We start from the raw sequence: 72,089 nt of genomic DNA, 5'->3' as shown, positions 1-72,089 counted from the left end.
CTATTCCTATACTTTCTAGTGTTTTCAATAGGAGCAGATCCAGAAGAACATTGTACACAGAGACTGATACACTGTGGTAAAATAGAATGTAATGGACTTCTGTACTAGCAGCAGTGACCCAGGACAATTCTGAGGGATTTATGGAAAAGAACACTACCCACATTCAAAGGAAGAACTACAGGAGTGGAGTGGAAACATAGAAGAAAAACAACTGCTTGAACACATGGGTTGATGTGGACATGATTTGGAAAGTAGACTCTTAATGACCTAGAACAATTTTCAATAATATGGAATTGGGTCTTGATCGATGACACATGAAGAAACCAGTGGAAATGTGCGTTGTCTATGGGGGTGTTGGGGAGAGAGAGCAATAGCATGAATCATGTAACCATGGAAAAAACTTTTCTAAAAAATTAAAAAATTAAAAAAAAATTGCCTCAAAATGACAAGAGTCAAAAAACCAACAGCAAGACAGAGTGAGGGGGCTCTCCCACAAATACAATTTGAAAGGTAGGCAGAGAGAGTCAATTTTCATAGGATGAAGGGGAACCAAAAGCAAAACTGCACACAGAGGAGAGTTGACCAACCAATCCCCACACCTACCATGCCTACTAAGCCTGGGCATAGGCCAACTTCAGGATCCCAGAACCCTGGCTACAATCACATCAGAGTACCTCACATCCCAGGTAGTCCCTTGAAGTCCCAGACACTGGTACTATCCCACAGTGAAGCCTGGAAGTCCATAGTATGTGTGTCAAACCCCCTACCCTCTTTTATGATCATACTAGTATTAGCCTTTATGATTGTTTTCATAACATGATAAGAACATGTCAAATAATATATTTTGCTTTATAAAAGTTATGAAGATCAGCTAAGAAAATTATAGTTTATGGAAGTATCAAATCTTGTTTACATCTTGACCTTAAACCTATAACCCAGGAGTTTTCACTAATCCTACCACACCATTCTTGTGTGCATTACTAGAAGCACACAGAAAGTGGAGGGCTACTCTTGTTTGCACATAACAATTAACCAAACTGCTGACTCCTAACATTATATCATAATCATCAGCAAAAACTCAAAGACCATGACTATTGCAAAGGCCTCGGAAAGGTCAGCTATAATAATAGAAATAAGTTACCATTCATAGTGGTTTTTTTACACTTAATCAGCACCTGACAGTCATTAATTAAGAAATGCTTATGTGAAACGATTTTTATCCTTTCTATTTTAATTCTGATTGTACTTTTGTCACTGCATAATCAGATTTCTTGGCATAAAAAAGGTTATCTCCTAAGGCTTGGGGTCTCTACTCCTGATCTGGACCAGGGTTCAACTTCATTGGGCATTTGACTCCCTTCTCAATAAAACTATTTAGCTTAGAGTTTTTGCATTGGTATGATAAATTTTCACCACTATAGTGCTTGGCCCTTTTAAGCCTGCACTGTGGTGAAGACTTAGCCACAGAGCAAAATAGCTCACAGTGCTCAGCCCTGCAAGCCATCAGCAGAGGAGACAGAATCAGCAGTTTTCAGACTTCCCAGTCAACATGCCAAAAAAGACTAGGAAAATGAACAAATACCTAAACCTAGAAAATGTCTATGGAGACAAAGAGAAAGGTACAGAGTCAATAGGGGATGGTGAGAGCCAAGGAACTACATACAAAACTTCAAAGAAAAATTGAAATTAGTCTCAAGCTCTGGAAGAACTCAAAAAGGAATTCAAAAATTAAATAAGACAGGTAAAAGAAAAATGAGAAAAAGAAATGAAAGTTGAGTAAATGAAAAAAAAGTAACAGCTTAAAAAGCAAAACTGGTCAACTGGAAAAAGAGGCACAAAAATCCAATGAGGAAAAGAGTTTTCTGAAAAGTAGAATAAACCAAATGGAAAAGGAGAATCAAAATTTTTGTCATGGAAGAAATTCATTCTTTAAAAATTAGAATTGGGCAAATAGAAGCTAATGACTTCACATGACATCAAGAAACAATAAAATCCAAAGAATGAAAAAAATAGAAGAATATATGAAATATCTCATTGAAAAAAATCAACTGACCTAGAAAATTAGATCAAGGAGAGACTTAAGAATTATTGGATTAGGGAGCAACTGAATGGCTCAGTGGATTGAGAGCCAGGCCTAGAGAAAGGAGGTCCTAGATTCTAATTTGGTCTCAGACACTTCCTAGCTATGTGACTCTGGGCAAGTCACTTAACTGCTATTGCCTAGTTCTTACCACTTTTCTGCCTTGGAACCAATACACAGTATTGATTCTAAGATAGAAGGTAAGGGTTTAAAAAAAATGAATTACTAGATTACTTGAAAATCATGACCAAAAAAGCCTAGACATCATATTACAAGAAATTATCAAAGAAAACTGCACTAATATTATTGAACACGAGGATAAAATAAAGATTGAAAAAAATCCACAGATCATCTTCTACAATAAATCCCCAAATGACAGCTCCCCAGAATGTTATAGCTAGGTTCAAGAGCTCCTAGTTTAAGAAGAAAATAGTTCAAAAAGCCAGAGAGAAATAGTTCAGATATCATGGAGCCCCAGTCAGAATTACATAGGATCTGGCAGCTTTCACATTGAAGAACTAGAAAGCTTGGAATATAATATTCCAGAAGGCAGGGAACTGGGTTCATAATCAAGAATCACCTACACATCAAAACTGACTATATTCTTTCAGGAGAAAGTATGGTCATTTAATAAAATAAAAGATTTCCAGGCATTCCTGATGAAAAGACCAGATTTAAACAGAAAATCTGATGTCCAAATATAAAATTCAAGAGAAGAATAAAAAGGTAAATAAGTTAAAGAAAAAATTTAAGGACTTCAAGGAGGTCAAATTTTTTGAATTCCTATATGGAAACATGTTTTTAAAGTCATCATATCATAGTATTTAGAAGTATACATAGACAGAAGGGGTGGTAGAAAACTCTTTAGGATGATATTTTTTTAAAAGACTCGGGGTGAAAAAAGGATTAGACTAAGAAAAATGATAAGAGAGAAGTAAAATTGGTTAAATTATATCACAAAAAGAGGCAGGGTGAACTATTACAATGAAGGAGAGAATGAGGGTGGTGATTAATAGTACTTAAACGTTATTGTCATTGGAATTGGCTCAAAGAGGGAAGAATAGTCAGATTCACTGGGGTATTGAATCCTATCTTACCCTATAGAGAAGTAGAAGGGAAATAAGAAAAGGGGTGCTAGGGAGGGGAATAATATAAAGGAGGGGGAAGGTAGGAGACTGATTAAAAGCAAAAAACCTTATGTGGAGGGAAAGAGCAAAATGAGAGAAGACAGGATTAAAAGAGGAAGTAAAGATGGAGGGGAATTACAAAGCTAATTATAACTGGGAATATAAATGGGATGAACTCACCCATAAAATGGAAGTGGATAGAAGAGTGGATTAAAAATCAGAATCCTACCATATGTTGTTTACAAGAAGCACATTTAAGGCACACATAGAGTAAAAGTGAGAAGCTTAAGCAAAATATACTGTACTTCAACTGAGACAAAAAAAAGCAGAAGTAGCAATCATGATCTCAGACAAAACTAAAGCAAAAATAGATATGATTAAAAGAGATAAGGAAGGTAAATGCATCTTGATGAAAAGTAGTATAGACAATGAAGTAATATCAGTACTTAATATATGTGCACCAAATGGTATTGCGTCCAAATTTTTAAAGGAGAATCTAAAGGAGCCTAAGGAAGAAATAGACAGTAAAACTATACTAGTAGGGAACCTCAACTTTCCCCTTTCCAAACTACATAAATTTAACCCCCAAAAATTAATAAAGAAGTAAAGGAAGTGAATGAAATTTTAGAAAAGATAGATTCATTAGATTTCTGGAGAAAATTAAACAGGGATAAAAAGGAGTATACCTTCTTTTCAGCAGCATATTATACATATGCAAAAATTCACCATGTAAAAGGGCATAAAAACTTCACAAATAAATGCAGAAAAACAGAAATAATAATGCAACTTTTCCAGATCATGATGCAATAAAAATTATACTCAATAAAGGTTCATAAAAAGGAAATTAGAAATTAATTGGAAACTATATAATCTAATTCTTCAAAATGAGTGAGCCAAAGAACAATTCATAGAAACAATCACTGATTTCATTGAAAAGAATGACAATGAGGTGACAACATATAAAAACTTATGGGATACAGCCAAAGCAGCACTCAGGGGAAAATTGTATCTCTGAATGCTTATAACAATAAGAAAGAGAAAAAGCAGATTAATAAATTGGGCATGCAACTAAAAAAAGCAACTAGACAAAGAACAAATTAAATATTTCCAGTTAAAAACGAAATCGGAAATCCTAAAAGTCAAAGGAGAAATTAATAAAATCAAAAGTAAAAGAAAAAAATTGAACTAATAAATAAAACTAGGAGCTAGTTCTATGAAAAACAAACAAATTAGATCATTGCTTAATTTGATTAAAAAAAGAAAGAGAATTAAGTTACCAGTATCAAAGATGAAAAGGGTGAATTCATCTCTAATGAAGAGAAAATTAAAGCAATCATTAGGAACTATTTTGACAATAAATCTGATAATCTAGGTAAAATGGATGAATATTTACAAAAATATAAATTACCTAAAATTAACAAAAGAGGATATAGAATACTTACATAATCCCATCCCTGAAAAAGAAATTGAATAAACCATCAACAAACTCCCCAAGAAAAAAAATCCCCAAGGCCAGATGGATTCAAAAGTGAATTCTGTTAAACATTTAAAGAATAATTAGTCCTAATATTATACAAACTATTTGGCAAAATTAGAAAAGAAGAAGTCCTATCAAATTCTTTTTATGACACAAATATGATGCTGATACCTAAGCCAGGATTTTCAAAAACAGAGAAAGAAAATTACAGACCAATTTCCTTAAGGAACATTGATGCAAAAATCTTAAATAAAATATTAGAGCAAAGAGACTGCAAAATATATCCCAAGGATTATTCACTATGACCAGGTGAGATTTATACCAGGAATGAAAGGGTGGTTTAATATTAGGAAAACTATCAGCATAATTGACAATACTAATAATCAAAGTAAAAGAAATCACCTCATTACTTCAATAGATGCAGAAAAAGCCATTGCCAAAATACAACACCCATTCCTATCGAAAACACTAGAAAACATAGGAATAAAAGGGTCTTTTCCAAAAATAACAAGTAGTATTTATTTAAAACCATTTGCAAGTATCATCTGCAATGGGGATAAATTAGAAGTCTTTCCAATAAGATCAGGAATGAGGCAAGTGTTATGAATAAAATGGATATAGATGGATATATCCAAAAGTATTAATATATTATTTAAAGTCATGTTGGTGAAATAAAGAAGACCATGTGCCTGCTAAGATCTAATTCAAATCACCTGCCATTACCTTCTCCTACCTGGCTGCCTCGTACCAAAGAGAGAGTCTCCCAATGACCTCAGGAATCATATACTCTTCTCTATGTAATCATACTTCCTGTCTACCTTTATTACAAGAGGAAACATGGGAAATGTAGTTTCAAAGTCCCCTAAATGTCCACAGGAAGTTTATGTCCTATATCCAAATATTTAAGGCTCAAATGAACCCCAAATTTCCAATATCAATTCCCCTCTGAAGAGCAATGAGAGATGCGTCTCCTCGAATGCCCTTGTAAATATAACTAACTTTTAAATTACAAAAACTTGGGGATAAAAGAAAAGAGGACAAAACAATGAACCTATGATTGCTAGCCACATTGACAAAAAAACAATTAGGGGCAGTCCCCTTTGGCATAATAATGCACATTCAAAACAAATGCATTCAACTCCCCATAGTTCAATCAACTGCACCCTAAAGTTCAATTTGGATCTTCATGATCCAGTGAAGGCTCTTCAGGCATCTTCATGGTGCCTTCTCCTAATAGGTTCTTTGTCTGGATTCTGGGGAGACGGCAAATTTTTTATCCTGAAATTACTCTCAAAAGAATTTAAACTTTACATTATAGATTATAAAATATACATTCCATTCTGAGAATTATACATTCCCCCCTGAAATTAGTCTTAAAAGAGTTAAAATTTTGCATTATAGATTATAATACAGACATTATGATTATAAAACTTACACCCCCCCAAGGAGAATCAATAACACATTCTCCCCTGAAGAGGGTACCCCAGGTCAGCTAAGGATGCATGGCTGAGTCATGGGGTTGTATGAAATCAATTGGCAAAAGAAATAAAAAATAAAATCCTAATAAAATCCAAATAAAAGAGAAAAACTTGTGAATGAAATGTAAAATGTAAAAATCTTATATGCAAAAAAAAATGTAAGGAAAAATAAACTTATAACAGGTCCTTGAATCAAGGCCCAATTAAAGTGATTTAAGCAGTTTGCAATTACCCATTCAGGAGCCAGGACTACAGAAAGTTGCCATTGTATATATAAGAGAAATAACAAGACCAAATATATGTGCAAAGGAAATGTCTTTCCCTGGTCTGATTTTTCCCGCACCTTCTGAGGGAATGAGCCATGATAGCCAATCTTAGGTGATTAGTAGGAAAAGAAGTTCAGGGGAAGTCTGGCCTCTAACATTTTAGAAGCTTCAACCTCAAACCTCAAACACTAGTTTTAAGCCCTTCATTATTGGCATAGAACTTCCTCAATCCATGGTCTGCATGGCCTTTTGTTCCTTGGCACTTTGCAGATTCTTAGTTGGTCTCCATGACCTTGTGGCTCTTTTTCTCCCTTCTCCTGAAATCAGATAGACACACATTAATCACAGTCCCATAATATTTACCAGTAATTGGAAGGTTATTATAGTCTAAGGCTTTTTGGGTATGCATTAATATTATAGCAAATATATACTTATATTAAGCTTATATTACTGTAAAATAAAAAAAGGATTAGCATTGATTATATGTATTTTAATTACAAAAATGAGAAAAAGGAAAAAATCAATTACTTTATTAAAAAAATTACAAGGAAAAACAATAAGAAAATTAAAAATTCATGGAAAAATACAATGTTCTCAAGGATAAAAAATGAGAGAAAAGAACACATTGCATTGCACATGCAAGGAAGAAAAATAAAACAATGTTTTAAAAATCAAAAAAATATATACAGTTTAGAATTAGTGAAAGGTTTTTCCCCAAAAAATAAAATCCATTTCCTGTTAAGTTTTTTCATGAACTGTGAGTATCAATGTTTTTTTATAAAATAGCAGATTCATAATGCACATTCAAATAAAGTACCATAATTTCCAATAACACATTTAAAGACAATAGGAAACAAGCCCATTATTATAACCACTTGTTATGATGTTTTAAAAAATTGTATACTTTTTACAAATTCAACAGGTATAGTAAATCATTCAACCTTGGCTAAGATATTTTCTTAACAAATTTTATTACTGCCTCCATGGTAATTGTGGGGTAGAGTCTAAAAAAATCTGATTAAAAAAAACCCCAATCATCTTGGGTCTAAATTATCCTCAAGAATTCTAGATTCTTCTGATGGGAAAGCAAGTCAAAACATAGAGACAAAACATCAAGCATACAGGAGATCTCCTGGCTTCCTGTGTAAAAATAAATAATGGGTAGGAAACTTTCATATGTTTCCTCTACCCCTTTAAGACAACATTCTTTATAATAAATATATAAAAACTTATCATTTATACAGAAGGGTATAAGGCATCTAAGGCAATTCTAAAGACCCCTTATAAAATTATAATTTTAATTCTCAAGGCATTAAAATCTTCAAGGTTGTACATAATTATCAAGATAGAATAAAAACTTAAGTCATGTGATCCTATAGTTGAGATGGCAAATCCAGTTTACATAAGGTTTTGGGGCTTTTTTACAACTTAAAAATGCTTAAGATGTTCATAAATATAACAGATAACATAATTCGATTAATACAGGTAAACTTAAAAAAATGAAACCTTAAAGAAATCAAGAAATACAATATAAGAAACAGATTACAAGCTATGCAGTCAAAAACCCTTTTTTACCAGTTCTGATACATTTGTTCACTATTTGGGAGTTACAATAAAATCATAAACAGAATTAATCTAGCAGCCAAAACTTCATTAGCTTAAAATGATTCAGTGCAACAGAAAAATCAACAAAACAAAAAAATTAATTCACAAAACTAATCAGCAAAATACAATTAGATACAGAGACATTTAAAAAAAGAAACAAAACCCATTCAGTTCTGAGGTTTTAAAATCCACCTCTGGTCCAATTCAAGTTCCTTCTAACTGAGCTCTGTGCTTGAACACCGTGTGGATGACTCCATAGGGGTATATAGTTCAAAGTCTTGGGCAAGCCTAGTGTGTGTGTGTGCGTGTGGGGGGGTGAATTTCTCCCCTGAGTTTCAGGCAAGATAATTGCAAGGAATAGTTTGAAATAGGCCATGTGGCACACACTTGCCATTCTACTTCCTGTTTGAAGAGTAATAGCTAGGGCTCAATGGAAGTCAACTGGTGTAGGGCTAGAAAAAGCCATGGGTTGGAGATCCCACGTGGAGGGCTTGTGGGGAGTGCTTAGATCAGGTTTTAGAAAAAAAAAAACACATGGAGGGTAGTAGTGGAGTAGAAGCTCCCTTCAGGCTAAAAGTCATTAATGAAGTTTTTACATACTTCCCAAGCCTCAGGTGGTGGCAGAAACAGCTCCAGAAGCAGTGGCTGGAGTTCGGGATCAGTGGCAGAAACAGCAGCAGCAGCAAGGCAGGAAACTGGCATTTGGGCAGTATGGGGGTCAGCTTCAGAGGCAGCAACTGGTATCTGGCATTGGAAAAGCCTAGCAGGAGCTGGGATTGGCACTGGGAGGCAGGAAAAGGCTAGGGACCCAGGGAGGGTCCAGTGGGGCTGGCAGTCTTTGAAACCAAGGTCATGGGGAATGTATGAACTAGTAGCCAGAAATGGGTTGTTGGAAAAATGGTCAAATAAAGAAGACCACATACCTGCTAAGATCTAATTCAAATCACCCACCATTTCCTTCTCCAACCTGGCTGCCTTGTTCCAAAGAGAGAGTCTCCCAATGACCTCAGGAATCTTATACTGTTCTCTACGTAATCACACTTTCTGTCTACCTGTATTATAAGAGGAATCATGGGAAATGTAGTTTCAAAGTCCCCTAAATGTCCACAGGAAGTTTATATTATATATCTAAATATTTAAGGCTCAAATGAACCCCAAATTTCCAGTATCACACAAGGACGTCCATTATCACCACTATTGCTTAATATTGTACTTGAAATGCTAGCTGAATAATTAGAGAAGAAAAAGAAATTAATGGATTTAAAGTAGGAAACTAAACTAATACTGTAAGGATTAAACAGTAGGAGTTTAACAAAAGTGAGGAGAGCAGTTGAATAAAACACTTAGTTTAATTTGAGAAGAAGTACAGATAGAAATAGAAAAGGAGGAAAGAGAGATTATTATTCTAATGTTCTATGTCTATATCTAAATTCCTAATACTATCTAAAATTTCTAAAAACCCTACTTCTGTCTTCTGAGGACAGGTTCTTCTTGCCTGGCAAGACTAGTCCAAACCAATCTACACTATCTAAAAGGGATTCACTACCTACCTATCTTCCTAAATAATCAGACATTCACCACTCATGAACTCCTTCAATCAGTTTCTAACCCCCAACTGTCAGTAGTAAACTGCTAGTAAGCCCTTGTGACTTGAGAGACAGACCTCTTGCTTTCTTGAGATTCAGAGGCAAAAGCCCCTAACTGCCAATGTTCCTTCCTTATCTTTCCCCTCATCTCCCTGGTAATGGAATCTTCAGCTCTGGTTCACAGACACCTGGCAGTTCTACTCTACTTAGAAATCCTGATCTCTTGCCTCTTAAGTTGACAGAGAGAGAGATTAAGAAAATCCCTTTAACATATACCCCCTGAGATCCTTTGGGACACTAGTCTCCCCAATGGATTTTTTAAACATAACTATCTTACACTCTATTCCTAGGCAAAGTTGCCAATACTATTAATTCTTTCTAATAGAAAACTATATTAATATGAGAAACAGGGAGAAGTAAAGAAAGAGAAAGGAAGAAAGCAAGTCTCAAATTACAAACCACTACAAATAATTACAGTTACAAAATGATAAATAATTACAGTTACAAAGAATACAATTCTGACTCTACTCTACAGAAATAAGAACCTAAAGATTTTAATCCAAATTCAACTTATAATTACTATGTACAAAAATATATACAAGAGCATAATATACAATAATATTATATGAATACAACATCCCCCATGAGGCTGGTGTTGACTACCATACATTGTAACATGTCATTTGCCTCAATTTGATTATTGGTTCTATCATTCCTATAATTTCCATAACTGTTATTTCTATGATTATTATTATTTCTCAAATAGTTGTTCCTAAAGTTTCCATCATTATTTCTAAAATTATTGAATACTTGAGTCCAGCTTCTGCAATTTAACATTAGGTGTCCCCTTTTTCCACATAAGTAACATGTTGGTCTTTTGTTTGTAGATTCTCACAAAGGAGGCATAGCTACCCCATAATTTGTATCTTTTTTTAAGTTTTCCCTTTAATACTTTTATCTCCTTTCTTAAAGCCTCCACTAAATCATTATCATCTTCATCTTTCCTTTCATGCCCATTATACACATATACTTCCAGTCTTCTCAATTCATCAAGGTTCATATTTGGCCATATAGGACAGCTGGTTTTGAAATAGTCGACCACACTGCAACAATTATTTGCAAACTGCCTTCTCAATTGTCTAATATCCCTTTCTCTGGTCATATCTAGGTCTATATATCTTCCTTCCAGTTCTACAAGTCTGTCCACAAACTGTGAAGGATTTTCTCTGATATTTTGTTTTAGTTTTTCAAATTTTGTCCAGGTACCCAGTCTGTCAGAACACACTCTCATTGTTTTAAGTACTGCCTCCCTAGCTTGACACAATCTGGTGTAGTCAGTTTCATTGTTAAAATCCCACTTGGGGTCTTTTATTGACCAGTGAACTGCTCCTCTTCCCCAAACCTCATTAGAAAGCATTATAAACTCTTCCTTATCTCTCCTTTTGTCTCCCTGGTAATGGAAACTTCAGCTCTGGCTCATAGACATCTGTCTGTTCTGCTCTACTTAGGAATCTTGATCTCTTGCCTCTCAAGGAGAGAGAGAGAGAGAGAAGAGAGAAGAGAGAAGAGAGAAGAGGGAAGAAGAGAGAAGAGAGGAGAGAAGAGAGATTAAGAAAATCTCTTTGACATCACTCTTTGTGGATAATATTGTGGTATAATTAGAGAATCCTAGAAAATCAACTAAAAAACTAGTTGAAATAATAACTTTGGCAAAGTTGCAGGATACAAAATAAACCCACATAAATCATCAGCATTTCTAGATATTTCCAACAAAACTCAGCTGCAAGAGTTAGAAAGAGAAACTTCATTTAAAATCAATCAAGACAGTATAAAATACTTAGGAATCTATTTGCCAAGACTAACTCAGGAATTATTTAAACACAATTACAAAACACTTTTCACACAAATAAATTTGGGTCTAATTGGATCCAATTGGAAAAAAACACAAAACATTAATTGCTCATGGGTAGGCTAAGTTAATATAATAAAAATGACAATCCTACCTAAATTATTATATATCAATCAAATTACCAAAAAACTATTTTATAGAGCTAGGAAAAAAAATAACAAATTTCATCTGGAAGAACAAAAGGTCAAGAATGTCAAGGGAACTAATGAAAAAAAGTGTAGGATGGTGGCCTAGCAGTACTAAACCTTAAACTGTAGTATAAAGCAGTAATCAAAACAATCTGGTACTGGCTAAGAGATAGAAGGGGGGCAATCAGTGGAATAGATTAAGGGTAAATGACCTCAGCAGTCTAGTGTTTGATAAAACCTAAAGATCCCAGCTTTGGGGATAAGAACTCACTATTTAACAAAAACTGCTAGGAAAATTGGAAAATGGGATGGGAAAAAATTAGTGTTAGACCAACACCTTGTACCAAGATAAATTCAAAATAAGTATATGACTTAAACATAAAGAGTGATGTTATAAGTAAGTTAGGGGAACATAGAATAGTTTACCTGTCAGAGAATAAATTCTTCCCTTCTCCATAGATCTGACAGAGAAGGAGAATTTTATTAGATATAAAATGAATAACTTTGATTATTAAATTAAAAAGGGTTTGTACAGACAAACCCAATGCATCCAAGATTAGATGGGAAACCACAAACTAGGAAAACAATTTTATAACAAATGTCTCTGATAAAAGTCTAATTTCTCAAATATATAAAGAACTAATCAAATTTATAATCATCCAAGTCTTTCCCCAGCTGATAAATGGTCAAAGGATATGAATAGACAGTTTTTAGATTAAGAAATAAAAGCTATCAATAGTCACATAAAAATGTTCTAAATCCCTCTTGATTAAAGAAACGCAAAGTAAAACAACTATGGAGTACCATTTCACACCTATCAGATTGGCAATATTGACAGTAGAGGAAAATGATAAATGTCAGAGGGAATGTGGCAAAATTCAGATACTCATGAATTGCAGATGGTGTTGTAAACTCATCCAACCATTTTGGAGGGTAATTTGGAATTATGCCCAAAGAGCTATAAAAGAATGCATGCCTTTCGATCTAGTAATACCACTCGTAGGTCTGTATCCCAAAGAGATTTTTTAAAATGGGAAAGGACCTATTTATACAAAATATTTATAGCTGCTCTTTTTGTGGTGGCAAAGAATTAGAAAATAAAGGGATGTCCCTCAAATGGGGAATGGCTGAATACTGCCTGTATGATGGTGATGGAATACTATTGTTCTAAAAGGAATGATGAACAGGATGATTTCAAAAAGAACTGGAAAGACCTATGTGAACTGATGCAGAGTTAAATAAGCCAACTGAGAAGAATTAACTGCAATAGTGTGGAATGATCAAATATGATTGACTTTGCTACTAACAACAATATAATGATCCAGGACAATTCTGAGAGATTTATGAAAAATAATGTTATTCACTTCTAGAGAAAGAACTGTTGGAGTAGGAAAGCAGTAGAAAACATATGGTTTATCACTTGTTTATTTGGGCATATGTTTTGGTTTTATAAGATGATTCACTTATAAAAATGAATAATATGGAAATATGTTTTACATTATAATAACATATAAACTGGATTTAATTGCTTATCAGCTCTAGAAGGGGGGAAGGAAGAAGAGAGAAAGACAATTGGATAATATAACTTTGGAAAAGTTATGTGAAAATTTATTAAAATAAAAAAGGAAAAAAAACTAAACAGGCAACAAATATAAAGCACCTTAACTGTGTGCCCACCACACCAGCTTCAACTATTATTAGTAGTCTCGAGTCAAGCCATACATTTTCAATATATTTATAATTTCAACTCCTATCCTGACCCTAATCTTATCTAAACAACTGCCAGATACTATGGGGGGGGGGCTGAAGGAGGATACTGAAGAAGAAAAGAAAAGGGAAGAATAAGGGGATGAAAGAATATGATACTGAAGAAAGATCTTTGTAGGGAAAAATGGTGACAGAAAGGGGTCTCTAATGAATGTAATATACTGCTGGGAAGGGACCTATGTTGGAAAGATTTTGATACTGTCAGGGCATCCATATAGGAAAATGGGGTTGTCAGGAAAGAAAGTGTGGAAGAGAGCTGTGGAGGGGATACTTGGGAGATATCTGAGTATGTTTTAAATGAAAATAGCCTTGAATATGGGGTTTGGGGATCTAAGTTCACATCCTGGCTCTCTCCTACTTTCCGTATCTTTGGTTAATATTCCTCCCTTCTTTGGGCTTCAGTTTTCCCATGGTTAAAATGAAGTGGTTAGATAGACCTTTCCACCTGGAACAATCTTTGATTCTATAACTTCTTTTTTCCAGGGGCTTTTAGAAGAAATATGCTTATTGACTGGCTAATTATGGGTATTAGTTTAAAGAAACATAAGCAGATGCTCTGTAGTGTCTCGGGAGTCAACTTATTGTGGGGAAAGGGAGTTCAATCTGATTTTAAATCTTAGCTTTGCTACTTGGAGTCTATTTAACTTTGGGCAAGATTCTTCCCCTCTCTTAGACCTTAGGGATTAAATTCAATTTTAAGGTTCTATTCTGTTTATATGCATTGTCCTATAATCTATGATATAGTTAATTTGTATCTATCTATAATAATAATGATATTAGGTAACATTTTATATAGCACTTTAAGGTTTACAGAGTACTCCACAAATATTAGCTTATTTGATCTTCTTAACAGTCCTGGTAGATGAGTGCTATTATAACCCTTATTTTACAGATGAGAAAACTGAGGCAAGCAGAGGTTAAGTGATTTGTCTAGGACCACCTAACTTATAAATGTCAAAGGATAGTCAGTAACTGGAAGGAAGATATGCAAAAGTAAACACATTTTATTTTGTGTAACCCAAGTTTTCTATGAAACAATGGGGCTATTCTTTTTTTGAGAATAGCAGTGCCCCTCCATGATTCTTCCTTGGATTAAGAGGATCTTGAGAAGAGGATATTGGATCCCTACTGGTAGCCTGTCAGCCTGAGGATGGTGGGGTAGCGCGTCCGGTGTGCCATGCACTTCTGCTGGTCAATGAACAGACTATTGGCCTTGATGGCAATTCCCTTCTCCAGGTTCATCCGAGTATCCTCCAGGTTCCTCAGGGCTTGCTCTGATTCCACAAGCTTATCTTTCAGGGCCTTGAGGGACATATGTAGCTCTTCAACCTCGCTGATTAGCCTAAACCATAAAGACACAGGGACAGAGAGCAGAAGGATTAGAATGAGCACATTCACCAGAGCCATTGATTAGTGTGGCAGGGGAAGATATATCCTGGGATCCTATCTTCCTCTGGTTCCATGAATTAAAACTGCATAGATATCAAAGATAATCAAGTACATACATATATCCTCATTTTAAGATGAGGAAATTGGGGTAACTGGAGGAAGTTTCAGTCATGGTCACCATAAGCTATTAAGTAGCAGAACCAGGGTCAGGACCCAGACTCTCATGTGTCTAATTAAATGCTATTTCTATTACACTATTCTGCTTGTCCAAGTGGAATGCTGGCAGTAGTGAGCTATGACATCAGACATCTGGTCATGGCATCTCTTTTAATGGACTTAGATGCCTATGTAGGGAGGTACATAGTAGAAAATGACTGATTGTGTGAATGTCACTCATTCAGTATCTCAAGAGTTTATCCACCAATAAAGAATGGAAAAGTCTATGACAGTGATTCCCAAAGTGGGCGCTACTGCCCCCTGGTGGGTGCTGCAGTGATCAAGGGGTGCAATGATGGCCACAGGTGCATTGATCTTTCCTATAAATTGCTATTAAAATTAAAAAAAATTTAATTGCCAGGGGGATAAGTAATAATTTTTCTGGAAAGGGGGCGGTAGGCCAAAAAAGTTTGGGAACCACTAGTTTATGAGATGTGTTTATTATCATCAAATAGATAGCTTTCTTCTTTTAATAAAAACATAACTAAATCCAACATTCTGTTATTTATTTATTTGTTTGTTTGTTTGTTTGTTTATTTATTTATTTATTTACATTTTTAATGTAACTTCTGTGTATTGGCTACTAGGTGGAAGAGTGGTAAGGGTGGGTAATGGGGGTCAAGTGACTTGCCCAGGGTCACACAGCTGGGAAGTGTCTGAGGCCACATTTGAACCTAGGACCTCCCGTCTCTAGGCCTGACTCTCAATCCACTGAGCTACCCAGCTGCCCCCCCCCAACATTTTGGGGGTTGAATTCATTTAAAATAGATGTCTGTGCATGTGTGAATATGTGTGTGTGTAGAAGGTTTCTGGTAAATTTCTTCTTGTAAGAAGAAAATAATTCTGGACCAGGAATCAGGGAAACTGAGTTCAGTGTTGTGTTGCAGGTTACTAGAGCTATTTTATTAAATGGTCAGTGTGAACATTGTAAACATCTCAGAAATTGGTAAATGCAAAATCAGGGCTTGATTTCTTATTTAGTTAATTGTCTACACCAGTGATTCCCAAAGTGGATGCTACCACCCCCTGATGGGTGCTGCAGTGATCCAGAGGAGCAGTGATGGCCACACTTTTTTTGTTTTACATTATATTCTGAGTTCAATAAATAGTTTCATAATTTCCAGGGGACACTAAGTAATATTTTTTCTGGAAAGGGGGCAGTAGGCCAAAAAAAGTTTGGGAACCACTGGTCTACACTTTAAAAAATGATTGAGAAATTAGTAATACAAATTAAAGTTAAAAAATGTTTGTATGTGTCCCCTCCCACACTCACCCCCAGGCTGACAATCCTGCCAGGGTATTAGTCATGCCTCTATGACTGATTTGTCATGTAACCTGACCAAGTCTCTTTCCCTTTATGTACCAGTTTTAGTCTCTATAAAATGAACAATAAAAAGCTCTGCTCTCTTGGGAGTTCTAATGCATAACAAATGAAATAATATATACAAATAAACTTTGAAAACCATCAAGTGCTAAATACACAGTTAACACAGATAATAATATAGTTTTGATCTAAAGATCTCCTTTAATGCCTCATTATTATGAAGAGATGACCCTGGACTCCCAGAGATTGAAAAGTCCCACTGGGTTGTACCAAGCTGGAAGGGCTCCGAGCCCAAGTATGGATCCAACAAGAGGTGACTTATTTGTAATCTGAAGAACGGTCTTATTAAGTACAGATAAGATCATTGCCAGAAAATTGCCTATATCTGTGTGGCTTTGGGGAAAGTCATTTATTCTTTCTAGTCCTAAGTTTTTTTTCATCAATTAACAATAATTTATTAAGCACCTAAACAGTGCCAAGCAAATATGCTTGGTGCTGGGGATAAAAGCCAAAAAAAAAAATAATAATCACTCTGTCTTCAAGGAGTCTAAGCCCCAAGACATGATGAAATGGATGATTTCTGAAAATCTTGGGAAGACTTGTGTGAACTGATTTAAAGCAGAGAATAATTTATGCTACAACTATATCATTGTTAGGAAATTACCAATACTGATAGACTTAAGAACTCTAATCACCCATGATTCCAGAGGGCCAGTGATAAAGAATTCTGTCCACTTCTTGACAGAGATAGGATGGTATCCATATACAGAATGAAACACCTATTTTTGGACATAGTCAAACTTCTTATTTGTTATCAGGGTTTTATAACTTTTTTTAAGAAAGGGGATATGGAAAGGAGGGAAAGTGAAATCTTGTTAATTGAAAAAATCAAATAAAAAGCAAAAAATATTGTTAAGTGACACAAAATGCATCTTGGCAGCATTGGCAATGGGAAACCATGAATCAAGTTAAAAAAATCCTCACTTGGAGGGTTTAGAATCCCATAAATTCAATATAGAGATTCAGGTGAGTAATATGGTAGATGGAGAGTAATATAAACTCCAAAATGTATCTTTACCTGACTTATTTTCTATGAGAAAAATTAATTTCCCTGAATAATTAGCATCATGGTATGTGGATCAGGCATTGATCTTGAAGTTGAAGAAGACCTGAGTTCAGTCTATCAGTTACTAACAGTATGACTTGAGAAAGTTTATCTGTAGTGTCTTCATTTTCCTCATCTATAATCATGGTGCATGGAGATGATGATGCTTTCATTGCCCATTTCATAGACTTGATGGAAGCTTAAAGTGCTTTCACTTTGCAAAGACAAGTTATAATAGTTATTATGACAAGATTGTTTAGCAATCACTTGGTGCACAAGTAACCATTAATACATACTAAACATGGGTCTACATGGCATCAAGGGAACATTGAGGAGGCAGATGATATTTACAGAGCACTAGGCTATTCATCTTTAGATCTGGGTTCAAGTTCCAGTTGCACTCCAAACAGAATTTTGAAATACTAAATCTAGAAGGGACTTTGGAGGTTATTTGATCTATTCCACATCTTGCCAATAAAGAACCCCAAGGGAAGAAGTGACTAGGTTAGTGGCAGTGATGGACCTGAACTTGATCCTAAATCCTTTGCTTCCAAGTCCAATTCCCCTTTCATTTGTACCATTTATAGTCTTACTCTATGACTTCCCATTTTTCTCTGGGTAACAGTTTCTTTTTCTACTTCTTCTCCATGTTCCTTCTTACTTAATTTGCACAACTTACATACTTAATGGATCCTTGTCTAAACTGAATTCTTAAGCATTCAAGATCTTTGATCTTTTTCATTAATTAATTTTTAAAGAATATTTTCCCATGGTTCCATGATTCATATTCTCTCCCTCTCCTCTCTTCCTCTCCGTTTCCAGAGCTGACAAGCAATTCCACTGGTTCGCCTATGTCTTACTGCTCAAAATCCATTTCCATATTATTCATATTTGTAATAGAGTGATCTTTTTTTTTTACAAATCATGAACTTTATTTCATACACATGTGTGTATAAACATACATTACCAATACAATACAGTATGGCTAACATAATTTGTATGAGCTATGTTTTATATGCTTACATTTTATATGTTTACATTTTATATGCTCCATTGATTCATTTTTTTTCTTTTCTTTTTTTTAAATTTAAACATTTATTAATAATCATTTTTAACATGGTTACATGATTCATGCTCCTACTTTCCCCTTCACCACCCGCACTCCCCCAAACCATGGCCGATGCACATTTCCACTGGTTTTGTCATGTGTCCTTGTGATCAAGACCTATTTCCAAATTGTTGGTGGTTGCATTGGTGTGGTAGTTTCGAGTCCACATCCCCAATCATGTCCACCCCAACCCATGCGTTCAAGCAGTTGCTTTTCTTATATGTTTCCTCTCCTGAAGTTCTTCCTCTGAATGTAGGTAGCGTTCTTTACCATAAATCCCTCAGAACTGTCCTGGGTCATTGCATTGTTGCTGGTACAGAAGCCCATTACATTCGATTTTACCACAGTATATCAGTCTCTGTGTACAATGTTCTTCTGGCTCTGCTCCTTTCACTCTGCATCTGTTCCTGGAGGTCTCTCCAGTTTGCCTGGAACTCCTCCAGTTTATTATTCCTTTTAGCATAATAGTGTTCCATCACCCACATATACCACAGTTTGTTCAGCCATTCCCCAAATGAAGGACATACCATACTTTTCCAGTTTGTTGCCACCACAAAAAGCACAGGTATAAATATTTTCGAACAAGTCTGTTTATCTATGATCTCTTGGGGTACAAATCCAACAATGGTATGGCTGGATCAAAGGGCAGGCATTCTTTTATAGCCCTTTGAGCATGATTCCAAATTGCCAGCCAGAATGGCTGGATCAGTTCACAGCTCCATCAGCAATGCATTAATGTCCCAATTTTGCCACATCCCCTCCAACATTCATTACTCTCCCCTTCTTTCATTTTAGCCAATCTGCTAGGTGTGAGGTGATACCTCAGAGTTGTTTTGATTTGCATTTCTCTAAGTATTAGAGATTTGGAACACTTTCTCATGTGCTTTTTGATACTTTTGATTTCTTTACCTGAAAATTGCCTATTCATGGCTCTTGCCCATTTATCAATTGGGGAATGGCTTGATGTTTTATACAATTGCTTTAACTCCTTGTATATTTGAGTAATTAGACCACTGTCAGAGTTTTTCGTTATAAAGATTTTTTCCCAATTTGTTGTTTCCCTTCTGATTTTGACTACATTGTTTTTGTTTGTACAAAAGCTTTTTAGTTTAATATAATCAAAACCATTTAATTTACATTTTGTAATTTTCTCTAACTCTTGCTTGGTTTTAAAGTCTTTCCTTTCCTAGAGATCTGACAAGTATACTATTTATTCTGTGTTCACTTAACTTATTTATAGTTTCCCTCTTTATATTCAAGTCGTTCACCCATTCTGAATTTATCTTGGTGTAGGGTGTGAGATGTTGATCTCTCCCATATTTTTTCCAAATTTCCCAGCAGTTTTTGTCAAATAGTGGATTCATGTCCCAAAAGTTGGGCTCTTTGGATTTATCATACACTTTCTTGCTGACGTCATTAACTCCAAGTCTATTCCACTGATCCTCCCTTCTATCTCTTAGCCAGTACCATATTGTTTGATGACTGCTGCTTTATAGTATAGTTTAATGTCTGGTACTGCTAGGCCCATTTCCTTCACATTTTTTCATTATCTCCCTTGATATTCTTGATCTTTTGTTATTCCAAATGAACTTTGTTATAGTTTTTCCTAATACAGTAAAGAAGTTTTTTGGTAATTTGATAGGTATGACACTAAATAGGTAAATTAATTTGGGTAAAATGTTCACTTTTATTATGTTAGCTCGTCCTATCCAAGAACAATTAATGGTTTTCCAATTGTTGAGATCCAGTTTTGTTTTTTTTTTTGGAAAGTGTTTTGTAGTTGTTTTCATATAATTGCTGTGTTTGTTTTGGTAGATAGATTCCTAAGTATTTTATATTGTCTAGGGTGATTTTAAATGGTGGTTCTCTTTCTACTTCTTGCTGCTCTAGTGTGTTGGAAATGTATAGAAGTGCTGATGATTTATGTGCATTTATTTTGTATCCTACAACTTTGCTAAAGTTGTTGATTATTTCTACAAGCTTCTTAGTTGATTCTCTAGGATTTTTTAAGTAGACCATCATATCATCTGCAAAGAGTGATAGCTTAGTCTCCTCCTTGCCTATTTTGATACCTTCAATTTCTTTTTCTTCTCTAATTGCTACTGCTAGTGTTTCTAGTACTATGTTAAATAATAGAGGTGATAATGGGCATCCTTGTTTCATTCCTGATCTTATTGGAAAGGCTTCTAATTTATCCCCATTGTTGATGGTTTTAGGTATATATTGTTTATTATTTTTAGCAAAGGTCCTTCTATTCCTATACTTTTCAGTGTTTTCAATAGGAATGGATGCTGTATTTTGTCAAAGGCTTTTTCAGCATCTATTGAGATTATCACGTGATTTTTGTTTGTTAGACTGTTGATATGGTCAATTATGTGGATGGTTTTCCTAATGTTGAACCAACCTTGCATTCCTGGTATAAATCCCATCTGATCATGGTGGATGATCTTCTTAATTACTTGCTGGAGTCTCTTTGCTAATATTCTATTTAAGATTTTTGCATCTATGTTCATTAGGGAGATTGGTCTGTAGTTTTCGTTCTCTGTTTTTGATCTTCCTGGCTTTGGAATCAGTACAATATTTGTGTCGTAAAAGGAATTTGGTAGGACTCCTTCTTTGATTATCATATCAAATAATTTGTATAGTATTGGGATTAGTTGCTCTTTGAATGTCTGATAGAATTCACTTGTGAATCCATCAGGCCCTGGCGATTTTTTCTTAGGGAGTTCTTTGATGGCTTGTTCAATTTCTTTTTCTGATATGGGATTATTTAGGTATTCTATTTCTTCTGCTGTTAATCTAGGCAGTATATATTTTTGTAAATATTCATCCATATCTCCTAAATTGTTATATTTATTGCCATATAATTGGGTGAAATAGTTTTTAATGATTGCCTTAATTTTCTCTTCATTAGAGGTGAGGTCTCCCTTTTCATCTTTGATACTGTCAATTTGGTTTTCTTCTTTCCTTTTTTTTTATTAGATTGCCTAGTACTTTGCCTATTTTATCTGTTTTTTCAAAGTACCAGCTTCTAGTCTTATTTATTAATTCAATAGTTCTTTTACTTTCGATTTTATTAATTTCTCCCTTGATTTTTACTATTTCTAATTTAGTTTTCATCTGGGGATTTTTAATTTGCTTGCTTTCTAATTTTTTGAGTTGCATGCCCAATTCATTAATCTCTGCCCTTCTTAATTTGTTAATATATGCACTCAAGGATATAAATTTCCCCCTGAGTACTGCCTTGGCTGCACCCCACAGAGTCTGGTAGGATGTCTCATCATTGTCATTTTCTTTAATGAAATTATTGACTGTTTCTATGATTCCTTCTTTGACAAATTGGTTTTGGAGAATCATATTATTTAATTTCCAATTAGTTTTTGATTTTCCTGTCCAGGTGCCCTCACTAATTATTATTTTTATTGCATTATGATCTGAGGTTACATTTATTATTTCTGCTCATTTGCATTTGTTTGCAATGATTCTATGCCCTATAACATGGTCAATCTTTGTGAATGTGCCATGTGCAGCTGAAAAGAAGGTGTATTCCTTTTTGTCCCTATTTATTTTTCTCCACATATCAATTAAATCTAATTTTTCTAGGACTTCATTCACCTCTCTTACCTCTTTCTTATTTATTTTTTGGTTTGATTTATCTAGATCTGAAAGAGGAATATTTAGATCTCCCACTAGTATGGTTTTACTATCTATTTCCTTCTTGAGCTCTGCCAGTTTCTACTTTATGAATTTGGGTGCTATGCCACTTGGTGCATATATATTGAGCAGTGTTATTTCCTCATTGTTTATACTGCCTTTAATCAGGATGTAATGACCTTCCCTATCTTTTTTAATCATATCTATTTTTACTTTGGCTTTGTCAGAAATCATAATAGCCACTCCTGCCTTCTTTTTCTCATTTGACGCCCAAAAGATTTTGCTCAAGCCCTGAACCTTAAACTTGTGTATGTTCACCTGTCTCATATGTGTTTCTTATAGACAACATATGGTAGGATTTTGGTTTCTAATCCACTCTGCTATTTGCTTCCGTTTTATGGGCGAGTTCATCCCATTCACAATCAGAGTTATAATCATCAGTTGTGTATTTGCTGACATTTTCATATCCTCCCCTATTCCTACCCAATTTTTCTTATACTGTTTCCTTTTAAACCTGTGGTTTGCTATTGAGCCGCTATCCCTTATCCCCTCCTTTGATTAACTTCCCTTTCTATTCCCTCCCTTATTTCCCCCCCTCACTTTTTGTTTTTAAAGGCCTCATGAATTCCCTCCCCCTTCTTTTCCCCTCCCTTTTTTGACCTCCCCACTCCCCTGTTTCCCTTGGTTTATCCCTTCTGACTTTCTCTGGATAGTATAGCTACTCTTCCCTCTCCAGGTTGATTACACTAAGAGTAAGGTTTGATTATTACCTCTTAATGCTCTCTTCCTCTCCTTCTTATAATAGTATTTGTCCCCTCTCCCTCCCATGCCCTCTTTGTATTGTAATAGAATATCCTATTTTTCTTATTCACTCAAGTTTCTCTTGGTGTCCCCTGCTATTCACCCCCTCTTTCCCATCCCCCATGTCATCTTAGATTATTTAGTGTTCCACCCTCACCCTGTGAATTATTCTTCTGATTACTATAATAGTGAATACTATAATAGTGAATAGAGTTCACTACAGAGAATTATACATAACATTTCTCTACATAGGAATACAGATAATTAGATATTACTGAGGCCCTTAAAAAGGTAAATTTTAAAATTTTAAGTTTTCTTTCTTTCCCCTCTGTTTCTTATTTACCTTTTCATGTTTCTCTTGATTTTTGTGGTTGGATATCAAACTTTCCATTTAGCCCTGGTCTTTTCTGTGCAAATACTTGGAATTCTTCAATTTTGTTGAATGCCCATACTTTCCCCTGGAAATATATAGTCAATTTTGATGGGTAGTTGATCCATGGTTGCAGGCCCAGCTCTTTTGCCTTTCTGAATATCATATTCCAAGCCTTGCGGTCTTTTAGCGTGGAGGCTGCCAGATCCTGTGTGATCCTGATTGGTGTTCCTTGATATTTGAATTATCTCTTTCTGGCTTCTTGTAAGATTTTTTCTTTTGCTTGAAAGCTCTTGAAATTGGCAATTATATTTCTGGCCGTTTTCTTATCTGGATCGAATGTTGTGGATGTTCTATGGATCCTTTCAATGACTATATTGCCTTCTTGTTGTAGGACTTCAGGGCAATTTTGCTGAATAATTTCTTTTAGTATGGAGTCCAGGTTTCTATTAATTTCTGTTTTTTCTGGAAGACCAGTGATTCTCAAATTGTCTCTTGTAGACTGGTTTTCTTGGTCTGTCACTCTCTCATTGAGATATTTCATATTTCCTTCTATTTTTTCAGTCTTTTGACTTTGTTTTATTTGTTCTTGTTGTCTTGAGAGATCATTAGCTTCTAATTGCTGACTTCTAGCCTTTAGGGACTGGTTTTCAGCTCTAAACTTTGAGTTTTCAGGTATGATCTTTTCAATCTGGTCATTTCTGGTGTTCAATTTGCTAATTAGTTCATTTGATTTCTGAGCCTCACTTTCCAATTGCAAGATTCTACCTTTTAAACTGTTATTTTTTTGCCAGATCTCTTCCATCTTCCTCAGAATCTCATTTTTGAATTCTTCCATAGCTTGTGAGTTTTTCTTATTTGAGGAGGGTCCAGATGCTTGTTTGTTCTCCTCCTCTGTTTGCTTGGTTGTCTGGATTTTCTCTGTGTAAAAGTTGTCGAGTGTTAAAGACTTCTTTTTCTTATTGTTTATCTTTCTTTTGAACTTCCTGAGTCTGGGTAGCCATCATTAGCCCAGCAGCTTCTTAGCTTTATCCTCGCGCTCATGGTCTGTCTGCGGTCTTTTTGCTCCTGAGGTCTGAGGTCTGGTTTTTTCCAAGGTCAAGCCCCCTGGTTGACCCCCTTGCTTGATCCTCTGCTGGAGGTTCCTTTACAAGTCTCAGGGCACTGCTTCCACAGTTGTATATCCGTCTACGCTGGTTCCCCACTCAGAGTTTCAGAGCTTTAGCTTGTGGTTGTGTCTGCCTCCACCCACACCTCCACCGTACCTGTGCTCTGAGCCCGCGCTCAGAGTTCACGTGCGTTCTTTGGCTTTTTGGGGTCCCAATTCTTGCTGCTCTCAGGAACAGGCCCTGGAGCTGCCAATGACTCGATGGGTGCCCCAAACTTGCTCTATTTCTTTTTAGCTGACTTCGGCGCTATAGGTGGTGTGTGTGGAGGGGATGGGGGTGGGGTGGTTGCTCAGCCCAGCGATTTAGTGAGAGCTGTTTCACCCCTTTATAGCATGGAAATGTCCCGATTCCACGTACCTTCCACGCTGCACCCTGTTGTGGGGTTCCTCCGTTCTTCTGGACTTGTTTTTATGTCCCCTTGAGGAGTCTTGTGTGTTTTGGTCGGGAGAGGTTAAGAGCTGCTTTTTACTCTGCCGCCATCTTAACCCGGAACCTAGAGTGATCTTTTAAAACCAAAACCCCCAATAATATACCCATAGAACCAAATGATAAATTATATGTTTTTCTTCTACATTTCTACTCCCATAGTTCTCTTTCTAGATGTGGATAGCTTTCTTTCTCATACGTCCCTCTGGATTGCCCTGGATCATTCCATTGCTATTAGTAGCAAAGTCTGTTATGTATGATTGTTCTACAATGTTTCAGTTACTGTGTACAATGTTCTCCTGGTTCTGCTTATTTCACTCTGCATCACTTTATGTAGGTCTTTCCAGTTCTTCGAGAAATCCATAAATTCATCATACCTTATAGCACAATAGTATTCTGTCACCATCATATACCATAATTTGTTCAGCCATTCTCCAATTAATGGACACCCCCTTGTTTTCCAATTTTTGCTTCCACAGAAAGCACACCTATAAATATTTTTCTACAAATATTTTCCATTATCTCTTGCTGGATCAAAGGACATACATTCTTTTAAAGCCCTTTAGGCATAATTCCAAATAGCCTTCCAGATTAGTGTTCCAATCACATCCCCTCTAACATTTATTATTTTCCTTTACTGTCATATTGGCCAATCTTCTAGGTGTGAGGTGATACTTCAGAGTTGTTTTGATTTAAATTTCTCTATTCAGGAGGGATTTAGAACACTTTTTCATGTGATTATTGATAGTCTGGGTTTCTTCATCTGAAAACTGCCTATTCATATCCCTTGACCATTTGTCAGTTGGGTAATGCATTCAAGTCTTTTTAGAAGTCAAAACTTTTAAACTTCCCTTGCTGTATTGATCTAATGACTATCTGGCTGGCCCCTGCCTTTGCTCTTCAGGAAATCTTACTGACATTTCCAAACAGACCCTCTCTCACAGAAATGTGATGTCCATTATATATGTGAAACCATACAAAACATATTAGCTATGTTGCAAAAGAGAAAACGTAAAAAAGGTACTCTTTGTTCTGCACTAATTGTTCATTGGTCCTCTTTCTGGAGGTAGACAGAATTCATCATGAGGCCTTTGGAATTGTATTGGTCAGAGTCGCCAAGTCTTTCACAGTTGATCATTATTACAATATTGTTGTTACTGTGTACACTTTTCTCCTTTGCCTTGCATGAGTTCATATGTCTCCTCAGATTTTTCTGCAATCATCCTGTTCATTATTTCTTAGAGTACAATTCCAGTACAATCATATACTGTGACTTATTCATCCATTCCCTAATTGACGGACATCCTCTCAATTTCCAATTCAAAGATACTGAAGTAGTTTGCCATTTCCTACTTCAGCTTATTTTACAGATGAGGAAACTGAGGCAAACAGGGATACATGTAACTGGACAAGTCATTTTACTCTGCGCTTCAGTACCTCATTTGTAAAATAAGATGGAGAAGGAAGTGGCAAACCACTCCAGTATCTGTGCCAAGAAAACCCTAAATGGGGTCAGGAAGAGTCAGATACAACTGAAACAACTCAACAATGACAAATCAATAATGATTTCAATTCTACTCTAGCTTGAAAGAGGCTTAGCCTGGAAGTTTCCTTGTGGAAAGAAGAACTCATGTTGCTCTCATGGAGCTCCTGTTTCTCCTGCTATTTTCATAGATCATTACACCCAGAAATGATCCTTTACCCTACTTTACCTCCAATTTGGCAGACATGGAAACTGACACCACAAGAGGGGGAACAATTTGCCCAAGGCTACCCAACAAGAAAATGGCAAGGTTTGGGCTCTCCTTTCCCCTGGTGGCTTTCTGTTCCAACCTAGAGAGCTTGCTGTTTTCCCAGGATCTTTGTGTAATGATAATACCACCCTCTTTTATTGATATAATGTTATATATTTGCCAAAGTTAATTGAAAAAAATTAAAAAGCAAAAAATATTGTAAATGACACAAAATGTATCTGGCAACATTGGCAATCATATCACTATCTCATTTAGCACAGTTTATTTTCGTTATTGAACATTTGAGTGAAGAAGCAACTTGGAGTACTAGGTAGAAAGCTGGCCTTTTAAAGACCTGTGTTCAAGTCCTGCCCCTGACAAACGTGTCCATGACCTAAACACTCTACCACTCAATTCCTCCATGTAACTTTTTATGTCTATAAATTTGTCAACCTGTATGAGTAGAGGAAATTTTCTCCCTGGGAGTTCTCTTCATTAATGCAATCAGTTCCAAATGCACCCTAATGTTAAAAAAAATAAACAAAAACAACCCCCCACCCACCAACAATACTCCTGCAAAATAGGCACTATAAAGGGATTTATTATTTCCATAATTTTACAGAAGAAGAAAATGAGATTTGGAGAGATGAAAAGTAGTATTAGATTTTGGATCTGAGCCCAAATTTTCTGACTCTAAGTTCAGTCTCTTTTTCTTGTAACCATACTATTTCTTGCAGAGTGAGCACCAAGTGGAATAGCATGGTCATGGCAACCCCAATACCTAGACCCACATGTGAGTGACTTCAGGGCCAACCTAAGAGACTTTAGCTATTCTTCAACCTCTCCTAAAGAAGCCCTAAGAAAAAGTTTCCAACTCAGAGGACATGCATTCAAAGTATAGATTTCTAGAACTGGAATTTCTTAATTGGCCAGGTCCTTAAAACATGTGGGAGTATGTGGAACTAAAGGGAAATGAGGTTATGACTCCTCTAGAGATCTGGATATTGTGTTCCTTTGGGTATGGGCACAGAGAATATTAAGCTATTTAATTCCCTCTTTATACCATGTTTTAATTAAATGGAAAAACATTAGGCAAAAGCTAATGGACCTATTCATCTCTAGAATGACCTAGCAATAAAATAACACAATAGAGGGAAGTTCAGGGTATAATCTGAATTATTCCAAAGTAACCACAATGACCTTCTGATTGGGTAAGGGGATGCTATATGTGTACAAAAAAATAAGCTATATGAAACCAGGTCAAAGTCATTACCTGAACTGAGCTGCATCCCTGCAAAGATCCACATTCGGCCTCTGAGCTCTGTGATAAAGCCTTGTCTGAGCAAGTTTCAAGGGGGTTTCTTTATCTTTGATGGCTTGTTTGAGTGATGCAATGTTCTTTTCCTGTTCACCAATTTCTACAAGTATCTGTGGAAGGAACCAAGTCTTTACACAGGAAATAATGCATCTATTATTAACTTTACCTATATAAATAGCTATGGAGCTTTAGGGGAAAGCATCAGGGTAAAAAGACCTGGTCCTTGACTTCAACAAGCACCCAAGACAGTGGTAGAGCTAAACCAGGTCAGTAGATGGTACAGATCCAGGGATATGTGCAAGTCTGCAATAACTCCTCTTGCCTTTCTGTATAACACTGGAGACGTGACTGATGCAACTGCTGTGAATTCTATCTTCCACTATGCTCTCCTTGCTTGACTAGAGTGAAGAATGAAGTCTTTGACTTCCAAACTCAGACATCTGAAAGACCCATCCTTTTTCTCCTCACTGAGCAAATTTAGGTCGGAGCTTTTCCTTCCTTCCAGCATATTACTTTTTTGTATTCCTAAATATCATATCATTTCTGAGTATACATGTGTTTGGTTCTAAGGACTGATACTAAAGTAGATTTGTCCCTTGGGCACATGAAGAGCTTGGAGATGATGCTGGCAGAGCCAAGAATATGGCTTAGTCCTAACAGTCAGAGAAGAGAGCTTTGTGAGCCAAAACAATTAGGGAAATGAGAAAGGGTTTCATAAGATGGGGACAGAAGTGAATCCAGAGATTGCAGAAAATTTTGTTTTCTGTGCCTCTTCTTTGCTATTAGATCTGTAGTCTGAATTTGTTTAATGCAAGAAACATGATAAATCATTGCTAAGTAAGAAATTGAAAAAGTCCCCATGAGTTGCTCAAGGGAATTCTAAGTGCCCTGTGCTCTTAAACCCTGAAAGAACCCTGTTAGGGTAGAGTGGGTGGAAGTTATGGCAAGAGAAGTATTACAGGATCATGTAGCCAAGTTTTGAAACTTAGAGGTCCTTGAGTCTTACTCTATCGTTTTACAGATGAGGGGGCATAGCAAGTTTAATTGGGTATCTGTTCTTCCTCATCTAACAAGGTAGAAGGAGGAAACATGGCAGAGTGAGAAGGTCCCGGGACCCAGTCCTCGCTACATTATTTACTAGCTGTGCATGTTACAGAACATCTATCTCTAAGCCTCACATTGTTCATTTGTAATGTGCAGATAATTTATGATGAAAAGGGAAGTATTTCAGAGACTTTCTAGTCCAATTCTATCATTTTACACATGAAGAAACTTGAGTCCCAGGGAATTGTGCAAAACTAGTACCAAAAAGGGAAGCAAATAAGAGGTTGATTTTGGCTTATTACAAAGGGGAACCTCTTAACAAATGAATAATCGTGAGTTCTACCTTCCTGGAGGTCCTCTAGCAGAAGATAGAAGACAACTTGCCCAGGATGTTGTATAGGGAATTCTTGCCCTGGCAGGAGTTGGACTAGATGGCCTCTGAGGTCCCTCCCAGTTCTGAGTTTATAGACTTCTGCTGACAAAACACAGGAACTGGCTTACATTCATTCCCATCAAAACTCCCTTAGAATATGACCTTCCTACAGTGAGTCACTCCTACTTTATAATTGCACCAAATTATCCCAAATGTCAAATTATTTTAAAGTAGCTGAATGGGATCTGCTTTTAGAACAACCAGTTTGGGGCTTGCTGGGGAAGGGAGAACTTGGGTAAGAAGCCCCATTTTATATCTGAAAGTCTTGGCAGAGGGGATCCTTGGCTGCTGGTCTCTAGGCATTGCTGGCGAACTGCCCTTTGGGATTTGGAATAAGGAACATTGAGGTGATCTGTTTGCTTTCCCCAGAATAAGCCTTGGAAGCCTAGTCTAAGGAATGATTCTGGGTTGGAGAGGCCATAAGTACTGACACAAGAAGGAAATGTCCCTTTCTGGGTCCACGCCTGGCCCATGGTGCTTGTGCTTGACTAAAAGGAGGAATTTCACAGGTCTAGGACCAGCAGTCAGAAGTTATGGAAAGAGTTATGGTTCCCTGACACAGACAATTCACATTGGGGGATGAGCTTGGCTGCTTCCCAAATATAAGTCTATTGACGAAGCATTTCAATGCTGAATGCCTTGGTTTTATAAAATGAGGATTTTGAGCCAAATGCACTATTTCCTTTTAACCCAGACACTGCATGATTTTAGATAATAGGGAGAACATCTTGGGCTCAATTCAAGGAGAAAATTCTCCTAGCAATCAGTTTTCTGACGATGAAAGAAGCTACTTTAGGCTATAACCACTGGAAGGCTCCAAGCAGTGGCCGAATGATAACTAGTCGGGGTGCTACCGAAGGCCAGTGTACTAATTACCTCTAACCTTCTGTCTAGCTATAAAGTGAAGTTCTAACTGAGCATTTTTCATATATCACCTTCCATGTCTCCTATTACATTTACAAATACTGCTCTGGCATAGGGCTTCTGCACACCGAGGTTGTTATAATAGCCCGCTGATTGGCTTCTTTATTTTTTTCTCTCCACAGCAATCAGTCCTTCACTCAGCTGTCAAACTGATCTTCCTAAAGCCCAGAGATATGATTTCCTATGATCCCTATTCAATAAACTCCAGTGGCTCTCTATCATCTCTGGGATCAAAAATAAAATTCTTTGGAGTTCAAAGCCTTTCATTACCTGCCCCACTACTTTCTTTTCTAGTCTCTTCATACCTTGTCTCCCCCCTGCTTACTCTGCGATCCAATGACACAGTCTTCTTTGTAGTTTTCCCCCTAAGATAGTCCATCTCCTGACTCCAGACATTTTTACTGGCTGTCTCCATGCCTGGAATACTCTTCCTCTTCATCTCTACCTTCTGGTTTCTCTAGCTTCCTTCCCAGCTCAGCTAAAACTACACTTTATGCAAGAAGCCTTTCTCGATCCCCTTCAGTGCTACTATTTTTCCCTTCTGTTGATTATCTCCAGTTTATCTTGTAAATAGCTTATTTGTACCTAGCTGTTTGCATTGTTGTCTCCCTTATTAGGTTTCTGAGCTCCTTGAGAGCAGGGAATATTTGGTGCCTTTCTTAGCATCTCCAGTGCCTGACTCATAGTGGGTGCTTAAGAAATGTTTGTTGACCCAACTTGTTGACAGAACTTTTGCCCTGAGGTCTTAGAGGTAGGGAGGGATGTCTGCAGGTGGCTAGCAGAGGCAAGGCTCAGTCAAAAGTGCTTACTTTCCTCAGGTGGTGATCCAGCTTGTGCTTGGCATCATCTATCTCCTCACAGCGCTTGGCAAAGGCCAAGTTGACAGTGTCACATTGTAAGCGGAGGTCCTCCGCAGTGTCGTTCAGGATATTGTTCATCAGGAGCCGCAGGTTGATGGATGCCATCTTTTCCCGTTCTGCCTTGTAGATGTTGTCGTGGGTGTACTTGGACCATGTTTCTGGACAGGAGGCACTAAAGGGGTTCATGAGGATATTTAAAAAGTCAGTATTTCCTGGAACTGGAGGACTCAAGGAGTCATGAAACAAGAAGAGATCTGGTCTGGAGTCAGGAGAAGTTTATTGGCTCCAAGGAGTTCCCAGTCTAACTGAGGAATTTCTGTGTGTGTGTGTGTGTGTGTGTGTGTATGCACATACACACGTATGTATAAATATAGATGCATAGGGATGTATGTCTTTGTGTCTAGAAAGATACACAATACATATATGTGAAAACAGACTAATGTGTAACATGCACATACTTTAATAACCTAGACACACATGCATTACACACAAGCATATATATGTACAACGTGCATGTTTTATATATAGTATGAATGATATGAGGCACAATTTATATAATGTACACCAGAATCACAGAGCCCTTTCAGGACAATATAGGAATCATTCAGTATTAGAAAAGCCATTCAGTATAACTGTCCACATTAATAACAAAACCAACAGAAACCATGTAATTATTTCAATAGATGCAAAAAGAGCATTTGACAAAATACAAAGCCCATTCATTATAAAAACATTAGAAAACAATGGAATAAATGGAACCATCCTTAAAGTGATAAATGACACCTATCTGAAACCATGAACAAGTATTATCTCTAATTGGGATTCACTATAACTCTTCCCAATATGAAGAGGAATAAAGCACTGTCTGTCATCCAACTATTATTTAATATTGTACTAAACACTCTAGCTATAATAATGAGTAGAAAAATAAATGGAAAGAATTTAAATGACAATGAAGAAATATTATTGCCCTTTGCAGATGGTATGATGGTATATCAAGAAAATCTTAGAGAATCAACCAAAAAACTATTAGAAATAACTAACAACTTTCAAAGTCACAAGAAACAAAATAAACTCAGAGACATTATTAGCATTTCTATTTACCACCAATAAAGTCCAACAGCAAGGGATTAAAAAAAAAGAAATTCCATTCTAAATAACTCTAGACAATATAAAATACCCGGAGGCATACAAACCCAGCAACTACATGAACACAGTTATAAAACCCTCTTCACACAAATTAAGTCAGACCTAAACAATTGGAAAAACAATTGCTCATATCGTAGGCCAAGCCAATATAGTTAAAATGACAATCCTACCTAAATTAATTTGCCTATTCAGTGCCATTCTGATCAAATTATCCAAAATTTATTTCATGGAACTTGAAAAAATAACAACGAATTTCATCTGAAAGAACAGAAGACCAAGAATATTAAGAGAAGTAATGGAAAAAAAAGGAGGCCTAGCTATTCCAGATCTCACATTATACTGCGAAGCAGTAATCATCAAAACAGCCTGCTGCTTGCTAAGAAATAGAGTAGTGGAGCAATGGAATAAATGGCAGTTCATGTCTATAGCAACTTAGTGTTTAATAAACTGAAAGATCCAATTTTGGGGGAAAAAACTCACTATTTGACAAAAACTGCTGGGAAAACAGGAAAACTGGAAAACAGTATAACAGAAACTAGGCATAGATCAACACTGCACACCATACCCTAGAATAAAGTAAAAATGGATACTTGTTCTAGAAATAAAAGGTAGCACCATAAATAAAATAGAAGAACATGGAAAAGTTTACCTGTAAGATTTATGGATAAGGGAAGAATTTATGACCAAACAACACAAAGAGAACATTATGAAAAATGAAATGGATGATTTGATTACATTAAATTAAAAGGTTTCTATTCAAACCAAAAAAGTAATGCAACCAAGATTACAAGGAGAAACAAGGTTAGAAAAAAATTTATAGCAAGTGTTATCTCTGACAAAAGCCCCATTTCTCAAACACTGAGTCAAATTTATAAGAACACAAAACATTCTCCAATTGAAAAATGGTCAAAAGATGGGAACAGGAAATTCTTAGAAGAAATTTAAACTATCCATAGCCATATTAAAAATGCTCCAAATCACTATGGACCAGAGAAATGCAAATTAAAACAATTCTGAGATATCACCTTATATATATATATCAGATTAGCTAAATTGACCAAAAAGGAAAATGATAAATGTTTAAGGGATGTGGGAAAATTAGAATACTAATACACTATTGGTGGAGGTGTGAAATGATACAACCATTTGAAGAGCAATATGGAACCAAGCTCAATGAGTCATAAAACTATGCATACAATTTGATCCAGCAATACCATTATTAAGTCTCTGTCCCAAAAAGATCAGAGATAAGGGAAAATGGCCTACCTGAATCAAAATAGTTTAGTAGCTTTTTTTTTTTATTGTGGCAAAGAATTAGAAACTGAGGGGTTGTCCATCACTTGAGGAATGGATGAACAAGTGGTCTAAGGTTGTAATGGAATACCATTTTTTATTCAAAAATATTACATTTTCCCACTTACTTGTAATGATTTTCAACATACATTTTTTGAAATTGTATGATCCAAATTGTTAGGATTTGCCAGAATGAAATTATTGATCCTTTCCTAAAGGGACAATTTAGCATCCCAGGTAGACTTTTTCAAGGTTCACCTCCTCTAAGAAATCCTTCTGTACCTAACTACTTGAATCATCTCTCCCTCTCTTCCTTCCCCACCTCTTGGAGGTGGTATGAAATTTGATCTAGGTTATACATTTATTATCAGGCAAAACATACTTCCACATTGGTCATTGTTGCAAGAGAATAGTCATATAAAACCATAATCCCAAAATAAAAGCATAAATAAACTGCTATCACTACTGGGTCTGGAGAGGGGAGGGAGAAAATATAAATCCTAAAATGTCAGAAAACTGTCAAACATTGTTTCTACATGTAACTAAAAAAATTAAATAAATAATAGAAAATACTGGTTGGGGTTAGGGGGTGGGGATGGGAACAAGAAAAAGCTGGAAATAAGCCTAGATATCGTAGGTAGTGTCAAATGAGGTGATGAAGATCTTCAAACTTAAGTCTCTCTCCATTCCAGTCCATCTACTCAACTTTGAAATTGATCTGCCTAAAGACAACCATGTCATACACATCCTGTCTCCTAATTCAATAAATTCTAATGACTTCTCATTGTCTTCAATTGATGCAGAAAATTCTCTGGCATTCAAAACCCTTCACAACTTGTCCCATTCCTACCTCTCCAGTATTTTACACCTTACACTCCCCTCAGGCAATTTTTTGTTCCTATGACATTGGTCTTCTTTCTGTTCTTCACAAACAATACTCCATCTCTAGTCTTGGTACATTTTCATAGGTTATGTTCCATCGCTAGAATTCACTCCTTCCTCCCCCTTAAATTCCCTGGCTTCCTTCAGAGGTCCCAGCTAAATTCTTAAAGCCCATAAGAAACTTTTTCTAAACCCCCTTTATGATAGTGCTTTCTCTCTATGTTTATTTCCAATTTATCCTATATAAAGTTTGACCATAATTGTTTACATTTTGTCTCCTTAGTTAATCCATAAGTTAACTTGAAATCAGGGACTGTATTTTGCCTTTTTTTGGGAGGGGGACTATTCCTAGCATTTAGCACAGAGACTGACATATAGTATATGTTTAATAAATGCTAATTGACTAACTGACTATAGCACAAAGAAATAAGTAGGAATCTGGAGAAAAGAAAGATCATTGGTTGGTCATGGTGTTCAGTCATTCAGTCATGTCCCACTCATTGTGACCCCATTTGGAATTCTGTTGGCAAAGAGAGTGGATTTCCATTTCCAGTTCATTTTATAGATAAAGAAACTGTGGTAAACAGGGTTAAATGACTTGCCCAATGCTGAGACCAGATTTGGTCACAAATGATAAATCTTCTTGACTCTACAACTATGCCTCCTCATTGCTCAAAATTGGTTGTTAGGGTTTACCAGAATGATCTTATTGATCCTTTCTTAAAGGGACAATTTAGCATCTCAGGTGGACTTTTTCAAGGTTTACCTCCTCCAAGAAATCCTTTTTTGTCTAACTACTGGAATCATATCTCCTTTACTCATTTTCCACCTTGATATTATTTAGAGGAGAATTCAGTTGACCTCTTTGGTATTCAAGAATAGGTAAGCTATGGCGAAGAAGTTTTGACAAACAGGACTGGGCTACTAGACTTTATAAAGAGTAATCTAGCTGGGGAAAGGTCCTTAGTGCCACAGAACTCTGTGTTCATATTCTGCCTTTGCTTATTACTACCTGTATAACTTGAGGTAAATAGTTTGACTTCTCTGGGCTTCAGTTTCTTCCCCTGTAAAGTCAGGGAGTTGAATTATTCATGGTTTTTCTAGTTCCAAATTGATCATATTTTGGTTGGGTTGTATAGGGCACTAAGCTTCTCAAACTCTCTAGAGGCTAGAGAGCCAAGAGAGGTTTTAAGTTCCTCCCTGAAGTCCCTAAAAAACCTTTTATTAAAACAAGAAAAAAAACACAACCACCACCCAGCTCATGGCTACAACCTACCGAGAGAGGATTCTGGTGCCTGCCTAAAGTACATAAAGGCAATACAGATTAGGTCTTTGAATGGTCCCACTGTACTCAAATAGCAGAGAGGAGAAATGGTTTCCAGGAAGAATATTTACTTTTCCTTTTCCTTTTTCCTTTCTATAGCCCTGCATGGATTTGGCTACTAGATATGATTCTCAGGGCCAGAAGCTAACCTCTGGCCCCAGTATCTTGACCATGACTAGGCTCAGAGTTGCTGCCTTGGGTTCCTTTCATTATGACTTCTAAGAACCTTGAATATATATATAGTATAGTTTCTTCTCCCTTTATGGGAGAAGAGCACCTGCCATCATATCTACTATGTACTACCATCATAAGCTACTATATTGGCACTACCATCACAGTGGGTTCTCCAAAAAAAATAAAGTTTCCTGAATTAGAATGAATTAGGTTCCTTCCATAGGTTTCATAAAACCAATTAATCCTCTGCTTTGGCCTAGCCCCTAACCATGAACTTCCAGGCCCCATTCCCTTTCACACAATATTCTTTATGGCTATTCCCCAACTGGGTCCCATTTAGTTTTTTCAGAGGCAAATGTCAAAAACGTATCTATTTCTTTACTGGAGGTTCTTAACCCAATTGTCTTACTCTTTGGGGTAAAATGTATAGATATCTCCTCAGAATCATATTTTATTCATTTAAAGCAAATAATAAATTTCAGTTAAAACTTAGTGAAAATAAAAATGTAATTCCCCCATCCCCATCCCCAGCTCAAGACCACAGACTCCAGATTAAGAATGCCTGTTTTATATAATACCTGAAGAAATTTAGAATACCCATTTCACATTTTTCTCTGCCCTATTTGCTCTATACCTTGAGAGGCAGACAAAGGTCAGTCTTGGAGACTTTTTTTGAATCCCTTTCAGTTTGATGAATATCAAATAGAATGCTGGACCTAGCTGGAGTTAGTAAGACCTGTGTTTGACTCTAACTACAGACATATATTGGATATATGTCTTTAAGCAAGCAAGTCACCTAACCCCAGTTCCCTGATGACTAAAATGAGGGGATTGGAATGAATGGCCCTTCTTTCTCTAAATCTATGATCCTATGAATTGCACTACATTTCATTCTCCACAAAAGCCACTCTTCTGGTTTCACTAGCATCCTTTGAACTTTTGTTATCTGTAGTCACACACATATAGGAAGAAAGGAAAAATTATACCATAGATGATCTATTTCTTCACTTGCTCCAAGGACTCTAAAAGGATTTAGACATAGATCATCCTCTGGGATAAACTGAGGGGATGGAAGCAAATAGTCCATTTGAAAGAGGTGGTTGCCACCTGTTGATCATTGGAAGAAACTACACAATATGCCAACTCTCAAAAGGAGTAGAATACATAACAGAGTGGCAGAGGGGTGGGGAAGTAGATCCTCTGAAAGTGTCCGAGATTCTCTGAGACTTTCTGAGATAAAGAATATCATCAGTGAATCCAAGGAGGCCAAGGACGAAAGTTACAATGACATTTTTACCCAAAGTAGCAGTGATTTTGGAGTGATATAAGGAAACATGATTTATAGACTAGCTGGAGAACCGAGGCAAATTATTTTCTTTCTTTAACCTAATTTCTCTCCCTTATAGTCAGTCATTTAGTCGATTAGCATTTAACAATCACCTCCTATAGGCCAGATCCTGTGCTAAACACTGGGAAAAACAAAGGAAGGGAGAAGATAATTCCTGTTCTTCAGGAGCTTAATCTAAAGAGGGGAGAAAACATGCAAACAACTATGCACAAATCAGATGTACCCTGGATAAAGTGGAGATATTCACAATGGGAAGGCACTAAACATTAAGGAGGACTAGGAAAAAACTTTTGGAGATAGGATTTTAGATGGGACTTGAAGGGAAACCAGGAGGCCCAGCTGAGGAAGAGAGCATTCCAGGAACTGGGAATGAAATGCCCAGAGTTGGGAAATATAGTGTCTTGCGTTAGGATGTTAGTGTCACTGGATAGAAGAATATGTAGCAGGGAAGAAGATAAAAGGAGATTGGAATGGTAAGAAGGAGCCACGTTATAAAAGGCTTTGAATTCAATTCAACAAACATTTGTAAAGCCTATACTATTTTTAGGTACTTTTCAAGGTTATAAAGATAGAAATATTCAAATATCCCTATTTTCAAAGGGCTTAAAAATGGGAGGAATGGACGAATAGGTTCCTTCCCAGAATTAGAAATCCTCATTGCAACTTTTATTAGCCGTGTTATTGTTTTTCTTGTTTCATCATTTTTCAGTTGTATGTGAGTCTTTGTGACACCATTTGGGATTATTCATTTATTTATTAGAAATTTATTTATTGATTAATTAAGAAAATTTTCCCATGGTTACATGATTCATGTTCTTTCCTCCCCCTTCTCCTAATCCCTCCCATAGCCAACATGCTATTCCACTGGGTTTTACATGTCATTGATTAAGACCTATTTCCATATTATTGGTATTTGTACTAGGGAGATCATTTAGTGTCTACATTGCCTATCATATTGGGAATTTTCTTGGTAAAGATACTGGAGTGTTTTGCCATTTCCTTCTCCAGCTCATTTTATAGTGAGGAAATTGAGGGAAAGAGAGGCAGGTGATTTGTACAGGGTCACACAGCCTAGTGAGTGTTTGAAGTCAGATTTGAACTCAGGAAGATGAGTCTTTCTGACTCCAGGTCTAGATCTCTAGCCACTAAGTCACCTTGTTGCCTCTGCAAAACTCTTCATCTCTAAGAACTTCAGTTTCTTCATTTGTAAATAATCTTTGCAGTTCTTAGATCCCAAAGTTCTTGAGAAGAAATAAATTTGCAAACCTCTAAGGCTCCATGGAAATGTGAGCAGTGGTGATGATGTTGGACTATAACCTACAGAAATTTCATTTTTGTAAGACTTTCTTTTAAGTCTTTAAGGTGTTACAATGGAAACTCTATTATTCCAGCCCATATGTCCACATTTAGTAAATTCTTATGGACATCTAATTTACAAAGACTCGTGTGCCTGACATTTGAGAGTTAGGGATAAACGGAGGTGGAATACAAAGATGAAGAGATGAGATATCTCTGCCCTCAGTGAGTTCATGAAGTCTAATATCTGCAAAACTGGAATACAGTAGAATTCTAAGCTCAGAACAACAGAGTAAATTTTAAGGAGCTAAGTAGAATTCTGAGAATTTTAAGCTCTTTGAAGGCAGGAGATCTTTTGGTTTTTGCCTGTTTTTTTATATCCTCAATACATAAGAGGTGCCATACCTGTTGTGGGCCCTTAATAAAAGAATATTGAATTGAGCTACTGCATAAAACAGAGGTAAAAAATGCCAAAGGAGAGGTTACTCCAAAGAAATGGCCAAGGAATTCACCATTAGGAGAGAGTATTTTGGCTGAGGAAATCTGGAAAAGCTTTCTAGAGGAGGCAGCACCTCAGCTGGGCCTTGAAAGAAAGGTTGGTTTTTAATAGATTGAGATGTGAAGGGGAGAGTATTCCAGGCAGAGAGGAAAATAGGAGCAAGGGCACTTGGGGAGGAAAGCATGTGACATGAACCATGGACAAAGAACTAGTTTGGCTAAAAATATAAGGAAGTGGCGTGTGATAAGGCTAGAAAGAGTAAGTTTGGGGCCAGGTTAAGAATCTTGAATCCAGACTTGAGAGCTTAGACACAAAGTGCTTCATAAATGCTTTTTTCATTCATTCAAGGTTTTTGAGTGTGTGTTGTATGGGGAGTATCATGATACCGTCTGGGATTTAGGAAGGTTAATCTGACCATGGGACAGATTTGAGAATGAGGGGAATGAAGGCATGGAAACCAGCTAAGGGGTATTTAAAAAATGCAAGGAAAGGTGATGAATCCTTGACTAAATGAAGGTGGAGGAGTAGTGAGGTTGGAAAATGGATGCATACTACTCTTACCATATCACATATTCAATATGGATTAATTATTCCATTCAAAAGCAATGTTAATGTGGATTTCCAGAACATCAGGCATGCTCTCATTCAAACATAAGCTTAAGAATCCATTCCAGAGCTAAATGGAACTGAATGATAGGTTATACTAGGCACTTTTCCACTCTGCTGGCCTGGAAAAGGAAATGTAAGCACCCAGCTTATTTTCTCCCTCACTCCAACTCATATTACTGTGCCTGATATATTAGCATTCACAAGAAATGAAGAGCCTGAGGCTAGACAAGAAGATGAGGTGCCACATAAGCAAGAAAGTACTGACCTTTCTTCAAACTTGGTTGAATGAGCATGGAACTGAATGTTGGTGCTTCGGTTGTTGTAACGTCCACACATCTCATCAATGTTGTAGGTCTCTACCTTATCTGACCAGTCTAATTCACAGATTTCCTTGTGTTCTCTGTTCAGCCTAAAAGGAAAGGAGAAGAAACATTGTTGGAATGAAATTAAAATGTACCCAAATTTAAAATGATCACATAGCAGCTGAGTGGAAAACTCAGTGGAAATGGCTGAAAGCTCCAAAGATTCCCATTCACAATTGCTCTAAGGGAAGAGAAATAAGTGAGGTGGAGGATATGCTGAATTTTGAATGTTGATCTTATGTCTTGGTTCAAGACCCGAGTCTGGAAATGACTAGCTATCATTCTGAGTACTTGAGTTATTTCAGGACTTCCTTTTTCTGTCTGGTCTTCAATGTCTACATTTAAAAAATCATGAATTTAGACTAGATGCTCTCTAAAAGGCTTTCCAGTTCAGACATCCCATGTTTTATTTCAAAGACCCCTTGTTTGATCAATAAAATTAGTAAGAAAAAAACATAGTTTTAGATTTACATTTTTTGGTCAAATGGTGCCTTCTCTATTGGAGAGAAGAGGGATAGAGTTAATTGCTTTTTAATGAAAGAAACAAACTAAATTAATTTTTTAAACTACATTAATAAAAAAAAGAAAGGTGAGTCAAAGATCCCTTGTAGGTCTGTTGTTTTGTTATCCTGTGACTGTCAGGCATCAATGTTAATACTTTATCAGCCCAAGATATCTTATGGTTCAATGATGATAGGAAACCAGGGTCTGAAGTGGCCCATCATCAGGCATCTAAATAACCTAATGTTAGCTGCAACTATTAATGTCTCAGTGTGCAACCTTGGTTGAGTTATCTCACTTATCTGAACCTCCTTTTGGGCCTACATAAATGGGCTATTTAGGATGGTCAAGAAAAGAATTCAACTCCAAATCAGTTAATTGGGTAGCCAGTATTGCTATATCCCATAAGGCTTCCTTATTGCACAACTTTCTTGATCTCTGCTCCCTGAAGCAAATATGTAACAACTACTATCCCAACTTCCAAACCCAGAAAAAAATGCTATAGTTTGTCTTCAGTGACCACCTATTCTATCCATCCTAGAGGCACGTCTTTTTCTTTCAGAGTTTTCAGAGTTTCTTTTTCTCCTTTTCATCATCCAAACTTGTTCTTAGACACTTTGTTTGCTCATAGGTTACAGAAACCAGGGCAGTTTAAAGCTATAAGATAGCATAAGTACCATGAACTGACAGTCAGAATAACTAAAAGTATGACCTTAGACATTTTACTCGGGAATCTTAGTTTTCCTGTCTATATCTCTGGGATATACTTCATAGGAGAATAGAATCAGAGATCTAATCTATACAGTATTAGATCTGAAAGGGATCTGGGAGACAGCCTAGTCCAAATTGCTAATTTTTCAGATGATAAAACTGAGGATTCCCAAAATTAAGGCATGCATCATAGATCCAATAAAATAATAGAACTGAAGTTGTTTTCAAACTCTAGCATATGGAGTTATAGCCATTTGTGTGGAATGGAATGTTGGGCATCAATCAACAAGTTGAAAGGGTCCTTTTTAAAATAAAAGGGCATTCCTTTTACCATTTCCCACCTCTGTCCTCTTCCCAGTCATACCATATCTGGATGAATGGTGATTCTGTCCATGTATTAGGGCTTTTAGGCTTCTACTCTTCAGCCCTCAGAAAACATACTTCCCTGGATAGAAAGGACAATGAAATCTCAAAAGTGTCTTGTTGTAATTTGGGAATTTGAACTTTGATTTTACCTGAATATATCATTTTGTTGTTATTATCAAGGTAGATATTCTCTCAAATAATGAGATTGATTGGATCCTCTCAATATAAAGAGGCTCAATGATTTTCTGTGTCTAAAAACCATTCACTACCTGTGGCTGACCTTCTACTGAATTTCTCTGTACTTAGTCATTCACTGTACTTAGCCAGCCTTATCCTCCTAGGATGGGTGCCCCACCAATTACTGATCTATTCATAGAACCTTTCTTCCCTAAGAGGAGCTTGTATTATAGCAACATGGCCTCTAAGGACATAGAGCTACCAATCATATCTGGCATTGGAGGCTTCAAATGAAAGTTTATAATACTAGATTAGAAAATCACCAAGGGCCAGGGTTGAATTGCTAACCATGGACCAAAGCCAAAACTAAGAATTCTTTCCCCCGAGGCAAAATAAATTGAGGAGATGGCAAAGACACAAAAGTCATATTGATCCATGAATGGAAAAGATAGATCCTTTTTTTTCCTTCCTCCACCAGCCTTTACTAGCTCATTACCCCCACTCCATCACTCAGAGCTCATCTCACTTCACAGCATTAGTTTTAGACCAAAAGGGAACTTAAAAGACATTGAATCAAAGAATCACAGAAATTCAGAGTTGGAAAGGGTTGCAGCATTCATTTATTACATCCCTTCATTTTGCAAGAGAAAAATGATGTTCGTAGAGATTAAATAATATTCCCAAAGTCACACAGGTAGTATCAGAGGTAGGATTTCAACCAAGATCTTCTTGTCTCTAAGTCAGACACTCTGCTATGAGACGTTTTTAACCCTGAAGGAGGGTCATATGACTCAAAGCATGAGGGAAAGGGAGGTCTGGACCATCATGGAAAGAAAGTCTATCTTCCAAGAGAAGTCCCTCATATACTAGCACCTGACAGTCCAGCCTTAGTTACAATCCTGCAATGAGTTCTGGAAATCTAGCACTAGATAAGGGACCTGATGAGGTTATTCTAATTTTCTGATTCTGGGTGTGGTAATAAACATTCGTGTCCACTGGGAAAGAATATGGCAGGTGGAAAAAAATTGGATTTAGTGTAAGAATTTGGACCTAGATGTCCTGACTCTTTACTAGCTATGGGAACATTTCTAAAGTCAGTTAATCTCTCCGAGGCTGATTCCTGATCTGTAAATATCAATTGTCATATCTACTTGACATGTAGTAAAAATTGCTGTGTAACTTGGAAGTACAATATAAGTGGGGATTATTAATATTAATGTAATTATTCTTTCATCTGTGAATACCCAATTGAGCTCCAGTCTTTGGGTATGGCCCAAGTGAAGACCGAATGGCCACCTGTCTGGGAGAGAGTAAAATGGATTCCAAGTAAGGATTAAAAAGTTGGATTAGATGGTTTCTGCGGGCCCCTTCCAGTTTTGAGATCTTAGGGATTCTTTGGAAATAATGGTCATGTAAAACTCATCATTTCAGAGGGAAATCTCATCTTATCCACCAGGGGTCAGGATCAACCAAGAAATAAAAAGAAAATAGTCTTCTTTACTGCTCCTAGACTATTGTTGGACTTGCTGGGATTGCTTCAGATTTCAAAGTGAGTGTATACATAATGCATGTATGTACATACAGACATGTATGAGAATCATATGTGCAATGTGACAATGTCATATACATAAATATAAGTAAATATAAATATATGTAAAAGTGATTTTTGTCCTACACAGGGGATACTGCAGGTTCATAACCACTTGGGAGAAAAGCATAATGACAGGATTTGAAATTATTCTTGGTTCTGCTGCCACTTACTAGTAGTAGGACCTTCCTTTTTCTCTAAGCTCTAGTTTTCTTATCTGTAAAATGAAAAGAATATTTTTTGCCTAATAGGAGTCTCGAATTTATAGCGAGAATACACCTTAAGAAAACATCTACTCAAACAAAACACTCCATTTAAAAATATGTATTTATAAATATAAATAAAAAATATAAGCCTAGAGAAGATAAGTAACTTTCCTAATGGTAATAAGAAACACTCAGGATTTGAACCCAGGCCTTCAGACTAGGTCATCGTGAAATTCTGGATGATGTGAAACTCCAAGGTTCTATGACTACTAACCAATGGAGGATTGTGGCAAAGCACTAAGACATTCATGCCTTTTATTCAGTCTGGCACTGTAATCACTCCAACTCTGAATTTCCTATGGGTATTCTCTAAATCATGAAAAAAGTTGAGGGATTATTCTTTTACATCCATCCACTGGTGTGCTTGCAGATGATCAACAACCAGCTCCCTGTCTCCCAAATATATGTACAATACTCTTTTACATTAATGTGAATTTTTAACATTTTCTTCATCACTTTCTTAAGTGGTTCTTAATGAACCAAACAATAAATCAAACCATGATTTGTGCAACATCCCTTTGATGATTCATTCATGAAATATATCTGTTCTTTATTTTGAGGAAAGGTCAATAAAGTGACTCAAGGCTGATTCTACAGGTCTGGTCAGCAACACAAGAATGTTAGAAAGAAGGTGTCTTACTTTATCTGATTGATGGCTTGCATTATGGTCCTTTTCAGAAGTTCCTGAATATTTCGGATAAGTTCAGCTTCCTGAGTTGAAAACAAAAATGATGAACACAGCACTTTAATCCTGTCTGATCCCAGACTTCTTGTTTTTATAAATCACAATATTCAGATTAAACCATATAAAATCATCTAGTCCAATTCCTTCATTTTACATATAAGGAAATCAGAAACCCAAACAATGGTCAGTAAGACTTGACCCCAAATCCACTGGTCCTTCTACAACTTACACCCATCTTGAATAACACTTGGGAAGAGGGGGAGGAGGAAAGAAAGGAGGGCAAACATATAGGGCAGCACCATGTGACATACTCTATTCTCTTGTGTTAGACATTATTTCATTTCTTTTCCCAAGAATGATGCCAAGAAAATCACTTTTAAAATTTGAAATTGATTATCTTGAGACTAAGTCATAATTAAAATGCAAAGCAATTCAAAAGACACTGATCAGCAAATTGAGCCATAAATGATTAGTTTGTTAAACATGTGGGGAAAAAAAGTGAAGGCTTTAAGGAAGCCAATTCTTTCAAGATTAATAACGTGCCATCTGTCTGGTATTATATAAAGATCAATTATCATTACCATTATGTTTATGATTCTATTATTTTATACATCAATGTCACTCATCCCTTCTCCTATATTTAGTCTTCTGATTTGTGTTTTAAGAAGAGAGAATCCATTTTACTAGGAATCAGCATTGATTGCTGTATAATTATGAAAAGATGTGGCCATAGAACTTGGAGTCAAAATATTTGGGTTTAATCTCCAGTTCTTTTGCTAACTTGCTATGTGACCTTGGGCAGATCCTTTCCTTGGAGTCTCAGTTTCCCAGATGTAGAATAATGATAACAATGTTTGCCCCATAGAAAATGAATTCTTAAACAAATAAAAAATAAAGACAATTATAAAGAGAAAATATAGTTTGAGTTACATGGAATTGGAAAGCTTTTGTACAAACAAAATGAATGTATCAAGGATAAGAAGAGAATTCTTTATGTGGGAAAATATTTTTATATAATAGCTCTGAAAAAAAATTGACATCCAGGATATATAGATGACTAAAAAATATATAAAAGCAAAATATCAAATACAGAAGTAATCAAAGGGTATTAAGAGACAGTTCTCCAATGTACACAGCTACAGAATTAATCCTGGAAGAATAAAATGGATGTTCTCTCCAGAAAGGAAACAGAAAGGTGGAATATGACAATTTATATGTACATGTTGGCCACCTCTACAATATCTTTTGCAATGCAGGGAGGGTGGGGAGAGGTTGAGATACTAGTAGATAGGATTAGTTAGGTAGATATGAAGAAAAGTAAGCTAAATATATAGGGGATTTGGGATTTCATTTGTGTACTAGCTTCTTTTTATTTGGATATGCTGTTTCATTTGGTTTTGTAAAATTTGGAATAAAAATAAATAACTAAAAAACAAACAGTTCTCAAAAGAAATGCAAATGATAAACAACCATATGAGAAAACATGCTAACTTACTAACAAGAGAAATACAAATCAAAACAAGCCTGAAATTTACTTCATTCATTCCAAACTGTCAGAAGATGGAAATAATCAAAGCAGGAGGGGCTGTAGAAAGATAGGCACACTAGATATATTTTTGGTGAAGGTCTGAATTAGTAGAACTAATCTGGAGAGTAATTTGGAATTATATGAATAAAGTATCAAAAATATCCATATGCTTTGATCCAGAGATTATACTGCTATGCCTGTACTTTAATGAAATGATTAAAGAAATGACAGGCTCTATATATACCATTTTTTGTGGTAGCAATTAATTTGAATTGAAGTTGATACCATTTATTTAAGGAAAAGTTAAACAATGGAAATAAAAAAACTACAAAACAAAACAAAATAAATGTTGAGAAATTATAAAGAACAAATTTGATCCCCCTAAAAAGAGAGGAAAAGATGCCTCCTCCAATTTCTTTAGAACGGTGGTGGGTCTATGGATATGGAATATTGCATTCAGTATTTTTTGATTGATTGATTGATTTTGCTGATATTCTCTTCCATTTAAAAAAAACTTTTTTATAATAGATGGTCTTTTGGGAAGGAGGATAGAGGAAGAAAGTGATGAAAAACAAACAATATCAATCAAAAATATTTTTAAACATGAAAGAAAATATTCTGCTTATCTCACAGGGTTGTTGGGCATAAAGTGTTTTGTAAATGTTAATGCTTATATAAATGTGAGCTGTTCTTGGCTTTTATTTTTGTCATTAAAGATTGAGTGGGCTATCCCCATGCTAGGCAGCTAGGTGGTGCAGTAGATAGAGATAATACAGTACTTTACAAAACTGAAAGCATTATATAAATGTTGGTGACTTATCATAATTGTTGTACTAAATGCTTTCTCAGACACTATCTCAACCCAAAGGCAGGGGGACCATTCAGCTTTAGAGTGAGAGCCAGATGGAGGTCATTCTTAAGATTTCTTTAACTCTCAGAGAGCTGACTACTTCCCATTAGCTCTGTACTTTCATGAATGTTAATATTTATCTCCCTAATTTAAAGCAAAGGTTCTTAATCTAGGGTCTGCTCGAATGGGGGAAATTTTACATTTTTATTTCAATTTTTTTCCTTTGTCATCCTATTTTTTTACTCTATACATTTAAAATATTACTCTGAGAAGGGGTCCATAGATTTTCAAAAGAATCTAAGAATGAGAAGGACCTAGGTTCAAATTCAGCCTCATGTCATTACTAGCTATTTGATTCTGGACAAACCACTTAACCCTATTAAGCCTCAGTTTCTTCATCTGTAAAATGAACTGGAGAAGGAAATGCCAAACGGTGCCAAGATCTTTGCTAAAAAAACCTAAATGGGATCACAAAGAGTCAGACACAACTAAATGACTAAGCAACAAAAAACACAAGCAAGATGGTCTCTTCTCTTGTTACTTACAGTCTAATCCAGTAAGACAATACTTAAAGGGGAAGTGAGAAATGGGAGAGGTCTCCTCAGTGGCATGGGGACCTAGACCCCAGAAAGATAAAGGGATACATGAGGACACTTAGGGATACACGAAGAGAGTCCAGTTTACTGGTGGGAAAGTGATGGATGGAAGAGAGGTAGTATATGACTGGCCTGAGTCAGGATAGTTGACATTGTAAAAGGGCTATTTTGTAAAACAGACTTGTTCCACTTGGCCTCAGAAGACAGAGAGGTAGATTTAAGTCAGATATAAAGACGTTAACTTACAAATGGAGCTACTTAAAAGTGGCAGCTAAGTGGCTCAATGAACACAACATCACAAGTTCAAATCTGGCTTCAGACATTGTATAACCCTGAGCAAGTCACTTCACCTTGTTTGCCTCATTTTCCTCATCTGTAAAGTGGGCTGGAGAAGGAAATGGCAAGCAATTCAGTATCTTTGCTAAGAAAATCCCAAGTGAGATTATGAAAAATTGAACAGGACTGAATAACAGACAGTAACAAAAATGGGATGAATTGCCTCAGGAAACAAATCCTGCCTCACATACAAAAGCTGCTTGATCATTTATCAGGCATGTTTTGTTCAAATCCAGCTTGGTAAACATGGACTTTGAAGTCCCTTCCAACCAAGAAATTCTTTGATGCTGTGAAACTCAGAGGGAACATAAGTGTAAAAAGAAGCATTTTAGATCTGTATTCAAAAGGACTTGGGTTTTCATTCTGCTTCTGTAGTGTGGTATAATGGATAGACAGGCTGGATTTGGAGTTAGGAAGACCTGGGTTCAAATTCTGCTTCAAACATCGCTATGTTTTTGAATCTCATTTCATCATCTATGAAATAGAGATAATAGCATTGTCTTACAGGGTTGTGAGAATTAAATGTGACAATGTATATAATTCTGTTGAGTTATTTCAGTTGTGTTTGACTCTTCATGAAGCCATTTTAGAGTTTTCTTGGCAGAGTCACAAAGCTAGTAAGTGTGTGAGGCTGGATATGAACTCATGAAGATGAGTCTTCCTGAGTCTAAGCATAGTTCTCCATTCACTTTGCCACCCACCAGCCCCAAGGTACATAGATACTTTGTCAGTTATTATTATTATTACTAATCACTAACAATACTTCCTAATATATAGTCTGAGGCTAGTCACTTCATCTATGGACCTCAGTTTCTTTCTCAGTCTAGACAGCACAGAATTGTACATCAAGAATAACAAACTTGTGGGTTTTTCCAAGAAGATTTTGTGGAGAAAAGGATAAGGACCCATCTGAGGGTGTCCCACCACCACCACTACCACTTCTTGGGCCATTTCCTTTGGAGAGCACACTGATAGTTGCAGTGACAATTGGAGAAAGTCCAATTGACTTTGTTCAAAGATGGAGATATAGGATTGTCATGAGAGCCTGGTGTTGCCCATTTGCTCAAACCATGCTACTCCTCTGCAAAAGCAATTCTTAGAGCACTTAAATTTCCTGATTTGCATCAATAGAAGGTCTGACTTCTAGTATTTCATATATATCTCTTGGGGGAGGGAACCCCTTTTTACTAAGCTTCTACCTTAGATCGACTGAAAACCACATTTCTGGGACAATTCCAGGCTGGAAGATGAGAGGGAAAGAAGGATATGGCCCTGTGAAAAGGTTTCTTGGAAGAAGTTGGGAGGGATCTAATATAATGTAATGCTCTGTCTATGTCTCTGTGATATGCTGACTAATACTTCTGCTTTGATTTGACTTTGATTTTTTTGTGTGTCAGGGGGAGGGGGTAAGTGGACTGGGATCTCAGATATTTTTTTTCCATATAGAAGCTCTTAGTGAGAAATTCCCTCTACCAATGCAGATCAGTAGCTCATCTGTAACTCAGTGCCCCAGGCAACCTGTGATTTATTCTGATTAAACGCTGATTATAATATGTCCTAGAGTTAGAGGTGAATCAATGAAGCACACAACTGGGAATAAGAAGGGGAGAAAGGCTTACATAAAGTGGGAGCTGAGCTGTGATCTAATTGGGTAAATCCACACATCAAATCCTAAGATCAAGGGTTCTTGACCTTTTTCTGTCTTAGATTCTTCTGGGAATCTATGGACCCCTTCTCAGAGTAATATTTTAAATGTATAGAGTAAAAAAAATAGGATTACAAAGGAAAAAAATTGAAATAAAAATGTAAAATTTCCCCCATTCAAGCAGACACTAGATTGAGAACCTTTGCTTTAAATTAGGGAGATAAATATTAACATTCATGAAAGTACAGAGCTAATGGGAGGTAGTCAGCTCTCTGAGAGTTAGAGAAGTCTTAAGAATGACTTCCATTGGCTCTCACTCTAAAACTGAATGGTTCCCCTTACACTGACATGTGAGCTATTATTTGATGGTCCTTTTGGTGCTTCCTCCAGAAAAAAGATCAGGCACATGAACCAGAGGGGTGCTAAGAAATATTTGAAATGCATATGACACATTTTATAGTTTAATCTGCATCAACATTTTCTCCATCATTTTCTTAACAATCGGCTAACTTCCTAGACAAATCATGCCTTGATTTCTAGCATTTGGAGGTTTCTGAGATAGAAATGTTCACATTGAAAATTTAACAATTGAGTCTTGAAAGCCAATATGAGCTGATTTCAGTACACCTGTGGCTGCTGACCCAGTATTCTTGCCACAACATGAAACTTGGCCATGGCCAATTTTTTCCTCTACCCCTTGGAGAATGTGGGATTTGTCTGGCCCTTCTAGACTAGGAAAAAGGAAATTCCTTCCCCTAACTTAATGCAGATACTGTAGGACCAACTAAAACAGAAACAAAACCCCCAAAACTGCAATCCTTCACTTTATTAGATAAATAAGGAAAGAAGCAACAAAGAATACCCTCTAAACTTCAGGGAATTGGAAAGATGTCTTAACCAGAGCAAACAAAAATAGGCATGTTTCTTTGAAAAAAAAAAGTGAATTACCCAGCATTGGAAATGTTCAGACTGGGGCCGAATGATTTTTTTTTTAAAAAAGGCAGCATAGTATTATGGAAAGAATACTAACTTTAGAGACATTATAAAACATGAGTTTAAATTCTAATTCTGATACTTACTAAATGTTATCCTTATCATGCCCTTCCAAGTCTCTATTTATAAAATGGAAATAATATTTGTATTACCTCCCTCACAAGGCTATTGTGAGAAAAGTTGCCTCAAAACTCAGATTACTACAAAACCATCAGATCCAAAACAGGAAGGGGCTTTAATAAAATGAGAGAGTTGCATTAGATTCTGTAAAGATGTCACTGAGAAAAATCTCTGCTTTATATCTCTGACAGTTGGCAAGTTACTTCTCCCCGAGAATGTTTCCTTATATATAAAGCTAAGGTTTTGGACTCTCAAAGATCCTTTCTAGCTCCAATGATCTATAAAACCTTAAGATTAACAATCCTCCACATGTATTGGTTTGGGATAGAGTCAGAGGTATACTGGAGTCAGCCCAGAAAGGCTCTCAGACAGATGATTGTTAAATTTTCAGTGGCAAGTATTTATACCTCAGAAATTGGAAAACTGCAAATCAGAGCTTGGTTTGTTATCTCGTGGTTTGTCTGGACTCAAGAATATGATGGACAAAATGTTAATGATGCAGATTAAGTTTAAGTGTGTGCCCTTCAATTTTAAGAACTTGTTAAATATTTACTTATTTACTAACACTTTCCTGGGTTTTTCCTGGCTTTTGGTGATTAGTTCATGAAGAGCAGGTCTGGGATTGGACTTGCTTAAGCTCATTCTTTATCACCCTAGTTGTGTTTCTTTCACCATATAGCTCCTGGGAGTGCTTTTTAGTACTTCTCCCAATACCAGTCCATGAAATTGTGTAAGGTGCTAAGCCCAGGAACAGGTTTCTGGGTTTAAGTGGTCAGCAATTCCACTGTGTTTATACAACAGGGCTCTTCCAGAGGTATGCAGTAATCCTTATTTTGAAGTGGGAACTATAGCAAGTCTCTCCTGAACACTTTGGGGGTCACCATTTTAAGAGTATAAAGTGCCTACCTTATCTACGTAAAGTAATGGTAACCTTTCTCAGCTAGCTAAGTGATTTCAGGAGGAATCTAATACATAGTAGGCACTCTATAAATGAATGAATCTTCTTGAACCTTACACAGGTGGAAAAATCCTTTAGGTGTGGAAGCAGATTTAAGTCACTTTCAGCTGATATCCCAGTTAACAATAAAAATTGCTTTCATTAGTAGTATGAGTGACTACAATTGAGAGAGTAATGAATGTTCCAGATTTCAAGCAGTCACTTCATTTTATAATTCTGTAGTTCCAACACCAGCAGGACTAGGGCTGCCCCTGATAGTGCAGAAGAAGTCATAAATCCTTCACTAGACTAACTTTATATTGATGAGTCTTTGCTGTGGAGACCCGACAGAAATAATCTTTCCAAAGATCACTTTCTACATCCAGAGAAAGAAGTGTGGGAGTAGAAACACAGAAGAAAAACATATGAACAATCATGTGATGCAATGGGATATGATTGGGGTTTTGGTGTTAAAAGATCACTCTATTGCAAATATGAATAATATGGAAATAAGTTTGAACAATGATACATGTGTAACCCAGTGGAACTGCTTATCAGCTCTGGGAGGGAGAAGGAAGAGGGAAGGGAAAGATCATGAATCATGTAACCATGGAAAAATATTTGAAATAAATTAATTTAAAAAAAAAGAAATAGTATTTCCATTTTGAAGACCAAATGACTATAATTCACTTAAATTTATGGGGCTGGTTTTCTTTGTGAAACTTAAAGGGGATTAAATTTTTATGTCACTCCCAGGGTTTGTAGGATTTATGCTCACAAAAGGGGGAAGATTCCAGCTTTTTTAACCTGAGAATTAGCTAGGTAGTAGACTTATAACAGCACCTCCTCATACTTATCCTGTGTGAAGATACAATTAATTCTCCCCTTGCCTATTTTTAAATCAATCAACAAAAACTGAAAACACCCCCACTTAATACTAAGTAGGGGGAGTCCGCAAGTCACTTACTAAAGTGGGTGACAATTCCAAAAGTGACTGACCACCCCCCTGGGCAGTGCTAACCAAATTTAAAGACTACAATTGGCTCCCATAAAGTGGAGGAAGGGACAGGAAGTGATGTGGAAAAATGACTATAAAAGTCCTGAACTTCCTGTCCAAAGAAGTCTTCAGCCTGAATTTTGGGTTTGGAGGATCTTGGACTGGGACTGTGGCTTGAAGCTACAACTTGGGATTTCAAGCTGGGACTCAGGCTCTTGGACTGTTTCTGGTAAGACTGTTCCTGGATCTTCCCGCTTTGGAGCTTTGTTTGGGTGAATGAGAAACTGATCTTCCTTTCCTGGCTTCTGGAGAGATTAGTTCTGGAGAGGCCTCCCCTTCTCAGAGGAGGCCACGTGTGTTGAATCCTTGTTTAATTCACCACCGAGTCTTCTGGCTGAGGGGCTAATGAGCCCTACCTTGGTTGAACTGTAGACTGGAGCAACATTTAGGGTGATAGGCTAGACTTCTTCTCTACTCTCTTTCACATTTCTCTACTTTTACTCTTTCTACCTCTTTGTAAATAAAACTACTACAAGTCAGTTTGACTTGAGCTATAATCTTTTTAAATTGGTGACCACAGTATTATCTTAGAATTCTCATATATTTAGTCAAACTCTTAATTTATTCCTTACAGCTGTGTTCTGTTAAGGTTGGTATTATAATCCCCATTTTACAGATGAAGAGACTGAGGCTCAGAAAGGGAACAACTTGTCCAACAAAACATGAATAGTTGGCCCCTTCATTAGGATTAGAGTTTATGTTCTTCCAGTAGTGATCATCTGGGTAACTAGTTGGTATAATGGGTAGAGTACTGAGTTTAAAGTCAGGAAGATTCAATTTCCTGAGTTTAAATCTGACCTCAAACACTTCTTAGCTGTCTGACCCTGAACAAGTCACCTAACCCTGTTAAGCTTCAGTTTCCTCATCTATAAAATGAGTTGCAAAAGGAATGGCAAACTACTCCAGAATCTTTGCCAAGAAAACTCCAAATGAAGTCACAAAGAGTCAGACATGACTGAAATAACTAAACAACAAAAATATAGTGACCAGTCAAAAAATACAGTGACCAGAAGTATTCCTCTGGCCTCAAAATGAGGATTCTGGGGATATCACAGAATCACAGAATTTTAGAGTTAGAAGTCACTTCAATATGCCTCACCAATAGATAACCACAGTGTGCCAACTTTATTAGTCTAGCTCATTTCCCATGGGGAATAAGTGGTATCTTAATAAAAAATAATTATCATGGAGTTATAGCTTTAAAGGAATTCAGAGGTCATCTAGACCATTGTAAGAATTTAAATTCAGGTTTATACTAATATGAAAGTTCTAAAGTAATATTGTGATTGCCCATTTAAAAATATTATAGTTTAAGTCAAAATGACTTTTAGCAGCTTCATTTACAAAGAGGTAGAAAGAGTGAAAGTGGAAAAATGTATATAAAGAGATGGATTCTAATAAGCCTACCAGTCCTTCTCCTGAGAAGCCAGGCTCAGCCCCAGCAGGGCTTCCCCAAGACTCTGTCTCTACGTGCATTTTCCCTGTAATCCTCAACCAGAAATCCTGGCAGTGTCTTTAGCCAGGGTTCTACCAATGCAGTCTCCCTCCAAATCCAAATGGCAGGAATCTCCAGAACTAATCTCTCCAAAAGCCAGGAAAGGAAGGCCAGCTACTCACCCAGCAAGCTGATGCAGGATCCAGGGAGAGTCTCCTCCTTCAGTCCAGCTCACCAACACGGAGAAAGCTCAAAGATGAACTCCAAAGAAGAAGAAGTTTAAAGGAGAAGCCCCTTGGACAGGAAGTTCAGGACTTTTAATAGTCCTTTTTTCCACATCACTTCCTGTCCCTTCCCCACTTTACAGAACCAATCACAGTCTTTCAATTTGCCTAGCACTGGGTGGGGTAGTTGTTAACCCACTCTAGCAAGTGACTGTGAATGGTACTAAGTAGGAGTACTTAAGATTTTGATTGATTAACTTAAAAGTTGTTGATAGACAAATAGAGTTTGATTCACTCTTCACACCTAGTCCCATTTTATAAGCTATTATTGATATGATAAAGATGATGACAATGACTCATATTCCTACAACAATAATATTGACTTCGATGCTGATGAATCTCTTTCCCCTCAGTACTTTATGAAAATATCTAGTAAAACATGGAGAGATCATGATTGCATAGGGTAGAGGATGTGCCCACACCAATGGAATCTTATTCTTGTTGTCTTGAAGTAATAATAACATAACCCTGTTAGGTATCACTATGGAAATATATTTTCCATTCTTTCTTTCCAGCTGGTTAAGGTTGAGCTGAATCCTCCCTGGGTCTTGACTATTTCTTTGGTAGGTGATTTAAAGTATGATCTTTTATTTAGCCTATTGTCCTCTCCTCCATACTTCTTTCTAAAAGTTTAATGGAGTCTGTTTCTCAGGTTGTATAGTCTTTTTTAAAAACTCCTGGATCCCTTCTCTCTCAAAGATCACAGCATTCTAAATCTTTGTTGAGGTTTTCAGGAAAGGCTTATCCTTCTGAATCTCAGAATACCCATCAATACTCCCAAATTAAAATAGCAAAACAAAAAAGAAATTATTAAGAATAACTCTACTTTATTGGTAAGGAAAATGAGCCTCCTTGGAGGAAATAGGTACCTCATTATATTATAGCATGAGTTCTCAAGGAGTCATGACTACATTAGCTCTTGGATTGAGTTAGATGAAGTCAGAAACAGTCCCCCTTCTTGTAGCACAAAGATACTGCTACCCATATGGTTTCTGCTTTCCCATGGCTCTTAACTCATGCACAAAGAACAAATAAATCTTGGACAGTGTAATCAACATTCACTATAGATAAGCACAGACAACATAAGCTAGAGGGGGAAAAGAGATATGGCCAGAGGATTGCTATGAGAGAGTTCTGGTGAATCTTCCTAAAGTTGAAGCTGGAAAATAATCAGTAGCATTTAGGTAAGAGGAGAAGAAAGGGAAGGGCATTTAGGTGAGAGAACAATGTGAATGAGGAGTGAACTGGGCATATTTAAAGGATTGTGAGGAAATGGACTTGGCTAGAGGAGAGCAGCTGCTGTTTGATATGAAACTCGAATGGTGGATTGAAGCTCAGTTATAAAAGTCTTTTCATTCCTAGATTGAGGACTTGTCATTTTATACCATAGGTGGTATGGAGCCATTGAAGGACTTTGAACACCAGAATCATTTAGGAACCCAGATCTAGGAGAGATCTCAGAAGCCATCTAGTCCAACCCCCTTCATTTTTACAAATAAAATCCAGAGTAGTTAAGTGTTTTGTCTAATGTCACACACTACTATGAATCAGAGGCAAGAGTTTTAATCAACTTTCTGTGCTGAAAGAGGGGAGAGGAAGAGAAAGAACATTTAAGTGCCTACTATTTGCCAGTCCTTGTGCTAAGTGCTTTATAAATATCTTCTAAGACAGAACTATTTCCACTATACTATAGAGCTGTGCATTAGTAAATGCCTCTGGAAGTCTGGGCTAACTGACTTGGAGAGATAAGAGATAAGTCTAATTAGAAGGATTTTGCAATAGGCAAGATGAAGCAGGATGATTTAAAAAATAATGGGAAGACATATGAATTCAAGTAGAATCAAGTGAGCAGAACTGGAAGAACATTGTACACACAGTGACAACAATATTATAAGGATGATCAACTGTAAAGACTGAGCTATGTCCAAGAGAATGCCAAAGGTCCCATGCTAAAAATATTATCCATCTACAGAGTGTGATATGATGAACTTAGCAGGGAGACTGAAGCATGCTTTTTGAACTTTCTTTATTTTTATTGTTTTATTTTGTTTGTATTTTATTTTGCAACATGGCTAATGAGGAAATATGTTTTGTGTGACTTCACATATATAATAGAAATCAGATAATTTGCTTTCTTGATGAGGGAGGAAGGGAGGAGAGAATTTGGAACTTAAAGTTTTACAAAATGATTATTAAACAGTTTTTAAATGTAACTAGAAAATATTTGATAAAATAAAAATAATTTGAAAAATAGAAGGTGATAAGAGCCTGAACTAGGGTATGTGGACTGGGCTGAAAATGGACAAGTAGATAATGATGCATCTTGAAGAAAAATGTAACTGATTTTAATAACAGAGAATATAGAGGAAAGGAAAGGAAAAAATAATCAAATATGACTCTAAGGCCTCAGAGATCATAGCACATTAATAATGAAATAGTTGAAGAGGCAGCTAAATTGTGCATTAGATAGACAATCAGGGAGTCAGGAGGACCTGAGCTCAAATCTGATCTCAGATTCTTCCTAGTTGTGTGAACCTAGGCAAGTTACTTAACCCCAATGACCTACTTCTTACCATTGATAATATCAATTCTAAGAAGAAAGGAAGGAAGGAAGAAAGAAAGAAAGAAAAAAGAAAGGAAGGAAGGAAGGAAGGAAGAGAGAAAGATAAAGTGAGAGAGGGAGAGAGGGAAGGAGGAAGGGAGGGAGGAAGAAAAAAGAAATAGTAGTAGTAGCTTAGCAAACTTTAAAGCATTATATAAATGCTAGTTATTTTTACTATCATTATTACATTGTGATTATTCCTCAGAGAAACTAATATATTGCTTCATAAATATTAGCAATTTTTTTCCTCCAAAGACAAGCACCTGAAGCCTTATTGGCATATAAAATGATGGGTACTTCATAGATGATGAAAGATGACTTTATACACAGTAACTCACCATGGAACAGACAAGTTCCTGACCTGCATTCTTAGGCTGTCCAGGAACCATATTCAAGTCGGGGGCAGTGTGACAATGAAAAAGAGTACTGGAATTGCAGTTAACAAGAGTTCAAATTCTGGTCTTTCAACTTAGCACTTTTGTTACTTTGGGCAAGTGTCTGAGCCTAAACTTTGTTGTTTGTAAAATGTATGTCACTCCTACAGTCCCTGTAGGTCCTTAGTCTCATGGTCCTTTAGCCTCCTATTCCACACTAAGAATAGTGAAAATGGGAAATAGACAAAAGAAAAGATGTTAACTTAATATCACTGATTCTTAAAGATATTAAAAACAACAGGAAGGAAAGAAATATATATTTATTAAGTGCCTGCTATGTGCCAGGCACTTTGCTAAATGATTTTACAAATATTATTTCATTTGGTCCTCACAACAACCCAAGATAGGTGCTACTGTTCCTCTTATTTTGCAAATGAGGAAACTGAGGCAGTCAGAGGTTAAGTGACTTGTCAATGGTTACACAGCTAAGTAAGTGTCTGAGATCAGAATCGAACTCGTCTCTTCCTGATTCCAGGCCCCTATCTACTGTACCACCTCGCTAACTCTAATAATCTAAAAGAGAAACTGGAAAGAAGCCAGAAACTCAAAGTGAATATTCAATCTGATATGTCAGATAGGGAGACCAGGCAGCCAAAAGCAGCACCAGCTTACAAGCTCATGTGTAAAACATTATGGTGGAAGATGAGATAAGACTATGAGCATTATTTCACAAAACACTAAAAAAAAGAGTCAAGGAGAAAACAAGCACATGAAGTTTGGTGTGAGATCCAGCTTCGCCACATCATTCAGAAATTATTTGTGGGTAAAATTGGAAGAGAACAATAAATATGGAATGAAACAGTTTTGCTGGCATTATATAACAGTTTATTATCAGGTATGATGATGGAACCATCACTTTTGGACTCTACCACCTCTTTACTCAACATACTATTTAAGGAAATAGGAGGGCATTTAAGATGGTGGCTGGGAAAGGCAACTGGGCCACACCAGGTCCATATATAGGAAGTCTGTGAACAAGGAAAAATACGTTTAAAGGCACTTAGGGAACTGATTTCCAAGATATTGCAAAGAAAATAAATTTCCACCAAAATGAGATCACTTATTCCCCACCCTCCACTACCATAAGGCAATCAAAAACCACCAATTACTGATTTTCTTGATTGTCTTCTTATCTCTATAAACTGTGAGAATGGTCTGTGTTTTCACGAGGTATATCCTTGACAATTACATGAGAAAGGGGCAAGAAGTCTTTGACCAAATGATTTTTATAGCAGGTAGTAATCATTATACCTTTAACCGAAAGGTGTAGGGAATTTAAGATCTCATTGTGTATTTATTGTTTAGAAAGTTTTAACTAATGACTATGTTCCATATCAAGATTGATGTGGAAATGAGTACTGTGCTGTATTATTATTACTACTGAAGGTAAGGATGGAGAGTATGATCATAAGCCAAACAAATGAATCAAAAATGGTGGGTTTTTAGGTATTGATGGGTATGAGAAAAGAACCCTTCTTGAGATTGTTGGTGGTAATGTTCTATTATGGTGGTTCTCAAAGTATGGTCCTCAGATCCTTGGTCAGACCCTGAAATACTTTCAGAAATCTTCAAGGTCAAAACTATAATACGATTAAGCTGTTATTTGCCTATTAAAATGTCTCCATTTTCCCCCAAATACAAAATAATTGCCTCATTAAAAGAAAACGTGATCTTGAAAATTCTCCAAAGTGTCTCCCATGGAAAAATTAAAATGTCAGAAAATGACAAATAGATCTACAAAAACAACTTTGTTCAATAATCTGCCAAGAATCTATATCAGTCCAGGTATAAGAAAAGTTAGTAGATGCTAACCTAAAATGTTCACTAGTCTTATGGGCAGAGTCCGGACAGAAGAAAGGCTTCCCATCAATAGCAATGTTCTCCAAATGTCTCCATTTGCATATGAAAATATATTCACTACATTGAGCTCCAGAACACCATGCAGTTTTCTCTGCAAAGTGCATAGCTATGTAGAGGACATTAATTGGTCTGATCCAGACTGGAAAAATCAAGTGAAATAAAAAATGATGATTACACCCAGACTGTGAAATGCAACTGAAAGGGCATTATCAACTTAATACATACATACTTACATATATATTTATGAATGCTTAGGCATACATAGGGCAAGAGTTGGTATTCTGTATCATTCCAAGAAATACATGTAAATACATTTATTTTTATCCACATGTGTAGATATATGTGTGTACATGGTAAAGCTTTTTCTGGCTTTCCATCTTTGCTTCTTTTAATAGCTGAAGAGGACCATTGAACACATATCTTAGCAAAGTGCTACAAACAGGTTCTGAGCTAGGCCAATTCTTGAGTAAGAGGAAGAGATTAAATGAATCTTATCTGGGAAAATATCCAGTGCTTTGAATGATCCCAAACTACTCACTGCTGAAAAAGCTCAGCTCCATCTCTTACATACCAATAGTCTCCCAATTATATTATGTGGCTAAAAATCATGACATACCTTCCATGACCTAAGAAGAGTTACTATTATAAGAAGCCAAAGGGTAATAGAAAGATGAATGGTGGGAATAAATTAGATGGATCAGGTTATAAATGAGGTGGATTGTATGCAAGAAATATTTAAAGGAAAAAAATATTTAAAGGACATTATCAAGGATATGTACAGACTGAAGAGAAGATGCTCTGGATACATAACAAGAATTAAAGACAACAAATAGATGACCTCAATGGAACGTTTCTACCCTCCAGATATTAAAAGAACCAAAGAAATGGTACATAATTTTGGGCGGATCCTCTAATGAGGATTTATGGAAACAACTGTACAAAAACCCCCTAAGATCAAAAGGTAACATTTGAAATATTCATCAATATGGAAAATAGCCCACAATGTAATTGTGGATTGATCAATGTGACAAAGTTATCCGTGATGCTGATTAAAGCAGTGTCCAATTGCAACTTCAGAAGACTGATGGTGATGAATTACTTCCTACCTATCGGCCAAGAGGTAATGGATTATAAGTACAGAATGAGGCACACCTTTTCAGATACATCCAATGCATTAATTTGTTTTGTTTGACTGCTCTTAATTGTTCTATTGAGGTGGGGGGAGGATAATGGAGAATCAAAGGCATATAAGAATGATGTAAAAAATAGAATCCCGATAAAACATTTTTACAAAATTTATTCTCTTAACTCCACAAAGACAAAGGTCATCCGTTATCTGAGCTCCATAGCTCTCCTACTACCTAGTACAGTGCTCCACATAATAGGTATTCACTTATTTATCTATTTATCTATTCATCTATTTGTTTGTTTATTTATTTATTTATTTATTCATTCATTCATTTATTTATTTGCTTGCTTATTCATTCATTCATTCATTCATTAATTTATTTGTTTATTCGTTCATTCATTCATTCATTTATTTATTTGTTGAACTGGATTTGTTGATTTGCTTGATTTCAGCAAAGGAACATACAGCTGGGTTTGTTGGGAGATGAGGAATACTAAGAGAAGCTTTATTGTAGAACACAAATAGAATATTCACACACTAAATTTGAGAGGTACATCCTTGGAGTTTTTCCTGAGTTTTGGAGAATAATGAGTCATAAAACATCAATGTTGTAAGTAAGAGATCATCTACACCAACCTATTCATTTACACGTGAGGAAACTGAGGTTTAGAGTTACTCGGTCAAGGTTAGAGCATAAACTAATTATAGTACAATTCTATTTCCATGGCGTTGGGATGACATTCTATGTACCAGTACCTATGACTAACAATAGCCTTAGCTTGAGAACACACATTCACTGTACAAGGTGAGGAAAGTTGAAACTCTTTCTCATTCTTGACTTTCCACTCTATAACTTCTCAATCAATATTTGATTAAATGTCATCAAATGAGATAATTGTGTGTGGTACAGTGCCTTGTACATAGTAAAAGCTTAATAAATGTTCCTTCCTTTCTCTCCCTATTCTTCCATTTCCCCTTCCTTCCATCCCTGTTCTATCTTGCTGCCTAAAATTTCACCATTAGAGTTTCACTCCTTTGGATCTTATAGATTTTTTTTTGTCTTTGATAGTTCCTAAAGAAATTCGGGAGAAAGAACACCTAAAGCCTTATTAACCATCAAAGACAAACTACCCTGTCTCTTGATTCACATTTCAGGCACAAGCTGACCCTATTGATTTATCTTGGGAAGCCAGAACTAATATGTGATGATAGACTGAAGTCCCAAGCTCAGGATCCTCTGTTAGGAATTGGCCTAAGTTTTACAAATAGATAACTCAGGAGTTTGAGCGTGAGAACGTTTCTCCTCATTTGCTATAAGACCTAAGGGTATTTTTGACCCCTCTAGAGCCATAGTGTCATAAATGTCCAGATTCTCCAGCCTCAGAGATCTTATCCATCTCTCAGTCTAGCATAGAAATGAAGAGGCTGCCTACGTGGTTCAATGGGGCCTGAAGGAGGAGCCAAAACTAAATTGTATAAACTAAAATGGGTTACAGATAGTAACAGATAGTTGTGGATTCTGTTGTCCTGGAAACCATGCTCCAATCAAATCTATAAGCATCCTAAATTACACAGTGAAGATGATTTCCAGGTTATGATCCAGAAACATGAAGACAAATGCTATCAGATCAGGAACAAAAAAGTATAGAATGTTAAAGCTGAAAAGCATGTTAAAGACCATTTCTTCATCTAACCAAAGTGAAAAGAACCCTGGGCTGGGAGTCAGGACACTAGGGTTCAAATCCTTTTCAGTCAGAAATTGACTATATGAATTTGGACATATCACTTCCACTTGGACTTCTGTTTCTTCATTTGTATCATATAAAGGTTAAAGCTGATGACATCTTTAGTTCCTTCCAACTCTGAAAGTCTACGAATTAAAATTCAAGGGAATAGATTATTTTGGCCATGGCTCTCTTTATACTCTTCTTTGACATCAAGCATAAAAGTGTCATTTACTATTCTTTAACTATGCTGTGGGTGTAATTCTAAACTGTGTGCTTCCTGAGGATACAGATCAACCTTTCATCTGTGTCTCCTCACAGCACAGCTGAGCACAAGGCAAGGCACACAGATCAGTTCCTTTTTGACTTGGTTTATTATTGTTTACATCATAGGAGGGAGGAAAGCACAAAGGATCGTGATGGAAGAGCCTTTATGAGGTCATTTCATAGACCTCAGAAGGATGTGAACCATCCCTTCCTGAATCAGACTATATAATGAATGATAAAGCCAGGACTTAAATCCACATCTCCAAGGTTTAATTCTACTGTTCCTTCTACTATGCCACATTTCTTTCCCCAATATTCACTTGAATTGATTGGAAAAATGTATTTTCCAACAGAAAATTAGCATTCTTAAAAGGAAGGAACTGAAAATTAGAATGATAATTCCTTATTTAAAGTTGCAAATTGAGTGTTGGCCCTAACATCATACACTTAGGGATGAAAAAGCTCTTAACAGTCTTCTAGTCTATCCCATTTACCAATGAGGAAACTGAGTCTAGAGTGGTTAAGTGACTTAGCTAAGGTAACACAAGTATTAAATGGAGGAGCAGAGATTTAGACCCATGTCTTCTACTAAAGGAAAACACATTTCTTGATGCCTCAAAACGAAAATGGGGAATGTATGAGTGGTAGTTGGGCAATGGGGTGAAAGCAGGCCATCACTAAGTGATGGAGGGCAAGGAGACATCAAATGAAGGGAATGAGGCATCAGAGGAGGGAAGAGAAATTCATTTAGAACCTGAATTTTCATTATACAATGAATCCTGAAGTTGTCAATTTTGACCACTTCTCTTCCTCCCCAACCATTCTACTAGTATAGATATAGTTAAAGATAAACATAGTAAAAGCCCAGCGTGACCAGAAGCAGAGTGACCCAGAGGCCCATACAGTTTAAATGTGTTAGGAACCTTGAAAATCCTTGGTCAAAAAGTCCTCAGAAGGAAACTTCAGTCAAGGCAAGGGGAATGATTTGTTTCATCACAGGAAGTCAGCAAGCAAACCAAGGACTCCTGTCTCCCAGTCAGATATTCTTTGCCCTGTATCATATGGAATTGATTTGTAAAAAAAATGATACAGGGCAAGCCAGCTGATCCAGAAATGACATTACTCAGGGAAAAGAGCACTGATTCTAATCCTGCTTCTTATGTTTATTTCCTGTAGGATAGTAGAGGCCATTTAATTTCCCAGTTTCCTTCTCTGTAAAATGAGTGATTTGGATTTGATAATGACCTCTGTTGTTGTTGTTCAATTCTTTCAATTGACTGATTTTTGGTGACTCCACTGGGGTTTTTTGGGCAAAGATTCTGGAGTGGTTTGCCATTTCCTTGTCCATTTTACAGATGAGGAAACAGAGGCAAACAAGTAATATAAGCTAGTAAATGACTGGGACAAACTTTGAACTCAGATTCCAGATTCCAAGCCTGGCTTTCTAACCATCATTCCACTTAGCTGCCAAAAGCCCTCTACACCGTCCCTTTAAGAGATCTTGCCCAACCATTCATCAGCTCATTAATTCTGACCACATTATAATTTCATTCTCCTTCACTCCTCCACACATCTTGGAGACACACAAGTAACTGCATAATGTGAACTTAACAGAAGGTTCAGTGTACTAACTTTGGCCTTATCTTGTATTGATAAAAAGAAAATGAAATTGGGGAAATCACATTACCCTGGCAGGAGAAAGAATTTGGAAACAGGATCTAGATTCAAACCATTTGCTACATGCTACCAATGAGATTTTTGGGTAAGTCCTCTCCCCTCTCTGGTCCTTCATTGCTTCATCTATCAAATGAAATGATTAGACTAGATAATTTCTAGAGTCTCCTCATCTGGAAATTCTGCTTTTGCATTCTGGACTTTTCCTTTCAGGCCCTCCATTCTCTTCTGAAGTCATAGATTAAAATACCCAGTATCTGAAGCCCAGCCCTTTCTGTCACCTAATAGGGCTTCCTTCTAAAAGTAATGCAACTCTAGTGGCGGATGAGAGGGTTTGGGTGCCATTACATAGACAAGTGGACTGACACGACACCCTGGGACCTTTTCTCACCACAGTCAGCGGCATCCCGTACTAAGACGGGCCACTGTTAGGAAAATAGTTCCTTGGCAGCTGCCTTAGAATGGGTGTATGTGTGTGGGAGGGGGATGGGCCGTAGGAGAGGGGGGGGAGTGACCCATCTCTCTAGCCTGCCCCAAGAAGAGAGAGGACTCTGTACCTTTAGCAGCTCCAGTTCCACATTATCCCGAACCAGGTCTGGAGGTTGTCTTCTCTCCCGGCACTGCAGGTTGTCTGTGGCAATGCTGAAAGGTACTTCAAGGGCGTCCAGAGCCCTTTCCATCCTCAGTTTGCTACCATTCAGTAATTCTGTCTCGGCCAAGAGGTCCTCAATCTCCCTCTGAAGCTCCGACTTCCAAAAAAATATGTCCTGTAGTCTCTCCCCTACCTTCTTGCTGGAGTCCAACTGCGTGCGCCGGCACAGGGCCTCCGTCTCACACGTGAGCTGCTTGGACTCGTGCCTGTTGCGCTCGGCATGGTCACGGTCAGCAAAGGCCTCGTGGTAGCGGGCGTAGTTGTTCTGATACCACTCCTCCGAGAGGTATTTGGCTGTCCGGAAGCCGGCTGTGGCTGAGCCCGAGGAGCTGTACGGCCCTGTGTTGCGTTCTATCTCATAGACCTTGTGGGGAAGGTCGCAGATCTGGACGGTCTGCGGGGAAGGCTCCTGGGTGAGCAGGACGCTGGACTGTGGCATCGTCCTTGGGACAATGGACTCTCCTTAAAGCGGGGATCAGAGAGAAGTCTGAACCGGGCTGCCCTGTGTGCCCTTGACTGAAGTGGCTTCTATCTCCTAGGAAACAACTCCATACTCCACACCAGTGTCCTGTTGCTAGGGAATAGGGTTTCCTCTCACAAACACAATGCTCAGGGAAAGAAAGGAACATCTTGTTACCAACAAGAGAGAGGGCAGGCCACAGGTAGACGGTTTTTTTCTAAGAGGGCCAAATATCAAATGCCTCCTGGTTAAGGGATATGGTATCTCTTGGCCCTTTATTACTGGGAGAAGGTACCTGGTCAGAGGTAGATCTTTTAGAAATGTCCTCATCTCCAGACTCACTGTCAAACGGACAGAGCCATTCCAGGGTTTGTCCAGAGTAGTCGAGCCAAATTCCCGACACCTGCTTCCCTTTAGAGAACCACTCCGGTGGGTTCACTTTGTACTTTGTGTTCTATGACTAGGGACTGAGTTCTGAGTCCTCACAACAAATCATTGCTATAACGGATAATGAGACCTCCTAGAAAATCCTCTCCCAAAGCCAGTATTTTATGCTTTAGGTCCTATAAACTTTATACATGCAATAACACCAAAAAGTGATGAATCCCTATGGAAAGGCCTAGATCAGAGCTAGGGTCTAGGGGAGATTAAGAGACATGATCCTGTTGCTGATGGGACTAAAGCATATTCATCTACCTAGAAGGGATTTTATTTGGCTCTATTTTTACTAAGGTGGAAAGCTGAGTCTCTAGAATGTTGTCACTTGTATGAGATCTCCAGATCTCACTTGTATATGCTCTTCTCAGCAATACAATGATATAGGACAGTTCTGAAGGAAATATGACAAAGAATGCTCTGCACCTCTAGAGAAAGAACCATTAGGAGTCAGAATGCAGATCAAAGCACACAATATCTACATAGCTAAATTAATTCACTTATTCAGTGACATACCAATCAAAACTACCAAAAAACTATTTTATAGGACTAGAAAAAATAATAACTAAATTTATCTAGAAGAACAGAAGATCAAGAATATTTAGGGAATTAATGAAGAAAAAATGTAATGGATGGTGGCCTAGCAGTATCAGAACTCAAACTACATTATAAAACAGTAACCATCAAAATGATCTGGGACTAGAAATAGAAGGGTAGATCAATCGAATAGCTTAGGGGTAAGTGACCTTAGCACTCTAGTTTTTGATAAACTTAAAGACCCCAGATTATGGGATAAGAATTCATTTTTTGACAAAAACTTCTAGGAAAACTAGAAAACAGTTTGACAGAAACTAGGTATAAACCCTAATAGACAAGGTCAAAATGGGTATACGTTTAGACATAAAGGGTGATAATATAAGTAAATTAGGAGGAACATAGAATAGTTTGCCTAGCAGATCTTTGGAGAGGGGAAGAATTTATGACCAAATGAGATAAAGAACTTTACCATATATAAAATGAATAATTCTGACTGTATGAAATTTTAAAAAAACTGTATGAACAAAACCAGCATAACCAAGATTAGGAGGGAAACAACAAACTGGGAAAACTTTTTATAACAAATTTCTCATTTAACAAAGTTTATAATTTAAACATTTAAATATTAAAAAATTTAAAAACTTAACATTCTCATATAACAAAGTCTCATTTCTCAAATATATGGAGAACTAAGTCAAATTTATAAGAATACAAGTCATTCCCCAATTGACAAATGGTCAAAGGATATGAATAAGCAGTTTTCAGATGAAATCAAAGTTATCAAATATCATATAAAATACTATAAATCTCTCTCAATTAGAGAAATGGAAATTAAAACAACTCTGAGGTATCACTTCACATCTAGCAGATTGACCAATATGACAGTAAAGGAAAGTGGTAAATGTTGAAGGGAATATGGCAAAATTGGGACACTAATGCATTGCTCTTGGAGTTGTGAACTGATCCAACCATTCTGGAGGGCTATTTAGAATTATGCCCAAAGGGCTATAAAACAATGTATATACTCTGTGATCTTGTAATACTACCACTAGGTCTTGTATCCCAAAGAGATCATGAAAACAGGGGAAAGGACTTATCAAAAAATATTTATTGTTGCTCTTTTTGTGGTTGCAAAGAATTGGAAATTGAAGGGATATCCATCAATTAGAGACTATCTGAACAACTTATGGTATATGATGGTGAAGGAATACTATTGTGCTATAAGAAATGATGAACAGGATAATTTCAGAAAGAGCTAGAAAAATCTAGAGGAAGTGATGCAAAGTGAAATAAGCAGAATCAGAATACTGTACACAGTAATAGCACTATAGTGGAATGGTCAACTATGAAAGACTTAGCTCTTCTCAGCAATACAATGATCTAGGACAGTTCTGAAGGAAATATGACAAAGAATGCTCTGCACCTCTAGAGAAAGAACCATTAGGAGTCAGAATGCAGATCAAAGCACACAATTTTTTACTTTAGTTTATTTCAGTTTTTATTTTGGAGTTTTGATTTTATATAATTATTCTCTTACAAAAATGAACAATATGGAAATATGTTTTGCATGATAATATATGTATATATAACCCAGATTGAATTGTTTGCCAGCTCCAAAAAAGGGGCAGGATTGAGAGAGAGGGAGACAATTAAGATCATATAGCTTTGGAAAACTTATATGTTTTCATATAAACATATATGTTTTCAAACTTATATGTTAATCATATGTTTTTCTTCTGTGTTTCTACTCCCACAGTTCTTTCTCTAGATGTGGATAGCGTTCTTTCTCATAAGTCCCTCAGGACTGTCCTGGATCATTGCATTGCAGCTAGTAGAAAAGGCTGATACACTATGGCACAATCACATCTGATTGTGCCATAGTGTATCAGTCTCTTGTACAATGTTTTCTTGGTTCTAGCAGCTACATTTTGAAGGATGAGGGGAATGATTACCTGGAAAGCAAAAGTATTGGGATTGCAACTAAGAATAACTCGCTTAAAAATAACTTACAAAACTGAATAAATCCCGAAAAAGAAAACATAGACATTTATTTAAATAGAAGAATTTGAAGCAATTCTAATAAAAAGACAATAGCTGAATATTAAATTTCACTTTCAAATACTTGATTCCAGAGAAACTTAAGAAGTAAATATTGAAGAGAAATTAAAGAACCCAATAAGGTTAAACTATTTACCTTTTTATATGGGAAGATAGGACATGTATCTTCCAAAATGTTTTATTATTTTTAGAGAAAATGATTCTATGGAAAAAAGAGGTTACAGGAGTGAGTAGATTATGCTGGAATGATGTAAAAAAGAAGTGAGTTGAAGAGAAAGAGGGTTGCCTTGGGAGAAGGTTGAAGAGAGAGAAAAAATGGAGAAAGATATTTCGCATAAAAGAAGCACACAGGGAAGAACTTTTATAGAAGAAGGGGAAATAGTGGTTAGGGATGGGCAATGCTTTAAACTCACAATTTGGTTCAAAAAAGGAAAAAATACATATACATACTAAATTGGTAATGAAAATTTATCTTGCATTACAGGAAAATTGGAGGGGAAGAGGAAAAGAGAAAAGGGCAGGATAATAAAAGAGAGAGCAGATAAAAGAAGATAATGGTTAGAAAAAAACCAAACTGTAGAGGAGGGATACAAAAAAAATAAAGAGAGAGGGATAAATGGTTGAAAATAGAATGAAGGGAAATTACAGTGAGTAATCATAACTGTGATTGTGAATGGAATGAGCTTATCCATAAAACAGAAGTGAATGGCAGAGTAGATTAAATACCAGAATCTAACAATATATAGTTTACAAAAAAAACACACTTGAAACAGAGAGACATGCAGAGAGTCAAAATAAGGACTGAAGCAGAATACTTCAGCTAAGGATAATTTTTTTAAAAGCAGGAGATAATAAGGCTTTACAGAAAACAAAATAGATAATTTTGATTAATTGAAATATAAAAAAGGCTTTACACAAACAAAACTAATATGGCCAAAATTAGAAGGAAAACAGGAAAATGGGAAATAAATTTTACAACAAGTTTCTCTAATAAATGCCCCATTTCTCAAATATATAGGGCATCAAACCAAATTTATAAAAATAAGTCATTCCCCAGTTGATAAATGGTCAAAGGATATAAACAGGCAATTTTCAGAGGAAGAAAGCAAAGCTTTCTATAATCACATGACAAAAATGCTCTAAATCACTATTGATTAGAGAAATGAAAATTAAAGTAACTCTGAATACTAACTCCCACCTATTGCATTGACTAACATGACAAAAAGGGGAAATGTTAGTGGGGATATAGAAAAATAAGGACGCTAGAACACTCTTAGTGAAGTTGTGAACTGATCTTACTCACCTCAGTTTCTAAATTCCAACGCAAAATTCATCTTTTTGCAAATGATCTCATCTGAACCTACATATCTTCATAGATATCCTACCAAGTGCTAAAAAGAACTCATTTTCTTCTTTGCTAATGGTATCCTTTCTCCTAATTTCCTTGTTTCTGTTGACAATTCTGCAAGTTATTTGATTTGAAACTTTAGAATCCTCCACTAGTCTTCTCTCCTGTTCACCTAAATTGTCTCAACTCCAGTTCTTTTCTACTTCTCATAGCCATTTCCTTTTCTTTTATTATCATAATCACCACCATGGTATTAGGCAGTATCACCTCTCCTTGTAGAGTATGTGATGTTTTCTCTGCCTCCATGTTATCTTCCTCTAAACTAACCTTCACATTTCCTAAAAAACAATGGACCTGAAGTCAGAAGATGAGTTCAAATTTAGCCTCAGACACTTACTAGTTGTGTGACTCTGGGCAAGTTACTTAAACTCTGTCTCAGTTTCCTCAACTGTAAAATAAGGATAATAATAATTCCTACCTCAAAGAGTTGTTTTTAAGATTAAATGAGATAATATTTATGCCATGCCGAACAGTAGTAGGTTCTTAATGTTTATTTCTTTTCTGAATAGAGTGTTGTTATGATTATGCCACTGCCCTATTTAAATACCTCAGTAGTTTTTCACTACTCAGGTCTTCACAGATGTGTGATTTAATTTGCCATAGAATAATATCATAGGTTAGAGCCAGAAGTAACTTTAGAGGCCTTCAAGTCCAAATCTCTAATTTCACTGATGAGGCATACTTATCCAGAGTCACATAGCTATCAAGTGCCCAAGGCAGAATTTGAAACCAGGCCTTTCTGAAGGCCTTCCATCTCTCTTTCTACTACTCTATGAAGCCTCAGAAAGCTGACAGACTCCTTACCAATGCAGATCACAGTCTCTTTTTCACTTTAATAGGGGGTATTTGAGAATTGCTGTAAATGAAAATTTAATTACCTTGAATCAAAGTTGGTGATGAGCCACTCTGAATTTAGAGTGCTTCTCAGATGACACACATAGGTCCTGCTTCCCAGGGCCAAATGCAAAACCTTCATTATGCTGCCAGAACTTGGAGCAGAATCATAACCCCAACATCCTAAGGCATTCAAGGAAGATTTTAATCTCATGGGGGTTAAGTGACTTGCCCGGGGTCACACAGCTAGGAAGTGTCTAAGGCCAGATTTGAATCCAGGACCTCCTGTCTCTGGGTCTGACTCTCAATCCACTAAGCCACTCAGCTGCCCCCTACATTGACATTTTTAAAAATTGTATGCTCCCAATGCTTAGACGAACTCCTTTTTTTTCATAATCTTACTCCAAATTGCCATGAACTTATGTATCTTCCATGTACCTAGTTATTTATATGTGTTCTTCCCCATTAGAACACACATTTTTTGAGAGGAGGTATTGTTTTTTTTTTGTCCCACCTTGTATCCTCAGCACTTAACCCAGAGCCTGAGTCAGCATAGATGCTTACTAAATAAATATTTTTTGACTAACTGAAGGAGGACCTTAAAGGCCATCTAGTTTTAACTCTTGTTTTATTGAAGAGCTCATTGAGGCTTTAACAAGTGAAGGATCTTTTAAAAATATATATTCTTATTGTCATGCAAAACACGCTTCCATATTGGTTATTGTTATAAGAACAAACTCATACATAATCAAAACCCCAAAATAAAAACATAAATATGCTGATGTGAAAGATGACTCCAGCAGTTCTTTCTCTGGAGGTGGATATCATTCCCCATCATAAGTCTTTCAGGATTGTTCCAAATTATTGCACTGCTGAGAGTAGCCAAGTTTTCACAGATAATCATTGTACAATATTGCTGACATTGTGTACATTGTTCTTTTGGTTCTGCTTATTTTACTCTGCATCAGTTCCTACAGATTCTTCCAGCTTTTTCTGAAATTATCTTGCTTATCATTTCTTATAGCACAAAAGGATTCCATCATCAACATGTACCACAATTTATTCAGTGATTCCCCAATTGATGGACATCAATGAAGGATCTTTTTTGAGGTCATACAGATAGTAAGAAAGAGGGAGTGTTGGAACTTAGGTCCTTTGACTCCAGATCCCATTCTACTGTATTACGATCAGCCTAGAATCTAGTTGCTAGATGGTCATATAGCTTTGACATTCAATGTTTTAAGGTCCCTTCCAACTCTAAGATGCCATGACTATGTTCTTAATCCCCACTTTGAAGTACCAATTCTAACATATCCATTTAATACTATTTTTATTAAGAGCACTGACCTGGGGAGTCAGAAGATCTGGTATCTATACTTGGCTTCTTCATCCACTCATTCTGTGACCCTAGGTAAGTTCCTTTTCCTTTTTTTAGTTCAATTTTCTCCCCTATAAAATACAGGTAGATAAAGTATTTATCAGGTGCACCTGTATGTCAGGTACTCTTATAGGTGGTAGGGATACAAATAAGAACATGCTAGATATTCCCTATCCTCAAGGAACTTACCTTCTAATGGGGGAAGACAACATATAAAGGGAAGGTGGAAAGAGGGGTACAACTGGAGATATGGCTGGCAATGTCTTCAAGGAGGTTGTGAGGAGACCTTGAACTGAGCAATAAAAGACCAAAGCAGACCCGTAGCAGCC

General features: G+C 36.6%; 1 protein-coding gene across 1 annotated transcript; it reads right to left on the bottom strand.

Annotated features, from left to right (window-relative positions):
• Positions 1-14,548: 14,548 nt before the first annotated feature.
• TEKT4 (tektin 4) lies at positions 14,549-65,089 on the bottom strand. The gene is made up of 6 exons (XM_044657112.1): positions 64,556-65,089; positions 44,483-44,553; positions 40,137-40,280; positions 31,247-31,469; positions 27,992-28,146; positions 14,549-14,765 (listed from the first exon to the last, which is right to left on the bottom strand). The coding sequence occupies exons 1-6, from the start codon at positions 65,087-65,089 to the stop codon at positions 14,549-14,551; spliced, it is 1,344 nt and encodes a 447-aa protein (XP_044513047.1).
• Positions 65,090-72,089: the final 7,000 nt, after the last annotated feature.

This window comes from Gracilinanus agilis, chromosome 1 (assembly GCF_016433145.1).
Source record: "Gracilinanus agilis isolate LMUSP501 chromosome 1, AgileGrace, whole genome shotgun sequence".
In the NCBI taxonomy this organism is placed as follows: Eukaryota; Metazoa; Chordata; class Mammalia; order Didelphimorphia; family Didelphidae; genus Gracilinanus; species Gracilinanus agilis.
This window is presented reverse-complemented; position numbering and strand designations above follow the sequence as displayed.

Bases quoted from the DNA above. Each gene is read 5' to 3' on its own strand.
- TEKT4 (XM_044657112.1), bottom strand. From the start codon at position 65,089: ATGCCACAGTCCAGCGTCCTGCTCACCCAGGAGCCTTCCCCGCAGACC. The intron at 40,281-44,482 runs GTAAGACACCTT...CTTTCCTTTTAG, and splicing joins CAAGCCATCAATCAGATAAA to GCTGAACAGAGAACACAAGG. The intron at 14,766-27,991 runs GTAATGACTTTG...TTTATGGTTTAG, and splicing joins AGGGATGCAGCTCAGTTCAG to GCTAATCAGCGAGGTTGAAG.